General features: G+C 39.5%; 1 protein-coding gene across 10 annotated transcripts; it reads left to right on the forward strand.

Moving 5' to 3' along the window:
* The first annotated feature begins 311 nt into the window (after nt 1-311).
* On the forward strand, nt 312-22,721 carry THNSL2 (threonine synthase like 2). 10 transcript variants are annotated; one of them, XM_025176872.2, is made up of 10 exons: nt 312-486; nt 2,359-2,460; nt 3,044-3,193; nt 3,693-3,887; nt 5,982-6,134; nt 7,322-7,552; nt 8,495-8,643; nt 11,599-11,724; nt 13,751-13,902; nt 15,133-22,721. In XM_025176872.2, the coding sequence occupies exons 3-10, from the start codon at nt 3,061-3,063 to the stop codon at nt 15,341-15,343; spliced, it is 1,350 nt and encodes a 449-aa protein (XP_025032640.1). In that variant the 5' UTR covers nt 312-486; nt 2,359-2,460; nt 3,044-3,060; the 3' UTR covers nt 15,344-22,721. The 10 variants fall into 10 exon arrangements, with proteins under 10 accessions (XP_025032640.1, XP_025032638.1, XP_007444178.1 ...); XM_025176870.2 differs by having other exon boundaries at nt 2,359-2,430; XM_007444116.4 differs by having other exon boundaries at nt 2,954-3,193; nt 15,133-22,720.
* The last annotated feature ends 49,368 nt before the right edge of the window (nt 22,722-72,089 follow it).

Genomic DNA, 72,089 nt, shown 5'->3' on the forward strand with positions numbered 1-72,089 from the left:
TTAGTGTCCAAGAAAAAAAAAAAAGGATGAAAAGGAAGTCATCAATGCTGTGACAATGTGGAAAAATGGTAAGGCTGCAGATAAGGCTGCTGCAATGTCCCAACTGATTGGATGCCCCCCCCCCCAAATGGCTGGTTGAGTTGGGTTCTGTTGGCGGTATGAGCAGCTTCGATTTAGAACCTGAAATGTAAGTACCTGAGAAGTGCCGATTTTCCCAGCCTCTAAGGTTCCTGAGTGCCGTTTCCCGCTGGCCAATGAGGAATCCCTAAATCTTCACCCGACTCTCTAGGCAGGAAGGAACTCTGGGAGGGGAAGGTTGAGAGACGCCCTCACCGGAGGCTTGGTGTTCCCAGTCCGCGGTGGAAAGGGTAGAGGGGGGTGTGCGGGTGCACTTGTGTAGGGCGGATACGTTGCAATGCCAGCACCTGGTTTAAAGCTGCTGCGAGGCCTGATATGAAGGGACGGATTTTAAAAACAAAAGGAAATGTATGTGTTTATTAAAGTTGCCTGGGTGGGGTCTAATTAGTGCGCCACCGAGGCTCACTTTTCGTATTTGGCGTGAAGAATCGGGTGAGAGTGCTCCTGAGCGACTGCAGAGGTTTTCCCCCTCGACCGATAAATGAGGAGGCTTTCAGATCAGAGGCATGGACTTTCTGTTGCGAATGAACAAGCACTGTTGATAGTTAGAAGTTCAGAACAGAATACAGATGCGTTACAAGCAGGCTCTCAACTCTGGCATGTATTTCATACTGCGCTTTAAACAAAAATTTGAAGCGAAAATCAAAATAAAAAGCAAGAAAACACTATAACTGGCATTTAAATTAATAAACAGCTGCCCATTCCTGGAGTAGGGATTTTATGTTCATTGCATTTCTTAATTTTCTATTATTACTATTATTATCACTTAAGTTAAATTAGATGGTGCATTTTAGCAATGAAGATTGGGAAATTTTAATCTAAAATTAATGCGTTTTTAAAGATGCCATAAATATTTGGCATAGTTGTGGCTTAAAACTGTGCAATAGTTATAATTTCAACTGGCTGTGGTCTTATATCATGATCTCAAATGTAAATTTTATGGGTAAAGTGGCTGCTATGGCTTTTAACCTGAGTGACGTCAGGCCAGGGCCCTTTGTAGATTGCTGCTGTGCAGAAAGACTACAGGATTCAGCATCTTTGTTTTTTTGTTTTTTTTAAACTATACATAATGTGGAAGCTTTCGTCTTTTGATTGCACAGAAGTGCTTGAAATTTGCAGATAATCCCTTACAAGTTTCCAGTAGCCAAAAGATAAGCTTGCTTCTGCATCTGGTACTGAATGTCTGATATCTCATTTTCCTCTACATGATTAGCAGAGGCAGAACAAATTCCATAAAATTTTTTTTAAAAAAAGTTAACATTTGCAAATTGCATAAGTGAATGATGATAATATCCTTTGTGTGTATTACACAGTTTATTATGCAGTACATACATTGCAGAATATTTTATTGCTTTATGTTGCTGCAATTTTGTAGTTTAGATTATTCTAACATTTGTATTGCAGAACAAATTGCAAAACAGTGATATTATTTAAATAGCAGAACATTATTCTGCAAATTTTTATTCCAGAACAATGGAGATTTCTTGTGTCTGTGAGATACAGGATTGATGCAGAATTGTTCTTAGCCTATTCAAGACTCTGTTGGAGGATCTGGCTATGTGACAGAGAAGAGAGTTTGTGATTTCACTGCATTTCACTGCACCAGTTTTACTGGGAATGAGGGCTGTTTGGCTTTGCTAGGTGCCTAGAAGCCAAGTGGCCTTCAGTCCTGGTGACTCTCCCACTTGCTCCTACTTAACAGTGTGGAAGAACTGGGACTTGAAAGTGCTTATTTTCTTCATCTGGCTCCATTACAATTTCAATTTATATCATATCTTACATTGTAATTGGTCATTTGAAGTAATTACCTTAAGTACTATGGCAAAAAGGAAGTAGATAATAACGTTGCAAAGAGTAGCTAGGTACAGTACTCTATACTAGCGGGTTTTTTTTTTAAATCCTCATTAGCAGGCCTATTACCAATTAAGAAGAATGTAGCTGTCAAAACCAAAGTTTCATCTAAATGCAGATGCATTGCTTGAAAAGCAGACATCTGCTACCACAATGATCACTTTGCTTTGTCTCCCTCCCTCCCTCCCTCCCTCCCTCCCTTCCTTCCTTCCTTCCTTCCTTCCTTCCTTCCTTCCTTCCTTCCTTCCTTCCTTCCTTCCTTCCTTCCTTCCTTCCTTCCCATGAAGCATTCTGAAGAAACAAAAAGCCTGCATGTGCGTCTTTAACTTACCCTAAATTAATACAGTATTCTTTTCATTGTCTTTACAGAGCCAGTGGTGTAGTTTTGTCACAGCAGGAGGCAGCCCCTAAGTAACCCTGGCTGATCTTAAGAAAAACTGAGTACGGCTGGACCTAGTTACTGTTTGGATGGTAAACCACAGGAAACCCTAGGGGTGTAGACTAGGTTGAAGTTGAAAAAAACATCATGGAAAAAGTCAATGGCAAGCCACTTCTACACTGTTCTGAGAAAAAAACAGCATAGTTGTATCCGTGTATAGACCAAGAGTCAAGGGGAACTAAAGGGAGACTTTACAGTGTTGCAAGGTACCCAGTGAAAATTATTTCCTGATGTTTGGAAGTTAGAGGAACCCTATGTAGTCTTAAGGCTATTGCTACTGGGAATTTTCATTCAACATAATGGAAATTCTTTCCTTGAGTTCCAATCAAGTCTTTCCAGTTTGGTAAAGAAGACTAGATCGTACCAAGTAAGTTTGGTTTTAATTCAGGATTCCCAAATATGTTTCCTCTCAAGTTGCTAGAGATTCTTGTCATTACAAGGCAAAGTTTCCTGTTTGTTATAAAATGTTTTTGGTTTCTCCTCCAGCCTGAAGTTAATTTGCTGGAAATGTTACGTGTGTTGTAGGAGCTGGAAAGATAAACATGAAGTATATCAGTAGCCGTGGAGGAGCAGGAAGCTTTGATTTTGAACATGCTCTCTTCTCTGGGTATGCAGTGGATGGGGGCCTTTTCATGCCTGAAAAAATCCCAGTCCTGGACCATCCCAGACTTCGGACATGGAGCACCTTTTCTTACTTGGAGCTGGTGAAGGAACTGTGTTCGGTTTTCATCTCACCTGAACTCATTCCAAAGGCAGAGCTGAACGGTAAATTAAAACCAGAGAGATATAAAATGAGAGAGCTTAAGCATTATTAGAGGTAGTCCTCAACTTATGATGGCAATTGGGACCAGAATTTTCATCACTAGGCGATGCGGTTATAAAGCGCAGCTGAATTGCTTAGTGACGGCAATCCCCGCAGTCCGGGTTGCCATTGTTAACCAAATCCCACGGTCATTAGGTGAGGCAACTTCTTGCTGGCTTCCCACAACCAAAGTCAGTAGGGAAGCCAGCAGGAAGTTACAAATCCCAGGCCCACGGGCCGGTAAGTGGCTGCTACCAGGTGGGGGAGGGAGCGAGGGGGTTTTCCAGCTGGTTTTAGGATGGGTCACAAGAAACATAAGGCTGATGTGCAAAAGAGCCCTTACATTATGCATAAAAAACCTTAAAATGTGGTTTCCATAGGTTGAGTTATTATCCAGCTCAGGACATTGTACATTATCTTGTTTATGTTCCCTGGCTAATGAAGTTTTTCCTCTTTCTCTAGACCTGATTGATAGAGCATTTATCAGGTTCAGACACAAAGATGTTGTTCATTTGTCAAGACTAAAAAATGGCTTGAATATTTTGGAGCTTTGGCATGGTGCAACATATGCATTTAAGGATCTGTCATTGTCCTGCATGGGGCAATTCTTACAATACTTTCTAAAGAAAAAGAAGAAACATGTCACAATTCTAGTGGGTAAGTTTGCGCCCAGAACCACCTTGACAGATTTGGGCTCATTTTTAATAATGCAGTATTTTTGTTCAGGATATGTTTGTTACTCTAATAAACACTACATGTAGGTTCACTTTCATATTTTCTAGAATCCTTTAATTTGACCTCACCCTAATCTGTGGTTTTGGGTCTTTGCCCTTCAGTTGTTGTTGTTGTTGTTCAGTCGTTAAGTTGTGTTCGGCTCTTCATGACCCCATGAACCATATCGTGCCAGGCCTTCCTGTCCTTCACTGGCTCCCTGAGTTTCTTGACATCAGTGTTTGCATCTAACCAGAATGAATAAGAATTTGCTGATTCAGAATGTAATGATGGCCACTGATACAGAGGATTAGAAAGATAATACCACATGGATCCTGTTGATATCTATGAGGAAATACGCTTGCCACAGAACACTGGCTACTAGAAGACCATAGGAATCTCAGGCTATTGCACTCATGCCTGTATCACATGTGAGCTTCCTAGGAGCATTTGGGAATGTCCCCTTCTTCAGAAGAGTCTTCAGCTGAAGATTGGGCTTACAGGTAGTCCTTGACTTACAACCACAATTGGGACTGGAACTTCCATCACTGAGCGATGTGGTTGTTAAGTGAGTCATGCCTGATTTTATGACCTTTTTTGCCATGGTTGTTAATCGAATCACATGGTCGTTAAGCAAATCCGACTTACCCCATTGACTTTGCTTGTTGGAAGCCCCCTGGGAGGGTTGCAAATGGCGATCACATGACCCCAGGATGCTACAACTGTCATAAATACATGCTAGTTGTACATGACCGTGGGGAGTGCTGTGATGATTGTAAGTGTGAGTACCGGTCGTAAGTCACTTTTTTCAGCACCGTCATAACTTCGGTCATTAAACAAGTGGTCATAAGTCAAGGACTACCTGTGTACCTTTTCCTAGGAACACCAGCTTTCAAATCAGTTGTAAAGGCAGCGCCAGGACCATCTTTAACTATCATGGATAATTCCAGTTGGGATTCATGAACCTATCGACTAAGCTCTTGTGAACACTGGCAACTCTGAGTCCTGAATCCAAAGACAGAAAGAAGGCATATATAGCTTCAGATGGCAGCATCTTGGAAGTGAGAGATCTCTAGGAAATCAGCTATTGCTTCCAAGTGATCCTTTTACAGGATGAACTCTAGGGAGCTGCTGCTGTCAGAATGGAAGCTGAGGCATAAAATTCTTAAGCAGAGAACAGACAGGAACTGGTACATCTAGCAAGATTGCAGACCCACTGTATATTCCAGGTTTCCTTGGGTACTGGCCTAGGTATGACCATACTCTGCTTGTTGTTGAACTTGTTCTTTAATACCGTCTGCTGTAGTAGTGACTATTGAACTATCCTCCCCTCTGCTTTCACATTCTTGACTGTTTTTGCTGTTTTTGGAACCTCAATCCCAGCTGTCTTTATTAGAATTTGCTTTTTCCTCATTTGTGGATGTTGTATCTTTGAGACACGATGTGGAAAGAAAATGTTGGGCTAGATAGCTCCTGGCCTCCTATAGAAGTCCCTTTTTTATGTCTGTGGCTAGATCCACAGGCAGTGGTGGAAGAAAGCTGCCTTCCACTCTGAGATTTCCTAATAATTGAGAGAGAGAAATAATCCTTGCCATGCTTTCTCAACATGAGGATTTTAACTCCTGTGAGTCATAGTGGGGAGGGAATTGCGCCTGGAGGAATGCTAGCTGCCATAGGCTGTACTATTTTTAAAATCAAAAGTTTTTTTTAACGAGTAGGGAAAAATAGCTAACGTGGACTATATCTCATATCACTTTAGTAGAGTAGGAAGGGATTAAACAGACAGGCAGCTCTATTTTATTTAACCTAAAGCTTTGTTCATTATTCTGCTGTATTGCTTTTTTTTATTATTTGAACTTCACATTCTTAAGAGTCTCAAAACAGCTTTGTCCACAGATCTAAAAATGGACCCATGGATGTTTAAATATTTGATGAAGTTTAAGTTTTGACAGCTACTGACCTAAAGATTACCATCTTACAGTAGTTCTGCTCTTTCAGGGTTTCAACATGTATAAATTGTCTTCAACTATTTTGGAACAGGGACTTCAGGAGATACCGGCAGCTCAGCTATTGAAAGTGTCCGGGGTGAAAAGAATGTAGATATATTTGTTCTGCTACCATACGGCCTTTGCAGCCAAGTGCAAGAACGACAGATGACAACAGTGATTGAGAAAAATGTCCATGTATTTCTTAGTGAGTAATTTGATAGCTGTTCTATTTTAGAATACTTGGTTTGTGTCAGTATAAATTGCAATGCCAGGCAAACTACAGAATAGATCCTTATCTTGCATTTTGAACTTTGTAGGCAGAGTTTTCTGGCCTACAGCCAGATTGAGAATTTTTTTTAATGATCTCAATTTCTAAATATCATTTTGGTATTTTCATTTTGCGCAATATGAAGTCTAATTAGGGAGGGGAGTTGGAGAGGTTCAAGAGAGTTAGATCATCTATATTTCTGATTTGAGGGAACATGAGCAAATACCCGCTTCCCAGATTAAATCATATTTTTGTAGAGGGAGGATATAAATTGAAAATCTTTCCATCTCATAAGAATGAATGCTTTCCAAAGATGTCTGCGTGTTCATAGTCCTAGAAGATCAGTGAAAATATTACTTTAGTTAGAAATAAAACCTTAGCACCTGGGAATAATTGCTGAAGAAGGGAAGCAGAGGCCAAACAGCTTGGGGAAAGAAACTCTGGAAGGGATAAAAGTGGGACTCTGAAAAAAACCTTAAGAATATTTTAGAAGTGTCTGTGTGCTTTGGACAAGGGAAACAAGAACACAAGAAGGACAGATCAAAAGGTCCTTCCAAGAGAAAGGTTAAAAAAAAAAAAAAGAACAGGTGGTGGGCTGAAAAACTAGGACCTAAAGAAACAATAGGTGGCAGGGCAATATGTAGCTGGAGAGGGAAAAGGTTAAAGAATATGAGCATTTGACAAAGAGAGAATATATTGTTGGAAGAAAGAAATGGAGAGACCATAGAGAAGTATAGGACTGGACACAGTGGACCAGGGAAGCCAAGTAGATGTTGGGTTGCAAGCCGTTTGTTAAGTCTAGAAGCAACAGGAATGGCACAAGTCCTGGCTGTGATCGTCACTGCAGTGTTGTTGTCTAACAAACTCTGGAGACAGGCCCAAGGAACCATGAATATAAGAGCAGCATTTTACATAGTTATTTGGATGACAGGCTTCCACTTCAGTATACTTTTCCTGCATTCCCTTTTTCTGGAATTAGGCACAGCAGAGAGAAGGTTCCTGTTTTATGTTGTCATGGTGCTGGGCAGCAGAGGAGGGCTGGGCTTTGCTTGAGACTTATGTGAAATGCATATCTAGATGGAGAGAATTAGCTCTTGCTTTTCTTGCTTTTCCTTGCTCTCCAGCGGAAGGAAATAGTGATGAAATCGATGAACCCATCAAAGAATTGTTTGCTGATGAAGATTTTTCAAGAAAACACAATCTCATAAGTTTGAATTCAATTAATTGGTGTAGGGTTCTGGTGCAGATCGCTCATTATTTCTATGCTTATTTCCAATGTGCACCAACCGTGGAGGCTGTTCCGCTGCCAACTGTGGAAATTGTTGTTCCAACTGGGGGAGCAGGAAATCTCACCGGTCAGTGAAATTTATCAGTATACTTTGTTGGCTTTCAATGAGTTTGTCCAGCTCAGATGCATTGGATTTAAACTCCCGTTACCTCTTATCATTGGCTGTGCTAACTGGAGTTGACAGGTGGTTTTGTTAATGCGGATTAACCTTAAGGCCTTTGAAGCTTTAGTCGGTTTGCTGAAAGTTGTATCAGTGAAGATAGGAAGAGTTGTATTTAACTTTAAAAAAAAAAAAAATCAGATTTTTTAAACTGAAAATACTTGCCAGTTCTTCACAGCTCTCCCAAGCTCAATAATTTAGTTGTGTTACCAGCTGTCATAGATGAGGGTCAGATGCTGGAATTGGGGAAGCTGAATGATGCATAATTCTACTAACAATCTGCAAAAAACATCCAGGGCACAAAGACCCATCACCTGTCTGCTAAAAGCTTTATTCAGCAGTGTTTTGGGATGGTGAAATTTAAGTGGGTGTTGTCTGCAGACTTTCAAGCTTATTAATTTTTTTTCCAAGAGAGGATTTAAATCCCATATTAAAAAATAAAACAGATACTGGGACTCTCTGGGGCTTTCTGCAACTTTCCTTTGTTATTTCACAGCTTTCTGGGCAGCACCCAGCGGCCCTAAGCATACTTCCATCCCTTTACAGCCCTCACTAGAGCAAATCAAACATGTTGCCTTCTGATCAGACACTCCTGCTAAGCCTTCTTGAGGGCAAGACAAACGGCTCCAGTGCTGAACACACTCAGTGTCTGTTTTCCTGCTGTTTAGAATAAGAAATTCAGAGATGCACCTTAGTGAGAAAGAGGATCTTCACAACCTAAGGATTCTGCCTTAGAATTCCTGGAAGCAGATGGCTTTTAAGTTTCTCGCTTAGAATACAGACCTGTAGTAAAGATGTATTGATTCAGCTCTGTTGTGCAAAAATACTGAAATTGCAGTTTTTGTCCAGCTGGGTGTATTGCACAGAAAATGGGATTGCCCATTGAACTGGCAGCTGTGGTAAACGACAACGATATTGTACACAGAACTATTCAGCAAGGTGATTTTTCTGTGTCCAGGAGTGTGAAAAAAACACTGGCGTCAGCAATGGATATTCAGGTACAGTAAGCATCTGCTTAATTGGAGATTTGTGCTCTCTTCCATTTAAAATGAACAAACTATCAGGGCCTCTAAGTCCCCTTAGAGTCACTCTGCTCTCTTGATGGGAGTCCATCAGTTTTCTTAAAGGACCAGCTGTATTTGGCATCTCCTCCCCCTCGGTCATCTTTCTGCTAAAACAGAAGGAGCAATAAGAGGCAGCTGCTTGACATTTCTTCTGGGACTGTTACATTTAGTCCATTGTTATAATAACTACTGCATATCTTGAAGGATTAAGGCCTGCATTTGCATGTTTTCCTCTTCATTTTTTTCATCCCCTTTGTGTTCCCTTTTTTTCTTTATGATTTTCTCTGCCGCCTTTCAACAGATACATCTCCTGAAACAATTTTCCCAGTATCAGAAAGCCATTTTTTACAAACAGTATTGAGAAGATTTAAACTGTGAACAGCAGCATAAAACAAATGTTAAGAAAGCTCAGACACTTAAAACAGTCAGTTAAATCAACCAGTAAAAAGCAAAAATTAAACAGCAGAACTAAGATTAATTCAGTGGCTACATTGCAGCCTAGAGTTAAACAGTTAGGAAAGAGGCCTTCACCTATTACCAAAAAGACAATATGGAAGGTGCCATATGTGTCTGGCCACGAAGGGTGTTCCAGAGCTGAGGGACTACCACAGAGAAGGCCCTCTTCTGAGCATCTACAGTGGGGCAAAAAAGTATTTAGTCAGCCACCAATTGTGCAAGTTCTCCCACTTAAAAAGATGAGAGAGGCCTGTAATTTTCATCATAGGTATACCTCAACTATGAGAGACAAAATGGGGAAAAAATCCAGAAAATCACATTGTCTGATTTTTAAAGAATTTATTTGCAGATCATGGTGGAAAATAAGTATTTGGTCAATATCAAAAGTTCATCTCAATACTTTGTTATATATCCTTTGTTGGCAATGACAGAGGTCAAACGTTTTCTGTAAGTCTTCACAAGGTTTTCACACACTGTTGCTGGTATTTTGGCCCATTCCTCCATGCAGATCTCCTCTAGAGCAGTGATGTTTTGGGGCTGTCGCTGGGCAACACGGACTTTCAACTCCCTCCAAAGGTTTTCCATGGGGTTGAGATCTGGAGACTGGCTAGGCCACTCCAGGACCTTGAAATGCTTCTTACGAAGCCACTCCTTCGTTGCCCGGGCGGTGTGTTTGGGATCATTGTCATGCTGAAAGACCCAGCCACGTTTCCTCTTCAATGCCCTTGCTGATGGAAGGAGGTGTTCACTCAAAATCTCACGATACATGGCCCCATTCATTCTTTCCTTTACACGGATCAGTCGTCCTGGTCCCTTTGCAGAAAAACAGCCCCAAAGCATGATGTTTCCACCTCCATGCTTCACAGTAGGTATGGTGTTCTTTGGATGCAACTCAGCATTCTCTCTCCTCCAAACACGACAAGTTGAGTTTAGGCCAAAACATTCTACTTTGGTTTCATCTGACCGTATGACATTCTCCCAATCCTCTTCTGGATCATCCAAATGCTCTCTAGCAAACTTCAGGCAGGCCCGGACATGTACTGGCTTAAGCAGGGGGACACGTCTGGCACTGTAGGATTTGAGTCCCTGGCGGCGTAGTGTGTTACTGATGGTAGCCTCTGTTACTTTGGTCCCAGATCTCTGCAGGTCATTCACTAGGTCCCCCCCATGTGGTTCTGGGATTTTTGCTCACCGTTCTTGTGATCATTTTGACTCCACGGGGTGAGATCTTGCGTGGAGACCCAGATCAAGGGAGATTATCAGTGGTCTTGTATGTCTTCCATTTTCTAATTATTGCTCTCACAGTTGATTTCTTCACACCAAGCTGCTTGCCTATTGCAGATTCAGTCTTCCCAGCCTGGTGCAGGTCTACAATTTTGTTTCTGGTGTCCTTCAACAGCTCTTTGGTCTTGGCCATAGTGGAGTTTGGAGTGTGACTGTTTGAGATTGTGGACAGGTGTCTTTTATACTGATAACAAGGTCAAACAGGTGCCATTACTACAGGTAACGAGTGAAGGACAGAGGAGCCTCTTAAAGAAGTAGTTACAGGTCTGTGAGAGCCAGACATCTTGCTTGTTTGTAGGTGACCAAATACTTATTTTCCACCATGATTTGCAAATAAATTCTTTAAAAATCAGACAATGTGATTTTCTAGATTTTTTTCCTCATTTTGTCTCTCATAGTTGAGGTATATCTATGATGAAAATTACAGACCTCTCCCATCTTTTTAAGTGGGAGAACTTGCACAATTGGTGGCTGACTAAATACTTTTTTGCCCCACTGTACCTACCACACCTTAGTATGGACAGAAACCCAGAGCAAGGCCTTCGGGCTCAGATGGGAAAATAAAGGAAACAATGTCCCAGGATTTGTTACAGGACCCCTTCTAGGAGTTTTTTCAAAGGGAGAGTGAGATAAAAATACTTTTGCCATTAGCCCATGGCAAGAAATACCCCCTTACTCACTGCTATTGGGTGAAATTAGTTATTTCCACTTGTTCCTGTAAAAACACTGTGAGAAGAAAATGACTATGTGCTACAAGAAAGAAATTGATTTAAGGTACTGAAGAAAGGCTCAATTTCTTTCGTTATAGCAGGCAGTCATATCAGTGAATGCTTTTAAAAGTCTTTGGTGAAAACAGCTTCCTTAGTGCTTGATAATGGTTGCAAATTGTTAAATAAAGTATAATAATTAGTCCCCTGCCTCTAGTTCCTTCACCCTTCCTCTGCATTTTTTGGGTCAAATTTTAAATTTCATTTTGAATTATATATAAATAAAATGATTTCCACACAGATTCACATAAATCTAACAGTTGGAATAAGAACTGTAACTTTGGAAAACTCATTCCTGGGATGCATTTAAGAATATGAAACACAAGTTGAAAGAAGATAGATATAGCAAAAATGTCTGACGTACAATCTTTTCTGTGCAAAGGTACCTTACAATATGGAGAGGATTTTTTGGCTATTTTCTGGATCAGATAGTAATTTGGTCAAAAGTCTGATGGAAGAATTTTATACTACTAAGAAAGTAAAACTCCCTTCAGAGTTGCAAAATAAGGTTAGTTTTGTTTTGATTCCTTATTCAAAAGTACTGATTCCTGCCCTTGTTCACTTGTGGAACCTCACTTCCTCTGTCAGGATCCAGTCTGTGTACTCTTCTCAAAGTTGATTTAATTAAACTAATAAAACTTTATCCATGTTATCAAAGTGGAGGAGTTACAGTTTTAAATTAGCTTCAGTGTAATTTGTTCTTCAGAAATTAGGAAAACTAGTTTTATGTTAGGCCTACTCTATTGCTACAACTTTGTGGGGAAAGTTGTTGAGAAGGTGATTGGGCAGCAGTTGCAGAATCTTGGTGGAAACGGATTATCTGGACCCATTCCAGCCAGGCTTCAGGCCAGGGTATTGTACAGAGACAGCATTGGTCACATTTGTTGACAGTCTGTGATGGAGCCAGGATGGAAGTGGTGCTCCTTGATCTCTCAGCAGCTTTCAGCGTTGCTGACCATAGTATCCTTCTGCATTTGCTGTGGGGGTTGGGGGTGGGGCACTGTGTTACAGTGGGATTGCCTCCTTCCTCTGTCAGTTCAGGGTTTGGTTCATCACTACGTTGATGACACCCAGTTGTACATCTCAACTGCAGGCTGGGCAAATGAAGTTGTCAGTGTACTGACCCAGTGTTGGAGGCTGACTGGGTCTGGATGGGGAGGAACAGACTTTGGCTTGATCCTGGAAAGACTTAGCGGCTGTAGCTGTTTGAGCCCCTGTGGTTGGGGACTTATTTACCTTTCGTCTTGGATGGAGTTGCACTTCCCCACTTGAGATTAGTGTGCAACTTGGGGGTCCTCCTGGACTTGCAGCTACTACACAATGAGCAGGTGGTAGCTGTGGCCAGGAGGACCTTTGCACAGGTCCATCCTGGGTACCAGTTGCACCCTTTCTTCGACCAGGAGTCCCTTCAGATGGTCACTCACACCCTAGTCACCTCACGAATGGCCTATTGCAGTGTGTTCTACACAGGTCTGCCCTTCCAGACCATCTGGAAGCTATATCTGGTTTAAAATGCAGTGGCACAAGCAGCATTGGGCACTTCTCATTATGCCCATGTGTCATTGCTGCTACGTGAGCTGCTACATGAGCTATCAGTTGCCTTTTGGGTGCAGTTCAAGGTTCTGGTCTTTACCTATAAAACCCTTCATGGCATAGGGCCTGGTTATTTGTGGGACAACCTGTCCAGTGCATTTAGGCAGAGTGGGTGTGCTCCAGGTCCCCTTAATTAAACATTGCTATCTAATGTCTTCTGTGTTTTGGTCCTTGCCCTCTGGAACAGCATTCCCCTGGAGTATGCTGAGCTCCCATTATCCTGAGGTTCCAGAAGTCTTTTAAGACCTGGCTTTGTTCCCAGGCCTGGGATTAGGGTGGCTGTGGAGCTCCTGTTAAGTCTTTCTTGTGTGTTGGGCGTGTTTTAGTCCAGGTTCTCATGTCGTTTTTAGTTGTGTTTTAGCATATGTATTGGACATACTGTAAGCCACCCAGAGTCTTCTTGGAGTTTGGCAGCCTTAACAAATCCAATCAATCAATCAATGCCCTAGGCTTAAAGTTTTAAGGTTTAAAAGTATGTCACCAGCAATGTCGATCTTGGCATATGTTGTTACTTTTGTCCCACTCATCCATATTAACAGATTTTGCTTTTTTTGAAATTTCAATGAGGGTGAACATGCGTGTCTGAGCAATTTCTTAGTGTCAACAATGAAACACTTCAAAATAATTTAAAACTGAATAGAATGGGGACAGTAGATAACCAGGGAGTATATAAATGATAAACATTTCAACTTGGCAACTTGGAATTTTGAGTTGGACTGGAATTGTAAACTTCACATCCCAGAATTTGGTAGAATTTGCCTAGTGACTCTACTTTAGAAGGGTGGCCAAATGATTGCATGAAAAAAAAAATCCTATGAACTTTGCCTCCAACTCCTTGGAGGAACAATAAGATTTAAAAACCAGTGGTATTGAAATGAGTGGTTAATTGTTATACTTTTTCACTGGCTGGTTGAAGTCTCAGTTTCTTTATGTGATTGCAGCTCTTTGAAGGTGTGAGATCTTGCAAAATTTCAGATGAAGAAATTATTCAAACCATGAAACACTGCTGGGAGGACAACCATTACCTTTTGTGTCCCCATACGGCTGTTGCTGTTTCCTACCATTACAAGTATGCCAGCTGCCGTCCAAATATGTAAGGAGAAAATTACACTCTGTATGAAAAAATATGTAATATGTCTCTAATATTGGCCACTTTCTATCCTCAGATAGGGAGGTTAATGTAATTACCAAGTTATGAAATGGATTCAGAGAATTTAAGGCCAATTAGCTTGATATCTGTTCCAAGTGAATTGATTGAAAGCAATGTATTTAAAAATTTGTTGAAGATGATCAGCATTATTTTTGCAAAGGTAAGCCATGTTTCATTAATCATTTAGATTTCTCAGAGGGTGATCCAGGAGGAACTGTGTACAAAATCCCTCAATGGTGTCTTAATAAATCTAGTATTTATAAGAGGACAGAATCTATTTATAGATTAATAACTTCATAAAGGAATAAATGAATGTAGGCAACCTGATATCCAGATGTGTTTGAACTTCAACTTTTATCAGTCCCAGTAGTATGGCCATTAGCAAGGGATTACGAGAGTTACAGTCCTACCACTAGAATAAATATACAGTTAATGGAGAAATATAAATAGTAAGGCCTTCACTGAGACCAGTCTTTTTAATTAATTCATACATTGGAATTGGAATAAATATAAACAATTAGGTGGTGAAAATTTTTGATGACACCAGATTATTTGGGGATTAAAAACAAAAAAAACTGATGAGTTCCAAAAGATGTCTTCAAACATCATTTGGAACATGGGACAACAGAATTGCACTTCAATGTAAATAAATATGAAGCAGTAGTGAAAAGGAAGTTGGAATCCTAATGTATACAGCAGGTAAGTGTCCAACTGCTGCGAAAAAGAGTGAATTACATATTAAGGAACATTAAGGAAAAATAGCTGCCAGTGGTGCTTTTATAGTAAATCCATCTATGTTGTGACCACAGTTGAAATTCTGTGTAGTCATTGCAATTCAAAAAAAGGGGTTGCAAGGTTGGACAAAGCGAAAAAAGAACCGCCAAAAGAGCACTTTGAGAAACTACCATGCACAGCACCATCCTGGTGCTTTTTCCATTTATCCAAGTGGGGCACAGAAATGTTCTGGAGCAAGCGGGTCCTCCTGAAGCAAGTGTGAGTCCTCCTATAGTCTCTGGTCCATTGCTTGGAAATGGTCTGATGTCTTTTTTAGTAGCAGAAAAAGCTTTATAGCAAAGTCCCATTTTGATTAGTCCCTGGTAAGCAGGTGAAGGAATGCAGCCTTGCAGTCTTGCTACATAGATGTGCCTGATGTCTTTCTTACCTTCACGACAGCTGGAGATGCTGCTTAGCTCCTGCCTCTCCTATCAAGTTTGAAGATGCGATTTGCAAAGCTAATCTCTCTCTGGAAGTCTCAGCTGAGATCAGCAAGCTGAAAGATATGGAGACCAGGTCTTGTACTCTGAAGAGAGGGGAAGACTGGGTTAAAATACTGCGGCGGCGTATAGAAGAAGGTACCAAGCAAAGATACAGCAACCAGAGTTGAACTTGCGGGAAGAATAACTGTATGCAGAAGCTCCACGATAGTGGTGGTGTTGCTGCTGCTTTTGCTGATTAATGAAAAATAGTTTTGTTACAATAAACCTATGCAAAATTGCTAACAGTGATATTAGACTTTAATCCTACAGAAGAAAAAAAGGAAAGTGAGCTGCGAGGTAGGCTTACACTAATAATATTGACATCCTTTACCAGAAAGATCTAACTTTTCTAAATTCTATTGACTTTGGAGACTTTCGCCTGCTCCATCTTGGCATCCAAGAGAGCATTTTGTGGGTGACCTGCAAATGTTTATATACATATAATTTACCCTTGCAGTATACCCTTTGAGGCTGAATATGCCCAGTTTTCACAATAACATACTGCACTAATTTTGTATTTATGGGACATGCTGGTGAGGTCCCCAATCTTTTCCTTTATATTATCGTTGAAACTTTGATGACTGTCATATTAGTCAGGTATCAACAATGCAGTGTTGACAGAGATCGTGACAAATGTGTACCAATCCCTAGGTTAAATAAAACCATATTTCTAATTTAGAATTATCAGTTGGTATTCAGGTGCGATCCAAATCACCTATCAAGCCCTTCATGGCATGGGGCCTGATTATTTGGGGGACTGCCTGTTTCTAGTTGTCTAATACAGTCAGGCAGAGTGGGCATGCTCTGGGTCTCATTGGACTTTCTTTGGTTTTATGTTGTTTCTGTGGCCATTCATGATAGTTGTGTTTTGTATTTTTTTAAAATTTGCAATTGTAAGCTGCCCTGATTTGTTGGGAGTCAAGCAGTCTATAAATTGGAGAGAGTATAGAGGATGACCTTGACAAACAGAGGGAAGATCGTTTGCCAAGGCACTGATCAGATGAATGTGGATTGAGCCCATAAAGTAGTTTATGAAAACATCTCAGACAGCTTCCCTCCCTCCAATTCACATGAAGATAAAAGAGGGAGGAGGGGAAGCACATACTTGCAAGATTCTGTTACTACTATATAGCTGTTCTTTTTATATAATTTTATTGAAAAATTTAAACACAAGAATAAGACTAATACAAACTAAAATAGAGTGAAAAAGAAAAGAAAAAAAGGAAAGAAATGAAAGAAAAAACTAAGTGCAAAAAGAAATAAAATAGCAAAAAATAGAGAAGAAAGAAGAAAGATATAAAGAACTGGCTTTCAACCTTTACAGCAGTTATAAGTACCATTATAAATTGACCTCTCTCTCTAACTACTGTATAGTTGTTCTACTGAAAGCTATAGGCACGCATGGTGTCTGTTCCTTTGCTGGTCAACCTTATAGAGCTGACAAAAATATACCTTCAGAGCATGTTCAGCACTTTATGCTGCTTTTTTTGACCTAGTATCCAGACCCATATCATGGGAGAAACTGAAGAACTCTTCTATAGATGTGTGGCTACCTTTACTAATCTAAAGCTCTGTGAAAACTCCTGGCTTGAAGGTATGATGTAATGTGCATGGATATTACACAATGGAAATTCCAGTCAGAAAAAATGAGAGACAAGGATGTATTTTGGGCCCTTTACTATTTATCTGTTAATTAACTCTTGCAGCCAATTGAATAATCCAGCCATTTATCCTCCAAAATTGGGCAATAGATATTTCAGTCCTCTATGTTGATGATGCCTTACCTTTCTCATAGATCCGGATTCACTTGAGGAGGTGCCCTCTACACTTATTGAGTACTGCTGTAAAGAAATTTTCAAAATCAATTGCTATAAAACTAAGATGATGGTGTTTGCCAAGTGTCATAAATCCATGTGTGGTACTCAAACAACCACCTGTAGAACAAGTTTGGGGCTTTAAGTACCTAGGCACTGTTCTACATGCCACTGGCAAGTGCAAAGATCAGATAGATAGATAGATAGATAGATAGATAGATAGATAGATAGATAGATAGATAGATAGATAGATAGATAGATAGATAGACAGGCTAAAATTTGAGCTCACCTTTTTGGATCCTATATAGGTAATTCATTCCATTAGAAAGAGTTCAGTCCCAATTTCTGAGGACTACTTTCCAGGCCCCCAATGTATCCCAAACATGGTTTTGCACCAAAAAGTTGGTCTGTTTTAGACAGAAAATTTGCCTGATCTTATATTCTCCTATTGGCTCAAGCTGCTTTTTTTTCTGGTTGGGCTGGCTCCATTAACTTTGACTGATCACTTCACTTCCTCTTGGATTTGGATGCTTCACAAGAAACTAAAAACTTTAGGTTTCTCATTTACTGTTAATCTTCCAATGGACTATGAGCACGCACAATGGAAATTCGCGTTTACTGCCCTCAAGCAATGCATTTTAGATTTGGAACTTAGCTGGATCAATCTGAATCCTGCCCAAAAGCATTTTTGGGGAGCAGTCTCTCTCATCCATTCTAACCAGCACGATATCTCAATCAAATAATGATTCCTAAGTTTAGGAGGGCTTTCTCTTTGGCCAGATTTAATGCCCTCCCAGCAGCCATCGCTGAGGGGAGATGCCAGGATATTCCATTTGAGCAAAGGCAATCCCCCTGTGGTACAGGAGTAATTGAAAGGCTGAGTCACATTGTACTATACTGTCCCTATTATGCTGTTTCATGCCAGGATCTGTTACCTCCATTTCTGGCTGTTCAGATTTATTTTATCTTCAGCTATTACTATCTGGCCAATCTGACTCTGTCTCACCAAATGTACCCAAATGCTGTTGGCTGCCTGTAATCTTCACTGTAACCTATCAATAAGTACCTTTAGATCTCCTCCTTGCTGATTACTTGTTTGTTCTAGTTTATTTCAATTAGATAATTACTCACATTTTGGTTTCATAGTTCTGTGTGCCTTTGTTTTTGTTTTTTCCCCCACTACCTACCATTTGGAGATTGGATATTTAATTACTTAGTTTACTTTGAGCTGGTCTGTGACTGCTGTACACTGAACTGAACTGAAATAAACTAACTGTATACAGTAAACAAACAAAAATCCATGCCCATCTTTTGAACTTTCCAGAAAATCTAAGTATGAGTCTGAATGGTGGGCTACGTGTCCTGTTTGGCCAGGCAATTCCACTGTTCTTGGAAGAAGCTCAGAGCAATTTATATAGTCTATCAACTCTATGTGTTTTCTCCACACTTCTTCCAGTGAGATAGATGATTTGAAGAGGTCACAACTATCCTACAGATCAACAAACTGCTTTTTTAATAAGCTGTGATAATTTCTCTCAAACCCAGTGCTATAATTTGAAATAAAATAAAAGAAGCAAATATACATATGGGATATGAAAGTTGTGTGACAAATGTCCACAAGGAGGCAGAGTAACTTTAGCTTTGATTTATTTTGCTGACAGAAACCAGGCTCAATTCTGTTGCTATTTCATGGCTTAAAGTAGCTGAGCCTAATTTTTGGACTTTCTTGCTTCTGTATCACCCTGATAAAGAGTGCAGAGAACTCAACAGCTTGCACACTCTTTGTATTAGTTGGTTGATCCTTACCTGGCTACAGATTTTTTTTTTTTTTCATTTTCCCACCATATATCAAATTTTCTGTGATTGCCTTTTACAAACTGAGTGTATGCGCACTGTTCTTTCTAATGATTGAATTTCACTAACATGTAAAAATACTGGATTAACTCTGTTATTGTCTCCCCTGCCCCATCCCCAAAAGTGTTTGATCAACACTGGAATGAAATTTCTCTTGTGTTGTTAATAGGGGCTATCACAGAAAAACATAGCTGAGAAAATTTCCCTCTGTACCTCCATCCTGCATACATTTTACTTGTTAAATATTGTTTATTTCAATCTGATTCTGAAGTAGGCCAAGAAAATTCTAACTGCTGCAAAGTGTTCTTGGGCAACACAACCGCATTCATATATGCTCCATGAAGAGACAAAAAATACAGTTGTCTATATGAAATGTATCTGGTAGGAATCACTGGTAGCGACTCCATTTCTTTATTTCTTCCCCTTCTGCAAATACATTGGACTACAGTTCCCATTATCCTGCTTTGAAATGCTGGCTGGAAATAATTGAAATTGAAATTCACTATATTTGCAGGGCACCAGATTACCAAAGGCTATGCTGGATCACTGAGACAAGTTGTGACTATTTGCTTTAGTTTAATTAATTAATTAATGTTTTAGAATTAATTCTTTTGCTGGAACACATCAGTACTCCAGTAGGATACTCTTCAGTTTAAAATGAAGAAATAAAGTAAAAAAGAAAATGGCTCAGCTTTTTCCAAAAACTTACCTTTACTCCTTAGAATGATACAAAAAGGAATGCAAAAAAAGCATTATAAAAGTGGACTTCCAGTGGAGGCATGGTGAGTTAAACACGTCTCCATGGAAAGCAGAGACAACCACCGTGGCAATGACTGCAGAATCAGTGAGTAGACCCGTTCTTTGGAACCTCCCCGGACAAGGAAAGGACAGGAGATCACGCGCATGTACTCGAGATGGCTGCTCCTCATGAGGAGACCACAAGACAGTGATTCCCCATGGGTTTGAGTGCTGGGAGACAAAGAGATCAATCATCAAGTTTACCACCACAGCGGAGCCTTTTAAAGGAAACTAGGTTCACTAACCTCGCTTCTAATCACTTTCAGAAATTGCCTATTTAACTATCTTAAGTCTATTAGGGATCTTCAGAATGACAAGTTTGAAAAGCCACCTGGTGAGTCTATCTTCATTTCTGAACAAAAGAAAAATTATAACTTTTTTATAGTGATTTTATTAAAGATGATAATTACAACAGTTAAAAACTAATAGAAACTAAAAGAATAAAAAGAAAGAGTAGAAGGTGCAGAAAAGAAAAAAAGGAAAAGACAGAGAAAAGAAAGAAAAGACTATAGTAAAGAAAAAGAAAAGAAATATATAAAGAAGTGACTTCCCAACTTGATCACAAGTATAAACAATTTTAATAACTCATTGCCTCCTCTTAAGATGCAACAGATGATCTCTTCTTCCCATATCCCATCTCTTATCTATAAACAAATCCACAAAGCATTGTCATTTCAGTCCTGGTGTTAGCAAAAGTCCATTAAGGATTACCAGAAATAACAACATATCTATTTTAACCTTATCCAATAAACCAACTTTATATTCCTTCCTTTTACTTCTAACAATCTTAATCTTTAGTCAATTCAAATGTCATAGAATTTCATTTCTTTTCATTTTTTCTTTGTCCCTTCTCATGAGTTTCCTTAAAAGTTTAACAAGTCTCTTTTGTAAAACCAATATAGGAAAATTATCCAGATCACTCTCTTGGTTTATTGTTTGTATATCCCTTTTAATTATTAAAACATCAGCTGGTTTCTTTTGTATGTCCAGTGTAAAATATTTTTCCATATCGTTCTTATAGCCTCTCATTTGTAAATCCACTTTCAACTCAGTCTTGAGCTTGTCAGGCAAACCTTGTTCCTCTTCCATAACTTCTTTTAGACACAGTCTCTCCATAGAGGCAGATGTCTCTGTTGACACTATTAATATTAACTTTGGAGTCCATTTTTCAAAAATATTCTTCAATATGTCCAATGTTAGAATATTTTGCTTCATTCTGTAATTATAAGTTGAGTTTATGTGTTCTTCTCCTTAAATATTACAATTAAATATTTAATTCCCTCTAGTTCCAATTTTTAAAATCTTATGTTTTTTTCAAAAAATTCAAAACAAAAGCATTTTCCCACAGGAAGGATTCTTTATAATTAATTCCAAAATCTTATTTCAAATTTATCTGGAACCTTAGTCTGTTTGTAACTTTCTAAAATCAAAGTTTTAATTACCCTTTTGCTGTTTATTCCCCCCCCAAAAGTTTTTAAGATCTTAAACTTGCAGTTCAAACATTCTTACACTAAGGATTAAAGGAAACTCACGCAGTGCTGTTAAACTTGTTGATCCAAAGGTTTCTAATAGTTGAAAAGTTGTTAACAAGCAATTTCCAACATTGATTAGAAAAGGAAGTATGTGAAGTTAGTGTCCTTTCAAAGGCACCAACTGCGGTTTGAAGAAGATGGCTATTCCCTCGTCTTTAGAAGTAATTAGAAGTAATTAGTAAAAAGTAGAAGTAAAAGGGTGATTAAAACTTTGATTTTAGAAAGTTACAAACAGACTAAGGTTCCAGATAAATTTGAAATAAGATTTTGGAATTAATTATAAAGAATCCTTCCCGTGGGAAAACTTTAGTAATTTAGTAAGTAAATAATTTAATAATCTGTGTTGGATGATCCTGAGCATTATTTTGCGAATGTGTGAAATTGAGGATATTTTGCAATAGTTTGCATAATCAGTTAAGTCTTCCTTTCTTTGGTATTGGTATGTAGACTGACCTCTTCCAACTTTTTGACCACTGTTTTGATCTCTAGATTTGCTGGCATAGTTTGCTTAGAATGTTTACCAATTCCTCTTTGAATGCTTATTGTATTTCTGTAGATATTCCATCAGTTCCTGTAGCCTTCCAAACCAGAATGTTGATCTAACTTCATCTTTTAGTATCATCATCTTATTAGTATTTAAAAGTTCTTTTAAGTAAGGAATATCTTCTAAAGTGCCTTGGATGTTGACATCCGTACAGTGCAGAAATTCAGTATATTCCTTCTATCTCTGTTTGATCTTCTTTGAATCAGTTGTTGTCTATCCATTATGTATCCTTTATTATTCCAATTTGAAGTTGGGACCTCCTTCTAAATTCAGAGATCTTTTGGAAAACTTCTTTTGTTTTTCCATGTCTGTTGCCATTTGGTTCTGTTTCAATGAAGTTTAGGATTTCAAAGTGGCTCCTGGTGCTGTCCTTGAAAATGGTGGGTATAAGTTCATGTTATGGAAACTGTTTGGTTTTCTTCTTCTGTTTTAGCTTAACTTGGAGCTTGCACATTAGCAGTTTGTGATCTGTTGCCCAGTCAGCCCCTGGCCACATCTTTGTTGTTATAAGTGAGCTCTTCCACATTCTTGTACAAGTAGTCCTCACTTAACAACCATTCGTTCAATGACATTCGAAGTTACCATGGCACCAAATAAATGGTAGTTACAGTCGGTCCTTGAAGTTACGACCATTGCAGCACTCCCATGGTCACGTGATCAAAATTCAGTTGCTTGGCAACCCACCTGCATTTACAACTGCAGCGTGCACTTCAGCTTCCCCCACCCACCTATCTCCCCCCATCTCTGCCCTATTGGGCACCCTGCACTCCGCTGCCTACCTCTGCTGCCTCCCACCACCCCAACTGACCTTCGCCATCTTCTTCCTCCTGCTGCTGACGAGGTGCATCGGGTTGAGGCAGCTGCTGGCCCTTTGCAAGACCCTCGCATGGCCTCCCTGAAGCCTCATGAGGCTGTGCAGAGGCCTTACAAGGCTTTGGGAGGCCTCAGGGAAGCCTCATGTGGGCTTGGGAAGGGCTCACAAAGGGCCAGCAGCTGCCTTGTCCAGGCTCACCGCATCAGCGGGATGAAGAAGATGGCGAAGATCAGCTGGGGGCAGTGGGTATGGCAGGGGTAGGCAGCAGTGGAGTGCAGGGCAGCCAAAAGGGCAGAGATGGGAGTAGAGAAAGATGGGTGGGGGGAGTTGAACTAGAGGCAAGTATGGCAGGGCAGAATAAGCATGAGGTCCTTGCCTAATGACAGTGCAGTCCTCACCTAATGACCGCAACCAGGACTACTGAAACTGCCATCACTAAGCAGTGTGGTCATGTGATGTTTTGCCTAATGACTGCTTTGCTTAGTGATGGAAATTCTGGTCCCAGTTAGGGTTGTTAAGTGAGAACTACCTGTGTTAATAATATTGTCAATTTGATTTCTGTGTTCTCCATATATATAAGTGTTGTCCATGTATATAGGTGATGACCATGTATATAAGTGTTGTTTTGGTTGTTTAAAGAATGTATTAGCAATGAAGAAATCAGTGGATTGGCACACACTGATTAAGTTGTCCTCCTGCTTCATTTCTGTTTTCTCAGCTGTACAATCCAACTACCTCCAACTTTGGCATTCCAATCTCCAACTACAAGCAGCACATTTTGCTTGCACATTCTGTGGATTACCATAATATCTTTCTTTCTCATTATTCCATTTCCCTTGATATTCTATGATTTGTATTCATTAAATAGTCAAGCCTTTCACATTTCAAGAGGGTGACAATAATTGTGGAGTCCTTGGGGTTCTCTGAGCTTGGTTCTTTTCTTGCAAACGTTTCATTACCCAGCTACGTAACATCGTCAGTGCTAGAATGGGATGGAGTTTGCTCTCTGTTTATATACTGTGGCCTGCCTTGCCAGTGCTGGTGGGGATGGGGTTTTGTTTTGCTCCTCTGGTAGTTCCTTGATTAGCATATGTTTACTGCTTGATTGTGTGCAACACACCCGACCAAATACACCCAGATTGAAATACCCAGAATCATGGACCTCATCAACCTCTGCCTCACCACCTATTTTCAGTTTGATGGACAAATATACCAACAAATCAGAGGCACACCCATAGGATCACCACTGTCAGGACTCAGCAGAGATTGTAATGCAGTGCCTATAAGCTATAGCACTTCCTCACATACAACTTAAAGTATAGATCTGGTATGTAGATGACACATTTGTTATAATAAAAAAGGAACAACTAGAGAAGACACATGAAACCATCAACAACATCTTCAAAGGAATAAAATTCACCAGAGAGGAAGAAAACAACACGCTACCCTTCCTTGATATCCTCATCAGCAGAGGAAACAACAGTAAATTAGAAACCCAAGTTTATTGGAAGACAACCCACATCAAGTACTCCATTACCAAAGTAACCCAACCTCCCATGAGAGGAGCTGTGTAAGAACATTATTCAAGCAAGCACAAACGCATTGCAGCAACCCAGAACAGCAGAAAAAGGAAAACGACCGCCTATACAACATCTTCCAACAAAATGGATATCCACACAACTTTATCAAAAAGTGCCTGACCACTCAACCTACTACAACAGAATCTACACAAGCTATGAAAAGGATCACACTGCCATACATCAGAAACGTCTCAGAAACCACCAACAGACTATTACAACCACATGGCATCTCTGTAGCACACAAACCAACAAAATCACTCCAAAATATCTTAAGTAAACCAAAAGACCCAGTAGCACAAGAAGAAAAAACAGGAGTCATCTACAGCATAAAGTGTAAAGACTGCAACAAATGCTATGTAGGACAGACAGGCAAAAGACTAGCAGAGCGCATCCATGAGCACCAACTAGCAGTCAGAAGACATGATGAGAACTCCTTAATCTCACAACACATGGAGATAGTCAACCATAGTTTCAACTGGGAAACTGTCAGCATTTTAGACCAAGCTAAATCCAAAAATGCAAGAGAGTTCTTGGAAGCTTGGTATTCTGACAAGGCAACAATTAATAGACACATAGAGATAAACAGCATCTACATACTATTCAAGTATGAGACAAAAGACCAGAAGATCGCCTCACCAACAATCATCACCCAGATAAGCAAAGGTTACCACCAGGCACACAATCAAGTAGTAAACATGCTAATCAAGGAACTACCAGAGGAGCAAAACAAAACCCCCATCCCCACCAGCACTGGCAAGGCATCCCACAGTATATAAATAGAAAGCAAGCCCCATCCCATTTTAGCACTGAAGATGTTACCCAGCTGGGTAATGAAACGTTTGCAAGAAAAGAACCAAGCTCAGAGAACCCCAAGGACTCCGCAGTTCAACCCTGAGCTACACGTATTCGCCTCTATGGGTGACAATAATCTTTGAAAAGCTACTGAATTTTCAAGGTGAATATGGATGTGACTGACTTAATGAGTCTTCTGTCTTTGACCTAATGTGATTAATTAAAAAGGAAAAAAATGGTACTGTTGCCTTATTTATTAGTAAAATTGTTCAAAGCTGCTGCTCAATTGCCAGAGAATGGGTATCCTTCTAATCCTGTAGTATCAGGTTGTTCATACAAGCGAGCATACAGTATCCAGTAGGTGGCACCCACTGTTCATATTTTTATTAGACTGGTCCCATCAGTGAAGTTAAGATTTTTATACAATCTGCATCACTTTACATTTACATTTACTGTTCAGTTGCCTTTTGAAGCTTGTTGGAGCTTATTTAGTTACCTTTGATTCTAATTATGAATCAGCTAAAGAAAGCCCAAATTCTAATGCAGATCACTGAAAGCCCATACTGCCCATTGCCCAGCTCTGTGACTTTCTACTTTTCCTTCTTTAGCCAGTTACTTGACCGTAAGGAGGTTCATCCATTTAATCCAAGTTAGAAAAGTAAGACTTAGCTTTGCAGATGCCATTTTAATTCTTTACCTGCAGCATTTATTTTTCCATATAAATAATGTTTTCAACACAATCTTTTCCAGCAATAATCCCAGGAGAATGGTTACACGAACTGATTTATCATTTCTTGCTGCCTTTAAAAAAATCAGATGTTATATTTGGTTATTTTGACTATTTTTTATTTAATTTTATAAATTACATGTATGTTAAGAGATTAGAAGCTTCACATTTGACTGTTTTTCTTCAGAGTGTTAGATGTATCCCATCTGAATATTTAAGTCATCAATTAAATCTCAAACTTCACTTCCATTCTCCTCGATGCAATTACCAAAATATTCTTCTTGAAAGAAGCCATTCAGGCATAGGCTTGTGGTCAACATCTTGTGAAAGTGAACACACACAATGGATTCCTCTGCAAACTCCTGATCCTTCAGGAATCATTCATTTCTTTTATAATCAAATATTACAATCAGCTCCCTGACTATTTTTCAGCTTCAAATATATTTAAATCCTTCCTTCCTTCCTTCCTTCCTTCCTTCCTTCCTTCCTTCCTTCCTTCCTTCCTTCCTTCCTTCCTTCCTTCCTTCCTTCCTTCCTTCCTTCCTTCCTTCCTTCCTTCCCTCCTTCCTTCCTTCCTTCCCTCCTTCCTTCCTTCCTTCCCTCCTTCCTTCCCTCCTTCCTTCCTTCCTTCCTTCCTTCCTTCCTTCCTTCCTTCCTTCCTTCCTTCCTTCCTTCCTTCCTTCCTCAGGTGGAACTGTTTGGGGGGTTTATTTGATTTGTTCTTTTAACTGGGCAAAATATATGCTTTTTGTGACAGAATTCTTGACATTTTCTGTTTCTTGTGTTCTGTTTATTACTCAGCCATGTTAGAGTATCTTTACTGATACGTGGTTTGCATTCTGCCTAAGTCTCTGTCATTGTAGTTTTAAAGAACCTTAGCCATTGGGAAAAGATCTTCCCCTCTTAATTCTTTCTTTCAACTTCTAACAAACCCTTTAGGATTTTCTGGAAAACTTATTTCTCTATTTGTTACATTTGATATCATTGTGGACACAGTTATCAAGCTGTTCCTCAAGACTTGTGTCAAACATTATCCTTAGTTTGGCAATATTGTGTGGTTTTTTAGACCAAATATAGTGTTCCAGGGTTTCAAGTTCTCCAGAACTTTTCTGATGACTATATGGACAAATGTCCACTATCCCATCTAAACGCAATAATAACTATTTAGGAACAGTCTTAAAATAGAATGTGGGATAAGTCTTAGTTAATTACATTTGAATTCTAGTACTCTGCTAGGAGCTATGTAGGTTTAGATTCTGCACTTAAGACTGTCCCAAGTAGTCAAAGAAACACTGGTTGATCTCTGACTTTTGAAAATTAAAGTCCAGCTATTTCTCAGAGAAGTATCCATCTTTTCAGTTCTTTTCATTATCAAAACTGGAGATTGATTTTAGTTCAGGTACTGTTTTACTGTTTACTTACTACAAAAAAAAAAAAAAGATACTATGTTAACAAAAAAACAGTGAAAGCCAAATTTTGTAGATTTACAAATAGCCAGAGGGACTTATTTTCAAACTATGAAGTCCCTATTTCAGGAGTTGTAAACTCCTCTTCTTCCAGTTTAGGAATTTGTTTTTCAACAGTTGAATTCTTCACTATATACAAAAATGAAAAATAGTCATGTTGGCTGATGGGAAGAATGGTAGTAAGATGATATCCTTTATTATGCAAACCAAAATAATAATAATGATGAGCAAGCTTTCAAATTACTTAGAACTTTTAAACAGGCTAGATGCTTATATCTTTGATGCACTCAAGCTAAAGTCAAAGGTCATCTCACCCTAGTGATAGCCGTGGTCACCTCTTCCATGCTACAATCATTTATTGTATTTAGAAATTCATGCTTTTGTCAGATCCTTAACATGCATTTATCTAGTCAGTGTAAGATAGGTTGAATGAGGTTCTCTACCTCATTCATTTCTTTTTTCATCTCAGGGCCAGCCTTTGAGTTTTGACTAGGGAGGCAGAAGGCTGTTTCCAGAACTAAATTACTCCATCTATAATGCTGTGGAGCTTTTTTTGGAAATGTTCTATTGGATTCTAATATTCATAGCAATACCATTCCAGTACAGCCTTTCCTTTTTTTCTTCCCTCAGTAGTTTATATGATCTTTCCTCAGCCTTGAGTCATCTAATACCAGCTTGGGAAAGAGTAATTTAATGCAGAAAGAATCTTATCACAAGGTTTCTAATATGCTCATGTGCCTACTTCCATGTGTTTTTATTGTATCAGGCACTCCGGATTCCCCATGTTATTTGTGATTGTCTGCATTTTAGACCAGGATTAGGCACTATGTACGCCACATGATCTACTATCTCAAGCTTGTTTTTGTTTTTTGTTTTTTTTTTTACAAATAGCAGCCTGTAAGTAGGTTGGAGGGATGAGCTGAATCATGATCTCAAAATATGGAGTTACTCTTCCTCCTCATTTTCTTCTCTAAGTTAGAAAAGCTATTTCCTACACTAGATAAAGGGGAAGTAGAATTAAACATGACTCATAAAAATGTCAACATCCTCTCCTCTCTACACCAACTCTTTTGTATACTAATATTTGTATAGCGACTCTTTCCCTACTACTGTTTTTTAAAAGGAGAGAAAACCAGGACAAATGGGCAAAGTATTACTTAGTCCTGGATTAAGGTAAACATATATATACATTGGAGAGTACAGGATATTTTCATATGTACTTTTTCTACACTTGCCCAAACTTTTTTCTTCAAACTTAACATAAAACATTCAGAATATATTGTCATCAAAATACTGGAAAATATGAAAAAGCGCCATTTAACATTTTTTTAATACAAAGATATCAATTAAAAAAAATTGTATGAACTTAAGATTTATGGATGAACTTTATATTGTTAATTTTTAATGCTTTTCTCTGTATTTTGTTTATCCAATTAACAGTACAAAAAGACTTTCAAAATGACTTGATGCCATGTGGCAATGCCAGATGAAGCAGTAGGAGCTCCAGGAACTATACCAAAGTGTCGGCAAGATTCCACATGTGACTTAATACCACTCTTAGCTGTCTCCCTTTTTAATTCTAGAGTCTTATTTGTTCTGTAACATATTTGATATTATGGAGTGTGGAATTGTATGCATGTTTTCAAACTTTCTAGGGAACTCTGGAGGCCTCATTGAACTGAAATATGGAGAAGTCATACCTTCTGGACTTTTTTCAAACTGCATCATGTTCTTGTAGGATCACCGCTACGTTGTACTCTATTTCCATTACTACAGGAGTGTACAGGACACACGTTGAATGTATATGACACTGCCCAGCTATGCTCAGCTTCACTGCTGTCTGTAGTCCGTGAACATCAAGTATCTCCTGTCTCCTGGAGACATACACCAGAATTTATTTTGGATTACAGTATTATGCAAAACACAATTATGTGTATGAATTAGTTAACACAAAGCTCTTCCTCAGCTGAGGAAATTGAAGGAGGTTGAGTAAGAAGCAGAAGATGATTCCCAGGGAAGGGTGTTCTCCTTTACAAAAGAACCACCACTAAACAAAACGAACATGAAAGGGTGTTGTTGGGGTTGGGGTTTTTTTGGTCAGCTCCTGCATTCATTCCTTTGAAGGGAAACTCCCAATAAAATAGTGGAAATTTTCCCTGCCAAAGGATAGGACTTCCAGATTTTAGTAATCCTTGCCTGTATCTCATTGTATAGCAATACAAATTGTCAATAGATCTGGTGCCTCTACAAGTTGTACATCTGTAAAAGAACTCTCACACACTCATGTAAAAATGTAAGGAATAATTATATTTCTAAAAATCCCCTTCACATCAAAAGCATTCCATAATTGGGAGATTAATTGTAAGCTCTACTAGCATTTGGCAGGTTAGAAGAAAGTGCTATGAAGTAAATAACATGGGATTTTATAGGATAGAGAAGAAGAAGAAAGACATTCCCTTGAACTGAAGTGCTTTTTTCCCTGTATGTTCTGTAGCCTTTCTTCATATTTCCTCTAATAGGTGGGGGGAAGAGGGCAGGAATTTCCTGCTCCTCCTTTCCCTCTGATGAAGGCCCTGATTCTGAGCCATGTGGGAATCAGTTCGTCCCTTGGAACAGATCCAGAGCTGCCAAATTCTTGCAGTACTTTGGTGGATTCCACTCAGTGCCAAATTTAGACTTGGTGAGGCCCTAAACTATATAAAGCTTGGAGACCCCTTGTTAAAAAGTTATACCAGAAGGTCTCACTAAGTTGTCTGCTGAAACAGGACCTTGGGTCGCCACAAAAAAATTGAAAACATATATATGCCTTTTAATTATTTATTTATTTATTTATTTTAATCTGCGCTCAGTCGTTACCGACTCTGCAGTGACTGCTTGAACGAGCCCTTTGCAGTTTTCAAGGCAAGGTGTTTCGGAAGTGGTTTGCCAGTGCCTCCTTCCTAGGGCAGAGCCCAGCTGGCGAGCGCAGGAGGCGGGGTTTCCATTGCTTCACGCCCTTTTCGGGCACACACGGTTTTTCGCGCTTACCGGCAACTGCTCCCGACTCCTTTTTGCAAGGCGCCGCCAGCATTTTTCTTCCCAATGGAGGAAAACATTTATCTACTCACGTGAGTTTTTGAACTGTTGGGTTGACAGGAACTGGGGAGGAAACAGGAGCTCACCCTGCTAACGCGAAGGCTGGACTCGAACCGCTGAAGCGTCGACCATTTCTGGCCAGCAACTTTCAGCGTCATTAAGCCGCTGCGCCACCACTAGCAAGGTATTTAAAGTGAAAAATTATTTTCAAATGAATGCATTTACTGATTACATTTTTATCATTTGGCTGGCCTGATCTCTCTCATAGATTATAATATAGTATATCCTGGAAACAATACTTAAAGGTAATTTTAAAAATAATTTTAAGGCACATTAATAAAGAGTATATACAAAATGCTGACAAAATAGTAATAGGATCACTTTTATTAATATGAGTAATAATGAACTCATTTGTAAAATCAGAAAACTGATATTCTGAAATTTTCTGAGGCCCTGCAGATTGCTGCATAGTGTCATTGCACACGCATACATCTACACTTACAGAACAGATGGAGCTTGTGTTGCAACAGCATAACACTCATTTCACTGTTTTTCACGAAAGCATTGCATCCTGCAGACACCTCAATGCTACAATAGTTGGAGAGCTTTTAAGAGAGCTCTAAAGAGAGCTTTAAGTCACTAGTTTGGATCCTGCCTATGAAAGAAAGAGGGCATCTGCCAAATTTTTATGGGACAGATACCCTGTTCTGCCAGTCCTGGGACAGAAGGAAAATCCTAGAGCTCCTGGAATATTACAGAGACGCTCAAACATGAAGCTCTCTCCGGAGATTGTGTTTTCTGTTATTCTCACCCTGATCCGAGGAAATATAACTTGCTCTAAAAAGTAATTTGAAAAAAGAAAACTACTGCTTTTTACTTAGGAAGAGGCAGAACGGCTGAACCAGCCTTTAAAATGATAACCTTCAAATTATTTGGCATCTGTAGGAATGGAGTTGGGCTTTGCCAATGGGAGAAAAATACCACCCCCACCCCCATTAAATTCTCCCCCATCCCTCCTAGGCATGCACAGGCTGCCGCCCCACTCAGAGTATTCAGGGCAGGGCTTTCTAGCAAGTGGCTGCTCTTTTGAAGGGGAAGGATTTGGGCGGGCTGGCTGGCTATGGCCACACTGCATCCTGGGCTTAGCCAGCACCCTGGTGCCCCTCCAGCTCTCCTCTTCATGCCTTGGAGCCCTTTGGGGGTTCCTCCTCTCAGGCCCACGGTTCTTTTTTCTCTGCAGACAGGGAGGGCTGGGTGTCTGTACTTAATTACAGCCTGAAAGAGCACCAGTTAAAAGAGAAACTCAAGGCATTTCATTATCATTAACACATTTAGGAATGCCTCCCAGCAAATTGCAACTACAAAGCTCGGCCATTTGATTTATTCCCTTCCCCCCATTTTTTGTTTTAATGCAGGAGATGTTTGTCTTTTTTTTTTTTTTTTTTAATCAAGGAAGTAAAAAGTTTGTGCTTGGTTTACCCAAGTAATTCTCCACTGCAAAAAACCTGGAGCCCTGTTCTCCTGAGGGACAGATCTTTTCCATTAATTTACTTCTCCAGTGAATGATTTCTCTGCACTGCGTCCCTGCCAATCCCACGCTGTCTGGGCAAGTCACATTTGTCTACACGCTGACCTGGTTGAATTGCAAAACTCTGAGTTTTGGGCAAGTGATTCTCTTGTTCTGCCAGTTTATGGCCACAAATTTATATAAGTTCATAGATTACTTACTGTTGCCAAAATTGCCATCCTTTCTTTAATCCTGAAAAATAACACTATTTAACTATAGTCCTTGCCCTATGAGCACGTATTTCCCTGTAGGCCTCACAAAATTCAGTGACATTTTCTCTAAGGGGCTGGCCTTCCACAATCCGATAGACTCCAGAATATAAAACTATTATTGCCCTATATTCATGACTCATACAGGGTTCACATTTTTTATCTTTAGCAATGAGTAAGCCAAACATTGTTACACTGACCACATATCCAACCGATAGGGGCAACTTATCCTCATGCAACTCTTAGTAAATTCTTGGTGTTTAGGCAGGACCAGTCTAATTTGGATGGTGATTCTATTATAACTGGTGCCATTTTATCCAGGTAAAGCCATTCCCACTCATACCACAAACTAAATTCTTGCTTTCAGCCAAGAAACATCTTTTCTTGGCAGACAGGCTATGTTTCTTAGCCTTTGCTTCCAAAATCAGTACAATTAAATTAGTTTCCTGCACTATGTCCAGCTATTGCAAAAGAACAGATGCCAACTTCAGCAGCGTTATTGTATGATTAGTCATCTCTGTGCAACAGTGTGCAATGTATCATTGACCATGATATAATACTGTTCTATTAAGTATTCTAGCAGACCACAACATAGCTCTCACGGCTTCGATGGATATCTCCACAATTGACTATTCTAGAATTCTGATAAACCCGTTAGTTCTGTTATCTCCCTCTGACCTGCAAGATTCATTGTAGTTGAAATAATGCATGTAAGAGCCCATTCTATGTCCCAGGAAAGATACCTGGAATCTCAGAAAACCACTGGAGACATCAGTAATAACTTTATTATTACGGAATTTGCCAACTAACCAAACCAACCAACCAACCAACCCACCAGACCAGACTAGATCTTTATTAATTAATTACATATATAGGCCACCTGACTCCTAAATTACTCTGGGCAATTTACAGCTTAAAAAGCAACATATAAAAGGAATACAAATGACCAGAACCAAAATAAATCAGAAAAAATAAAGTAAAACAAAACAAAACAAAAGGGGGGCTTCACAATCACCCCATCCCTCAGGCCTGGGAGAACAACCAGGTCTTCAATGGTTTCCTAAATGGCATATGGGTGGGAACCACACAAAACTTGGGGGGGGGGGAGCAGATCATTCCAGAGGGTAGGAATTGCAACAGAATAGGCATACTTCCTGGATCCTGCAAGATAATTTTCTTTACTTGACAGGACCTGGAGTACTCATTGGACTGTTTATTTCATTTTTAATGACAATCACATTCACACATAATTCATTCCAGATTCTCCATGTCACTGCTGGACCAAGCCAGATGGGCAGAGACAACTGGAGACAAGTAGTCCTTCAGATAGTCAAGCCCAATGCCATGAAGAGCTCTAAAGCAGCTGAGAGTCCAAGAGGACCTCCAGGATTCTCCAAGTGACATGGAGAATCTGGAATGAATTATGTGTGAATGTGATTGTCATTAAAAATGAAATAAACAGTCCAATGAATTTACAAATATGAAAAATGCAAAGCATGGCAAGTGTAACTCCCCCCCCCTTTCATTAGGGCTAGGGAGAGACATCAGATGAGCACTGAAAAGCACTGAATTTTGCAGCCAACATTCAAGTGATGCCTATGTTCACCTTTCACTGATCAAATGTGGACACTTTCTGTCTACATGTCTTTAAGGGTGATCCAATCTCAACAAACTTAATGTTCCAGTGAAGACTATTCCTCCCCAACCCCTCATTTATTTTTAATAAAAGCATGGCTACCAAAAGCTGAATCTGTGAAGATTTTTTAAAGCAAGAGATATATACATGGGGAAACCTTTCTTAATTTCTTTGCAGTACTCTACATAGTGAGGAATAAAACCAGAAAAATACAGCAAACCTGAAGTCTTTGGTCTTTCATGTACCATCTTTGTTTCTTCACACTTTGAACTGTCACATCTCCATCTGCAAATCATTCTCTACATATTTTAGACACAACCTGTGTCTTCCCCACACTGTTTTGACTTGTAGATCAGAAATACATCTGGCAGGTTGCTGTCTAAATGCTTACAGTTCTGCAGCTGACAGAAGCCACCTTCAGCCAATCATTGCTCAGCCTGAGTAAGCCAATAAGAGATCATAAAGAATGCTTGCTGGTCATCACTGAGTCTCTTGCTTCAAACTCTTCATTCACTGAGTTTACTGCTTGCCTCCCTGAGAATGAACAGAGCACCACAAATTGATAATGAGCCCTGAAATGAAAGCAAAAGCAAATCCGTTGTTAGCCCTGCCCCCATAAGTAATCCATGCATTTGTCCACATGGATTTGTGTACGCTTTCCTGCTGGTTTATCCTAAGGATCTGACATGGGGTGGGAGTAGGGTTGTTCATATATGAGGAGACAGAGATACAGATGTTTATTCGGATCAGCTTTGAATCAACTCTAACCTGGAACAAAAAGGACTTAACATTAACAAAGAGCAATATTGCCCATTGCATAAGGAGGTTTAACTTTTGGTAAATACCAACCATGTAGTCTTCAAAAAACCAAAACAATGTCTCTATACATGGACATCACTGGATGAAATATATAGAAACCATGGAGAGAATCTTTCTATGTGGTCGCTAGGAGTCAGAAATGACTTGATGGTACATAATCAAATACCAGTGTTTTTTGGGTGGGGAGGTGGGGTACAATTTCAAAGGAAGATTAGTTTTTGAGACTATTAGCAAGTGAACTGAGAAGCCTAAAAAACCTCTCTATGGTGCCAGGGCAGTATTGCAGGTACAAAACCCAAATAAGCAGGAATACAAGTGAGAGCTTCATGTTGGCTGCATTTCATTTGAGGGTCTTCCCCTGAGCTGGGCTATGTGAAATGGAATAGGGAAGTCAGGAGGAGGGGGCAGGCACCCTGTCCAACCAGGAAGAAAATGTCCAATCCTGTCAGCTCTTCAAGGTAGACCAGACTAGGAAACCAAAGTGATGAATGCTAATACTGTACTATTTTTATTATAAGGTTACAATAACAGAATCATGCAGGTCTGAATACGCTTCCCCACTCCCTTTATCTTCTGGAGAATGCTTTCTCAAATTATATTTCTTGCCTGGACTCAGATTTCTTTTATCTGACTGCTGTCTTGGTTGTGGCTCTTCCTCCTGTTCCTCAAGGTTATTCCTTCTCTCCATTACAAATCCCCACAATTTCACTGGACTATGGGTTTCATTCCTAGCAGAAGTCTGGGATAGGGGATAGGGGATTGGTTTTGTGAGGAACCAGAGCTTTTAGGAGTTTGTGTTGGATTGGTGGTAGTTTGCCCTTCATTCTTGTAATCATCAGGAATCTGTGTGGTAACAGAAATGTGGTAATTCATCATATAGTACTGCTCTTTATGACAGGTAGAAATTCTAAAAATTAAGTAGGTGAAGTTTTATCTCCTAGATTTGGAATATTCTGCCAAGAAAAAAGGATAGCAGCCCTATTTTTAATTTTTTTTTTTAAGATAGCTGATAGCATTTATTCGACCCTATTAATTTTTAATTCTCAAAATAATGACATGGGTTTGATTTTCCTTAAGGAAAAAAAAATCCTACTTGTTCTGAGTTTCTTAAATGCCAGCTGCTAAATTTTTAATTAGTTTTCAGCTGTTCTGAAGAGAAAAAATTAGGGAAGGCTAGAGTACTAGTAATTACATGGGAATGTTGGCCACACATAGAGGGAGAAATTGATAAATGGTTCCATAACAAGCAAATGAAGACATTTGTACACTAAAAAAACAAAGACAACCTGGGATCAAAATCTCTCTGGTAGAAGAGAAGGTTACGGTTAAGTAACCTATTGTCATTCCTCTTCACCTATAAATTCTGCACGGCATCAAACAGCAGGGAAAGAGTAAATAAAGACACTTACAGTGCACAAAGTGTTCTACACTCTCACATTTACCCTGTGTAGTATAGTTCGTGTTGTTTTTCCCAGCCTTTTGCTTTACTGAATTCCTTTTTGTCCCTGCTGTTGAGTGAATTGATTGAGGGGGAGGCCTTCTAACTATTATAGGCGGAACCCCCAAATTCCCACATCCACTCCTAGAGTTGAGTCCTGCATACTAACTACATGGAGTGCCATTTCAAGGGGATGAAGGGATGTGTCAGGATCAGGCCCCGAAAATCCCTGTTGCATGCATCACCCTATGCACATCAAAAGCTAACTAAAACTATTGTTTCCCACTTCCTTTCTAGGATGTGTCTGGAACTGTGAAATCTCTTTTAATATCACCCATGGGGGGAAGGGAATGCTCCAGGTAATGACATTCTGTCTCCAAAGTTTTAAAAAAAAAAATCCTTTTGGAACGAAGTTATCTCAAAGTCACATTTCAGCCTCCGGAGATGCGTCCCTGAGCCCCCTCTGACACTTATCAGCCATCATCTCTTTAGTGGGGCAGCAGAAGCAACCCTCCCCTCTCATTCCTTCTTAATTGGTGTGAAATTGGAGCAAGTTCTCAGGTGATAATGTGTTTGCGTTTGCTGCTTCACTGAGCCACCCTAGACACCCTATCCCAGCCAGCTTCATTAAACCTTTGGATTTCCACCCCCGACCCCCACTCCTGTCATCCCTTTTGCCCCTAACTGTGAGCTTCATACTTTATTTCCTGAGTTCCAGATGCGCAGCATAAAGTAGGAGTGGGGAAGGTAGCAGGTCCATAACTGCTGCTGACCAGTTAGCTTCTAGCCAACTGCTTTTAAAAGGGGGGAAATAGATTTTATTTAAGATAAAGATAAATCTGTGCCTGGATACATTCAGTAAAGCTTCAAATGGTTTGCAGGATTCTGTAGCTTGCAAGGGAACATTTAATGCCCTTTAATTCTCTCTTCTCTCTTTCCCCCTCTCTTAATCTGTCTCACCTCTTATTAGTGTCTAATCATGCCCACTCTTTAAAGAATTGAAATTCAGACAGTTTGGAATAATAACATTCTTTGACATACCAAAGAGTTAAAATATTGAGGGAAAGTACTTCAGAAAACATTATAGTGGAAAATAATAACAAATGAATACCTTTTTTGAAGTAAAAATATGATGGATCCATATTTACATGTACAATGAATTTCCCAAAGACACTTCTTGATTACTAAGCTGTCCAAATAATTATAAATATCATTGCAGTCAGAGCACTTTCACTTATAAACACAGATATGTAAGGGAACTTGTATATTGAACTAATAATCTTTGCAAGATTTCACCTGTAAGGACATTATTTCAGTCCCTGGAAGGGCAAACTTCAAAGGTGAGTATTTTCTTAACCTCCTGGTGGGGCTGGGAATTATGGGAGCAGAAATGTAACACATCTGGAAAGTATCAAGTTAGGGCAGATTGGAGGAAAGAGACTTTTTCATTTCCCATGGCACCCTACTGCTTCCTATTCTACATTAAATAACCTGCACAAATAACTAAAGGGAGGCTTGACGTTGCTTCCAGAGCCCGGTGTAGCTTTTGGATAAACTAACTCTAATGAGAAAAATGGAGGGTGTTGAAAAGCGTACTGCATATTACCAGACCACTGCATAAGAACTCTCACATAACCCAGTTTAGCGGTTTCATAAATACAAAGCTAAGATATTTGCTGTTGTACTAGAAAACTAATTTTGGGGAAAGACGAATCTACTATAAAAAACAAACATCCATGTAGAAAATTAGAATCTCATTTTATTCCCAAGAAAGCAAGCTAGGTACCTTTAATGTTTCACAAATAAAACTAGAATAATCTTCTAATATAATCCATGAAAAGGATCACAGCCCCTATTGCTAAAAGTACTTGTTCTCTTACAGTACATTCTATAATATCTGCAAGCAGTCTGCATTACTTTAAAAGGGAATACTGTTTTTGGTCATTAAAAATACTTTGCACAATTGTATGCTGCTTTCAAGAGGACATAGGACTATGCTAAATAAGCAACTGAAAATATAATTTGATTTATTTAACGTATCTACAAATAAATAAATTAATTTAAAAATCCCCTTATTTTGTTTTTTTAAAAAATAGCTGTAAGCTAAAGAAGTTTGTAATAATTGTAAATGTATAAGATAAACACAAGATAAAATAGAATGGAGATCCATAAAAAGATCAATATTAGGGGGAATTAATGGGTGGGGAAGACTTTAAAGTCATTTAAAACACATCAGTTTGGGGGTCTGACATTCCACAATCTTAGTATGCTGCCTTAAGGCTTATCTGCACTGCCCAGTTGCTAGAATAGGCAGACAACTGTTTCTGAAGGGCAGAAATGGATTATGCCCTCTATTAATCCCTCACTCATTGTCAAAGCAACCTCAAGGCACATTTTTCTGCAAGGTTTCTGAAGTACATTTTTTTCCCTATTACGTCATTGTGAATGCTCCTGACCATTTGGGATAGTGAGTTCAGTTTGCTGCAGGCTACCTCCATCAGTTCCTTGGCTACTTTGCAGAGGATGGGCCACCCCTTCAACTGAGCTGGTACTTATCATGTACTGTAATAGTTTCTATACATTCCTTAATGACATTGCTGAAATAGCATAGTGGTTATGATCTTTGCTTAACATAGTTAAGGTTGTTGATTGAATCCCAGCAGGATGGATGGATGGATGGATGGATGGATGGAAATGTATGTAAGTATGTATATATGTATGTATTCCTAAGTAGCTAGTTTTCTTTCAGGCCTTTTTAAAAAATATACAGAATACGGAGAATACAGAATACAGAATACTTTAATGGCCAAGTATAAAATATATACAAGGAATTTGTCTTCGGTGACAAACAGCAAGATCAACAGTGCGTTTGGAGTCCAGAGTTGCACTATTTTACCATTTTACTAGTCTTCAATCTCATGTATGTTCTTTTTGATATAGTGTATATATGGAAACCATAAAAACTGACTTCTGCTCAGACACTGCATTTTTAGAGACTCTGGAGAGGTAGATGAAACATATATTTTAAGTAATATATGATGGAAATTATATTTAAGAGTAGACATTTGCATGTCCACAAACTCTACTAATAGAATATTTGGGCATTTCATTCCACAAATTTTAGGATTACCACTAATACTGGCATGATATAAATTCCAGCTAGTGTTTCCCTTTCTCTGATGAGAAAGAAAGAAAGAAAGAAAGAAAGAAAGAAAGAAAGAAAGAAAGAAAGAAAGAAAGAAAGAAAAAGAAAATTCACTACTAAATACTGCATACAAACAATAGTAAATTACATATTTTTAAAAAAATAAATTTACATGAGGGATGTTCTCTTTAAAACACTTGCGTCACAGAAATTACATGGTGTGAATCTTTTTTTTTTTTTTTTATCTGCGCTCAGTCGTTACTGACTCTGCAGTGACTGCTTGGACAAGTCCTTTGCAGTTTTCAAGGCAAGGTGTTTCGGAAGTGGTTTGCCAGAGCCTCCTTCCTAGAGCAGAGCCCAGCTGGCGAGCGCAGGAGGCGGGGTTTCCGTTGCTTTGCACCCTTTTTGGGCGCGCACGGTTTTTCATGCTTACCGACAACTGCTCCCAACTCCTTTTTGCAAGATGCCGCCAGCATTTTTCCTCCCACCGGAGTGAAAGTACCCATTTATCTACTCACGTGAGTTTTTGAACTGTTGGGTTGACAGGAACTGGGGAGGAAACAGGAGCTCACCTTGTTAACGCGAAGGCTGGACTTGAACCGCTGAAGCGTCGACCATTTCTGGCCGGCAACTTTCAGCGTCATTAAGCCGCTGCGCCACCGCGTCCCCTGGTGTGAATCTAAATGGTACCTAATTTTTCTACGGACTAAAAAAAGCTTGGAAAAAATTTACAAGATCAGAATATTTCCCAGCTAATGCAAACTATAAACATGATTTTATCCCTAGTGGATAGAAATCATGAGGATTATTGTCTCGCCAGTGCTGAATAAAATGCTAGAGATGTGACTATATTAAAACTGAAGGTGTAATCCCAGAGATGTATATCTAACATTTTGGCCATGTGCACGACCCATTAAGACAAAGAAAAGGATTATTAAGGATACACCCACCACCGTCTTATGATTTTCTTCAACATGCAGGCTTATTAATCAAAGGCTTATGTAGCACTTAGCATGCCATCTAACTCCAGAGGACCTGCTGCTCTGTATTTGTAGAACCTGAAATGTCAAACTTATAATAAACCTACTGCTTTGCTCTAGCATGGCTACCTCTAACCTCATTTGATTGACCAAAGATTTCTCAGCAGTTAGGATCAGGGGCATCCACAGAGACAGTTAAACACACACACACACACACACACACAGACAAAATGGTGGCCACGACTGCATGATCAAGACCTCACCTCTTTTTACATCTGCCGTGTTATATCAGTTTTCTCTGGCTGGGGCAGATTAAAAATCTGTATAACAGCAATTCTATAAGGTTGGATTAGAATCCTGGGAGTTCCTTTGCTGGGCCATCCCTGGTAAATAAAGGGGTCAAACAGAGTTTTTTGTTGGCACTTTTGTTGTTTAACCTTAATGATTTTTTTTCTTATTTGGCCTACCACCATATGTCCTTTGCTAATGCTTCTTTTCAGAGAATATTACTTAAAAGCCTTTTAGGTTATACTGATGAAAAATTCTAGATGAATTGTTGTAGATCCAGCCCTGTGATAGGACAGTAACAGGAAGCAGTACAGTTGGGGTTTGGATTGGCAAAAGCTTGAACATGCCCTGCTTATGGCTAGCAGAAAATTACAGTTCAGTAGAATGAAGTTAAAGGACTCTCCAAAAGTTATTCAAGTCCCAATCTAAGATAAGGTCTCCATGAGAGGCAGAACTAGAGTCATCAGAAGTTCAGACACAAAGAGCAGAAGATCACAGCTATTTTTAAAGCATTGCTTTGACACAAACTGCAGGTTTTTATGCTGCAGCCTACTGGTCTTAAGTATTTCAATGTCCACAAGAGCTGTCCAGAAATAAGGCTTTCCTAGCCCAGTTCTTGCCAAGCAGACCCTCTGATCACAGATCCTCTTGAACATCTGAATTAGGTTTGTTGGGATGCAAACAAACATCGTACACATCAGCAAGAGGAACTATGTTCTGTGGGGCCTGCTGGGGAGAGTCTGATGTTTCCTCTTCTGCCAACCTGGGCTATCAGGTTCTTGAGGCTTTGCTTCATCTTCAGGGCATGACTCATCTATCGGGCCCATGACACTGCAGTTATCTGGGACTATGTTTAAAAATCAGGGATGGGGAACAAGCATGTGCAAGCTGTGGCCTGATCCTCTGTTTAAAAAAAAAAAAATCAGTAGAGTCTTAAGCTTTTTCCACCATCCCAGATGATAAATTGATTAATTTTGGAATTATAGAAAGGAAGCCTTTCCTTTTTCTCTTGGATGATGCTGCAGATTGGGCCTTTGCTGACATAATTGTATGTTTTTGAGTAAAGCTTCGGTTCTTTCAAAGGCTAGTCTTTCCATGATATTAGAAACTGAAAGTGTGGTGCTTAAAATTAAAGCATTGATTTTAAATTCAATTTAAATATTGAATTTTAAAATAATACATTTAAAATGATTTTAAATTTAAATTTAAATAGAGAGCCATTTTGGTCTGGTGGTTAAGGCACCAGGCTAGAAACCAGGAGACGGTGAGTTCTAGTCCTGCCTTAGGCACGAAAGCTGGCTGGGCGACTTTGGGCCAGCCACTCTCTCTCAGCCCAGCCCACCTCACAGGGTTGTTGGGGTGGAGAAAATAGGAATTAGGCACGTTCGCTGCCTTGAGCTATTTATAAAAATAATAAAGGTGGGATAAAAAAATCTAAAAAAAAAATCTGCTGTTCTTTTTGGTTAAGAATAATTGTTCAAATAGTATTGAAGAACCTGAAGATTGACGGGGAGATGAACAGAAGAGCTTGCTGAGCATTTTGTATTACATTGGGGTTGGCTTTACATTTGTCGCCTGGAGGTTATGATGTGGCCCATCTGGGAACTATCAAAGTACTTACAAGATACCGATTTCAGACAAGGCTGGCAGCAGTTTCAAACTGTAAATCAAGTGTCCTTTATAAGAACTTACCCACCTAGTTTAATCAGATTCCAAGGTACTTTTATCTATCAAATCTATCAGTTGAGCACAGCTTTGACTAGATGCCAGCTAAATCTCCTTCCTTTGGGTGACTTGTTAGAATGTTATGCCAATCTGTCAAGGGATTTCAATTTCCCGGTCTAGCCTACAGACTGATATTTCCTGGTGCTCTCTCATCCAAGTACTAACCAGGTCTGGCTCTGTCTGGCTTTTCAAGATCAGCTAAGGTCATTACAGCCTAAAGCTGAGCCCATAATGACAGCAGCTGGCAGTTGCATCTTCTTCCCTGCTTATAGACTTACAGAGTTGAATGAGTTGAACCCTTCTTCCTTGAAGAAATTCAAATTAAAGCTCCCCTGACAAATATCTAAGCAGCCTCTATTGGAAGCCTCTAGGGAAGGGAACCCTGTCAGCTCTTCAGATCACTGGTTCTACTGTCAAAATGCTCTTACCATTCAGAAGTGTTCTCTAGGTGTATATTAGTCGTTTGCAAACAGATAAGCAAGAAAAAAGGATGAAATGTGTTTCACAATGGAAATCCCAGCCTTTTGTATTTGCATCCCAACATCAGATATACATATAAATAAGTCACATGGTTTGCATCATGATGTATGTTTTTGTCAGTTCCCCCACCTGCTCCCCCACAGATGCCGATAGTTGCAAGAACTCTGGAATTCAGAGTTCAAATATCCTATTTAATTCATCCTTGGCTAAGGGACTCAAGTAATATTAAATATATTTCTTATGATTTTAAGATGAGACTAACAGAAGAATATTTTTTTTCATGTTTATTGGACTGCCCAGAGAATTTTCAAAAAGATACGCTATCATTGCTATAACAGTCAGTTTGGCACAGTGGTTCAAGGCACCAGGCTAGAAATCAGGAAACTGTGTTCCTGTCACGAAACCAACTAGGTGACCTTGGGCCAGTCACTTTCTTTCAGTCCTAGGAAGCAGGCAATGGCAAACCACTTCCAAAAATCTTCAGGGATTTGTCCAGGCAGTTACAAGGAGTCAAGAATAACTTGGAGGCAATAATAATAATAATAATAATAATAATAATAATAATAATAATAATGTAAAATGTTTGTGGAAATACATACTCATATAATACAGGCTTATCCTGCTATTGCCCCACTTTGGTTTAGTATCCGTACATTTGTTAATGTACTGTTACCCCCCCCCCCAAAAAAAATACAGAATGTCCTTCTGAATTATATACAGAAAAACTGGAATGGATCACTGATTGAAGATTACAGATTTGCTGAGCACGGGGCACAGGAATAAAGATGCATCTTCAGTGTTGAAAAGATAGTGTGACCTACTCAGACTTACAAGCGTGGATCAGCAATGTGTGTTTGCTTTCTCTATGTTTAGCTCTATCAGTGTAATGGAAAGACTGGTCAATTTTAATAATATGCTTAAAAATTGGGCTGAATGATTTACATGCTTTTGTTTCCTTTTCTCTTTGCGATTTTGTGGGGGAGGTTTTTTTTCCCCCCTTTCTCTCTTTTTTTGGTTTTTAAAGCAAATTAAAAAGATTTTTAAAGGGAGTTTTCCCTGACTTTCCAATGGAAATTCCTGTCTTGTAACAAGATTATTCCATGTCCTACTTCTGGAGTCATAAAGAACTAGATAATAGAGAACAGTTCATTTTACTTTGGAACCAGCATTGTAGTATTCTTGAATTTTTTTATTCCAAGAAATCAACTATCTATATTTATATTAGTAGAGGCTAAAGCCCACTCCTCCTGATCATCCCTTTGGGAAAGAAAATGCCACCAGTGACATACCCAGATGGTGGATAATATTTATTCTTGTCAGTGGGCTCTGCATTCCAGAGATGGAATTATTCTGTGTTCAGAATATTGGATGCCTCGTGCTGTATTAAATTACCAATGGAGAGCTCGCTCTTTTGATCCTAGTCTCCTGAATATTTCTTTAACCCAAGATTCCTGCTGCATTAGGCAGTACTGAATGGCAACTCTCATAAATGGGGGTTTAAGACATGCATTAGAAACTGATTAGGCCGAATCAAGAGCCGTGGTTGCTTTAGATCTGTCACACTCATGGACATCAAAGGATAGACAAGAATATGCTAGGAGGGGAAACTAGGTGTTGAGTAGCAGGAAGGATTTAGACCTGCAAAGCCCCACCCATTCTTTAATGATACAGGGTATTGAGTATCTAATCTTCCTCTATTGGTCTTGGCTGATGCAGTGTTTTCCCACTGATGGGTTAAGAACATTGGGCACAGTTCTCTGGAAGGTTCTCTTAAGCAAGGGATCGGAAATGAATAGGTGCTGCTCAAGAGCAAGAAGACATTTCTCATTGATTGTGCCAACTAGGTAATGAGTTGGCAGCAGCAGATTTTTTTTTTATAATTGGAAACATGCTATTTAGATATTCACAATAAATATGATTCATTCACAGAGTTCTTACACTGCTTTCCTCTAAACCCATGAAGTTATTTTGCTCTGGCATCGTGTTAGAAGTATTTGGGCAAATGCTTTCAGATGGCACTGCCTTGCATTCACTTGTCAACCTAACACGTGGGTATTATTAAATCCTTCTTCAAAGAAGTTCAGTTAATACATTCACACTGACCTTATGAAATTGGTTAAACTGAGAAAATGTTACAAACTCATATTTATATCTTCAGCTTCATGACTGATAGGGAATTTCAAGTCACATTTCCCGCAAAAATTGTCCAAAAGCCTATAAGGAATCATTGCTGTATCTGCACTGTTATGTAAATCAAATGTGAAAATGAACTATTGTTTTTTACATAGAAGTATTGATTTTTCCATGTTAGATGTTTAATGTAGAGCCATCTTGTTTTTTCTCACTTCCTATAGGACATCCATGCCATGTTATCATTCATCCTATATTTTCCCAACATCTGTTCTTCCATCTTTTCTCAGAAAAATGGATTCCATCCACCATCACCAAAATGGAAAAGGATAGCAGTATGATTTAATAAGGAATAGAGTGTACTTTTTCACCTTTTAAAAAAATCCTATTTTTGAAGTGGACTACTACGCATTTGGAAAGTACAGATAGTCCTTACTTACTGACTGCCTCATTTAGCAACTGTTCAAAGTTACAATGGTGTAAAAAAAACCCAGGGTTTTTAAAATTTCCTTTAAGATTGAGGAGGTCAAACCAGTCAATCTTAAAGGAAATCAACCCTGATTGCTCATTGGAAGGATTGATAATGAAGCTCAAGCTCAGATACTTTGGTCACCTAATGTGAAGAGAGGACTTTTTGGAAAAGACCCTGATGCTGGGAAAGATTGAAGGCAAAAGGAGAAGAGAATGGCAGAGGATGAGATAGTTAGATAGCATCATTGAAGCAATGAGCATGAAACTGAGCAAACTCAGGGAGGCAGTGAAGGGCAGGAAGGCCTGGCATGATATGGTTCATGGGGTCACAAAGAGTCGGAGACGGCTTAATGACGGAACAACAACAACAACAACAAAAACCCAGCTATGTGACCAATCCTCACATTTATGACCGTTGCAGCATCTCACGGTCACATGATTGCCATTTGGACACTTGGCAACCAGCACACATTTACAACCATTGCAGTGTCCCACAGTCATGTGATCACCATTTGTGTGCTTCACAACCAGCTCCTGACAAACAGAGTTAATGGAGAATATGGAAGTAAAATCACAAGTCGCAGTCATATGATGTCTTGCTTAAGAACCACAGTGCTTGGCAGTGATCTGCTTAATGGCCAAATGGGAAGTGATGTTGTAAGCCTGTCATGGTCACATGATTTTCTGCTTAGCAATGGAATTGCTGGTCCCAACTGTGGCCACTAAGTGAGGACTACCTGTAAAGCTATCTCAAATCAGTACACATTCACTGTGATATTTGCAGGGAATATTATCCTGTTTTTACTATTATTTTAACTGAGGCTAACATCCTTCTATATATATTTCAAATGAAAAGATATGTATGCATATTATAAGGTTTATTACAGTCTTAGACCAACAAAAGATGTAGTGCTATGTGTCAGAATGCTATTGTGTTAATTGTTTTAGAATTATTAAAGAAAACTCTTTCTTATCATCACCATAAAACCTATTGCTGAGAGAGCAATGACTGAAAAGTGTTTTTCACTCTCAGTTTAAATGTAATGCAATAATGCTAATGCAAAAATTAGCACTGTGTCTCTCATTTAAAAAAGAGTTGAAAAAGTATTTTATCATTAAAGGTCACGGAAAAATGTTACCCACCCATCAGAAAGGTACAAAGGATATAGTGAAAATGTGCTGAGTATCCCATCCAGAGAAGCTACACCATGCCAAATTAATATGGGTGGGGCATAACTGGAAATACATGCAGGAAAACTGCATTACCTTTGCTTGGGTGAAAATTCAGTTATAATTCTGCTTGTAGTTTATAACCAAAGAACACTGACTGGATCTGGAAGCAGCTTGTGGCTGAGAGCTTGCTGCCAAGAGCCTTATTTTTGCAGTGCTGCTTTCTTGCCATTTATATTCGGTGTAGACAAAAGAAAAGAACAGTTATCCTTCATTAGCACACTACTTATGCACCCTGCCTGCCTGAGTTGAACAATAAAATGGGCTGGTTTGGTAGGTAAGAAGGCAATAGAACTAATTGCTTTGCTTTTAAAAACAGGTATGAGGAGGGTTTACTTGATGTGTGTCAGTTCTGATATAATTATCATGAAGGATGGAAAATATCTAGGTCTTAGTACTCCATAGGAGTCTAAAAGCAAGTGATGATGCAGGCAGACTAGGATAGTAAGGGTAGGTTGGGTGGAATGAGAGTAAGGGTGTATATCTGAATGGTGCAAGCACATTCTCAGTTCAGTGTGCATTGAAGTGGCAGCAACTGGTTGATCCTCTTTGGGCTTGGAGGCTAAACAATATTGGACTTGGTTAGTCTTTGGAGGGTAAACCACCAGGGAATACCAGGGAGATAGGCTAGCTAGACTGTGAAGTTGAAAAATATCCCCAAAGAAGGCAATGGCACACTACTTCCATATTGTTGCCAAGAATGGCATTGATGTACCTATGAGTCAGTAGCTCCACTTGAGGGAGACTTGACTTTATAACCCAGTCTGTACACATGTTTCTTGAATGGAAAGCCAATAAAATTAGCAGAATTCCCAGGCCATTCTTATATTCAGGCGATCTGAACAAGTGAGACACACACCCCATTGAAGAACTAATATGCACAGCATAGTCTCCCTCCCGGTCTATGATCTAGTGTGCACACCCTCCTCCATACTGGATGTTCCTGAAAGATATATCACATAGTAGTTTGGTTCTCTTTCCAAGAAAACATAAGGAAGATTAGGCTCCATGTAACATTGACTCCATGGATCATCTAAATTCTAGGGTAAGCTGGAGAGATATTGCCTGGGTTCACAGTGTTAAGTTTTATTAATATTGTATAAAGTCATATACAGTACTGTACTAAGTCAATCAGTTTTCCCCAACCTGGTGCCTTGCAGATGCAATGGGATTGCAGACACCATAGTTAATTCCAAGTGAGTGACCATGCAGGCTAAGAATTCTAAGAGTTGCAATCACAGCATATCTGAAGGTCACTAGGTGGCAAAACTCGTGGTTGAGTGCTGATATTGCACTAAGCTAAACCAAACAAATCACATTTGGCTTAGTACATTTCGTTCCCTCTTTCTTTTCTTTCAGACTGTGATTTCAAAATTACCTATTTTTTTCTAAATGGAAGAAAAAAAGTTTCTTGTGCTGGAAACTCCATGAATACAAAAGTTTGGAATTGGCTCAAGTCTCTTCAGTGACATAATTAGAAGGCTTTTGATATGCCAGATTGGCTGATCTCTGTTACTTCCCTCTGGTGCTGGGGAGTGTCAGCAAAAGGATTAGCCTGAAGCTACTTCCTGACACTCTGCTAAATCTCTCCTGCTTTGTTCTGTATCCAAGTGATGGGAAGGAGAAGGGAAGAAGGCAGTTAAAACAAGATATTGCAGCAAGTTTGGATCAGAGACTCTCCAACCTGTGTTTGGTTTACATGGCAGGATCCTCTGTCTGTCAAGACTCTTATAAAGCAATTATTGCCACTGAAACATATACTGTATATGTGAGCTAGAATGAAGCCCTGGAGAGAGAATTGAATTTTGGCCATGAAGACACAAGTTGAATTCACTGCTCATACTTGACACTTGCTGGGTTAACTTGGAGTCATTCTCCCTGAAACTACACATAGCTTATCTGTTGTGAAGCTAAAATGAAGGAGATAGGACACACAAAGGGTACCATGGAGGAATGGCATAATCATCCAAGTGAACTGACTAGTAGTTTTTTGTAATTTTTATTTCTAAAAAGTTTCCAATATCTATGAACAGGACAATAAAATCCAACACATCATATAATGGTTAAAAAAACAATTCATAAAAAAAATCTTAATAATTCTTGCACACATTAACATATTTGTCTGGCATAAAAATTATGGTTCCCCTTGTTAGAGTAAGAAATAAAATCAGACCATATATTTGAGAAGGCTTTAACTTTAGTTTGACCAGAACACAGGTAAAGAGGTCAATTTCTCACTATGGTGATATACCATTTTGACACCAGAACTCCAACATCACAGTTTTATCTTTCCAGTATTTATTGATGCACGTTCTAGTAGCAGTCAACAAAAATACAGGTAGTCCTCATCTAGAGACTGCCTTGTTTAGAGACCATTCACAGTTATAACAATGATGAAAAATAACTTTGCTACCAATCCTCACATTTATGACCTTTGCAGGTCTGTAAAGCAAAGGAAAGCTGAAGTAAGATCATAAGCACAGTTGCAGTTTCACTTAGCAACTGCTTCACTTAATGACCGAGTTGCTGGCCCCAATGGTGATCACTAAATGAGGACTACCTGTGCCACTAATTCTTTAGAGTAAATATTTGCATTAGACCCTAAAAATGTATTCAGCAAAATAAGTTGTAGACAAATATTAATTCATTGATTTATAACTTTACCAATCTCCAAAAACATGTCGAGTCAGAAGTTGAGTTGATTAACAGTTGACCAAAAAAAAAAAAAAAGGCTTCTTTGTGTATCACCTTTAGAATTTGTTGCTACAGGATGGGGACAAAGGTTATTGTGGCTAGGTATTCTGGGAATATTCTGGGAATTGCAGTCCAAACCATCTAGAAAGTGCCAGTGTGGGCACATACTGAAACAGTCTAATGCTTCTGAGTTAATACTAGGGAGAAACAATAGAAGGTTTGATGCTTTGTTAGGTGCCAAACAGAGGCTAGACAATCTCATTCTGAATCAACAAGACTATTTTAGATTCTGTAGTATATTTGTATTGTAGACTCTCAAGCCAAAAAGCATTTAAAATAGCTCCCAGTTACTTTAAAAAGCCTATGGGAGTATTTCCCAACTTTAAGATGTGTGGACTTCAGCTTTCAGGATTCCCTAGCCAGCATCCACACATCTGAAGGTGGCTTATGGCATTATTAGCTGCAAGGGCTTTCAAACAACGCTTCAAGGAAAATTTGGGATCCTTCTGACAGTATTTCAGAATTTCTCAATGGGAATATCTGTAATGGTGATTAATTTTCCCCAAAAGGATTGCTTTGATTCATAATTGCCACTTGATTAGTGACCTTGAAGGTCAGTTGAGCATTGCATGTCAGCTTCTAGTTCATGCACTTCTAGTTCAGTTGGTGCAGCTGATGGAGAAATCCAACAACTCATCACGTATCTCACATGGACTGAATGTGCAGTCCAGAATGTCCTTTTCACTTTTGGCATTGGGTAGGAGAGTTTTGCAAATCAAAGGTACTCCAGATGTCTTTGACTACAAGTCCCATAATTCCAAGCCAACACGTATCAGGTTGCTAAAGATGTATAAATGCTAGCCTTATATATTGTGCACCTTGCAATAACAAAAACAAGATTTAAAATATTATTCAATTTAGAGAAAGTACCAGTTATGGAATCCTTGGCAGTGCTGAAAATGTCTCCTGAAGATGGAAAACCTGTTAGCTTAGCATGAAAAGTTTGTGGATATAATGCAGCTTCATTCTCAAGAAAATAAAGAACATTCAATCATTACTTGTTCTTTGACTGAATTCCCTCAACTTTTGCACAGCCCCGGCTGTTATGTGAATACAACAGGCACCGAAATCATGAAACTCTACCAGTCCATTCACAACAACAACAAAAAAACCGTAAGAGCTTGGATTCCTTTTCTAACCCTCAGCAAAGGTGTGCAGGGTGACCTAAGGGCTGAGAATCAGTTTATGTACTGTATATTCGGCAGATTCAAATGGTAAAGGACGATCCATGCTCTGAGTTACTGATGGAAAACAAATAGCAAATATGTACAAAATTAGTTAATCAGAAAGAATATTACAAAGCAGGCTTCTGCCATGATGATGTATAATATTTCTATATCTAGGCAAGTTCATTTTTTAAGTGAGTGGGGGAGCAGGAAGTATTTCAGCATGCAATATTCAAGATGGGAAATTAAATGTACATATATATTAAATATACATATAGATACATATATTTTAATGTACTACTCTGGTTCTGCTGATTGCATAAACTGACCTTGGCATTTTTAATGTACAGGAAACTGAGTGTGTCATTTTCTGTTAGCCGACTAGCAAGCAGGAAATAGTTTACTTTTGAAAAATATACAGAATGCAATAGTAGAGGATATGCTTTGCATCCAAACAGTTCCAAATTTAATTCCTGGTTTTTCCGGTTAGCGGTCAAAAAGGCTTATGCCTGAACCTCTGACTAGTTATTGCCTTTTAATATAAATGAGGGGCACACACTGGATCCATCTGATCCTGAATTGAATACTGGAGGTGAATGTGAACCCTCCTGAAGCTTTGCTCCATGTTCCACTTCCAATGTTTATCCCTGTCTTTGTAACACTGGAGTCAATGGCACAGAAAACAAAAAAAAATTACTTTAAAAAAATCATTATAAATTCCTTAGTTTCTGTACCTCTCCCTCTGAAATTTTGTAGAAATTCTATAGTTTCACCTAGGGACATATCTATTTTCAGGCACAGCGAGAAACAGAGACGGGAAGGGAAAATGACTCACTTCACTCCTAAAAAGTCTGTTCTTCCACCAAAATCATGGCAACTGTTGTTTTAATATTTTGCACATTAAAATATACTATTTTGAATATCAAGTTAAGCAGACTGCCTGATACTGACACATTCTCAATACTTTCTGGTCATGATCCTGATCTCTTGGCCTCCACTTTTGAATCTAATCTCCAAAACAGAATGGAAATGTGTGAGGAATCCAATATTTATCTTTCTTTTTCTGTTTTTCAAAGAGAGCTGAGCCCACTCCATCTGCTGGATCATCCCTGCTGCATGCCTTCTCAGTTTCTGTGATGTTTGATGCTTTCCTGCTTGTGCTTAGCTGTCTTTTGTCAAGTGCATCAGCTGTAAATCACCCAGTTCCTGGCTAGAGTCCTGCCCATTGTTTACCGTTCCTTGATAATCCATATCTGAATGTCATGCTTTGCTGTGCACCTTTAATTTTCCAGGCCAAAACAAAGTAATAAAACTGTTCATAATCTCCTAGCTTTTCCAAAATCCAGAACTTGCATTAGCCATTCCATCCCTTTCTTTTTAAAGGATACTGCTTTGGAGGGATTCTTTGTAAAATGCAGCAAGCCTTTATTAGTGGACTCTCTTCCCACCTGTTTCAAAGGACTGTGTGTATTTTTTTTCCCCTTCAGCTTAGTACAGAAGATGAGTCAGGCTGAAATGGCAACAGAGAATTTCATGATTAACAAGAAGTTAATCAGGGAGGCTGGGCTTGGCAGATTTGTTTGAAACGAGCACTATGTCTGTCTCAATCAAGGCAGCTTGTACTCTTTCTTTTGCTTGCAGAATCTTTCTTTTTACATAAAAAGAAAGCAAAACACTTGGACTCTTGGTCTGGACCAGAGGCACATTCAGAGTCAAAGGGTAAAGTCTGGCAGTGGGCAAAGGCTGACAGAATTGGGAGTTTAGTGACTCTGGCCCCCAGTACTTAACTGCGAGATCATTCTTTCATTGCTTAGAGTTACATCACTTAAACACTGGAACCATATATCAGCTCATCCAAGTTGTCCTAAGGTGCCTCTTGTACAGGGAAATATTTTCCTACAGTGGCCAATTGCAAAAGAGGACTACATCTTTAATATCTGTAGAGATTAGCATGGAAAACAAAAGAATGCAAAAGAAGAGATTGCAGGCTTTTTTTCTGTTGTTGCTCAGGGAGCAAAAGGGAGGAAGAAGAGGAAAAAAAGAAGTTTACGTTTTTGCTGTAAGTCAGTTCCTTGCAATCAGTGGGATACAAATTTAGTAAATGAAGAAACAAAGAGACCAAGGGGGAAGACCCCACAAACCTTTGAACAAGGTCGTGCCTGGGATCCCTGTTGCTGGCCTTAACATGAAATCATATAGAAGCATCTTCCCCAGGATTCTTTTGCGGGGTGTAATGGCTTCAGAAAAAGAGGAAGCCTTATAATGAAACTCTCAGAACTGTTAAGAGAACAGCTATTAACATGTGAAAATATAGCAACTACAACTCGAATCTTTCGAAGCATTCATATCTGTGCAGTTGTCCCACCTCTTGGAGTAAATGCTGCAGTATTCTCATCTTTCAGCACTTTCAGCGCTAAGTGTGGATCCTTTCCCTCCCTCCCTCCCTTCTTTCTTTCTTTCTTTCTCTCTCTTTTCCTTCCTCTTCCCTTCCCTCTACACTTGGTGGAGAGCACTGCCAGCACCCTGGTCAGCAGCAACAGTAGGAACCACCACCTCCATGTGAGAGCATCAATGCTGTTAACCTTGTTCTAGAGGGAGATCTGCGAGGGCAGCAATTTGCAGATTGGCATATTTTCCTCCTATTTTGAAGATGGGGGGGAAGCATAGTCTCAGGGCTATGTGGATGAGGCCTGGGTTGAACCTAAATTTACTCAACTGCAAGGACTCAAAACAGGATATGCTAGAAGAGAATAGCTCAGAAAGGAACAGGCTGGTCCAAGACATTGTCATGGTTCAGATGGAAAATGCCAGTGGCATCCTTCCCCTAATTAACTAGGCACCAGGATGTTCTCTTCTTTAAGATTCACTCTCGAGCATGGCAAGAGCATTTAACCTCATACTGTATGTACATATATACCCATCACATTCTTCTCTTTTAAGGTAAGCAACATTATGCAGAGTGTAGAAAAAGAGTCAGAAATAGTAAATAAAACAAAACTGAAGGCGTGAGAGAACGAAAAGCAAAGCAAACATACTAAAAATGGTTTAGCCCTTTTATCCTTACTTACACCATGTCAGGGCATCACTTCATGCATATTGCCTTTTGCTTTTTAGATTTCTCAGTTCTGCCTTTTTCAGAACCTCATCAACTCTATCCAATGACTACTTCATTAGTCTTCCCCTTTCTCTCAAGACATTCAGTCTTTCATATATTTATTTTGCAATTTGATCCTCATTTATTCTCTGTACATGGCCACACTACTTCAGTGTACTTCCTTCATGCTGGCCACTCACTATTTATAGAACACTTGCAACTGTTCACTCAGTTTTCCCTACCAAATACAAAATGTTTGATATATTAATTTCCACATCATACACACTAAAAATGGACTGCCCATGCCCTGCCAGCATAAAGCCAGATACCCTACCTTACTGCAACCTCTGCTGTCCATCATGACTTTGGTCAATCAAGGGTTTCACATAATGCTTTTTAGTAAGATAAACTATATACTAGGTTATTGCTTTAGTTGTAGTCATTCTACATGCAGCATTCCCTGCTAATGATAACAACAGCATTGGCCAATTTTGCCACATTTTGGCCAGTATGTCACAAGCACCCTAAGGTCAGTTTTATCCCAAGCATGCTCACACTGTTATATGTAACATAAGATTTCTAAACTAGGGACTACCTTGCAAGCCAATATACTGTTGTCCTCATCCCACAACTAGGAAGTATTTGTAGTATATTAACACACACTCATTTAGCTGCCTCTTGATCTTGGTTCAGTCATACAACAACTCCTCAAAAATCAATCAGGAAAACTTACTGAGTGGTTTCGTGCAATAATATTTTGAGATGCTGCAAGAATGCTCAGTTAGCCTACATTTGCCAGTTTCTATAAAAGACACAGTCTTTATTGAATGGATGAAACTCACATAATAAATTGAAATCACTGGTTTGGGGACAGAGGCTTTTTGTGAGGAATAGAAACTTAGCTGTTGTCTTCATAAAATCTCAGAAATATTCCTCTGTACCTACCACAATCTATTACACTAGAAAGATCTTTGTGAAAACCTTGTTGCAATAGGTATGAAATGTATAAAAGCTATGCAGTGAATTGGGATCTATAAAGGAGAACTGATTGTGGGTTGTGTTTGATGGATCAAGTCTTTCCATACCATGATTTTCTTAACAGCTTCCCAAATTCACTGCCTGAGGTTGGGACTGAAAATTAGTCCCATGCATGTAGTGAAGCTTGAAGCTGATCTTAATTTATACTGCAAGGCCTTCTGGCCAGTTAATATTTCTTTAGTGCATGCCATCTTTGCAATACATAACCAGTGTATTGTGTCCTGGAGAGTATCTATGTACATATGTTTGCAGAAAATGAAGCCAATCCCCCATTCCACCCAGTGTTACTCAGAGCTGCTAAATAGCTTAAAAGGCAAAGATCAAAAGATAAAAGTGGTACTTTCTTCTATTAAGCTTATAGATTTATATTAAGGGAGCCAAAGAGACCACACAGATCTCCACTTTCAAGCAGAGAAATGTCCCAAGCCCACCTCCAGCCCTGGATTTTTTAAAATGCATGTGTGGTCTTGAACAGTTTTGCATGGCAAGTCTTTATTTGAAACTCTAAGTAAAGCTTAATTATCACTTTCTGCAACATAAAATAAAATAAAAAAGCCTAAAATTTTCTACTTAGGGCCAAACTATACATGATGCTGAGTCATGTGATTCTTTTTCCTGCTAAAGGAAAATGCCATGGTTAGTATGGAAAATGTAAGTATTTACCAACATGCAGAATTGTTACATAATCGTTTTAGGTGTTTATAAAAGTTGCACGGTTGCTTCAAAAATGGCAGTGTACAGCCATTTTGGGTAAATTGGTAGAGCTGAAAGTAAAAAACATTCATTAATCTAAGTTCTTGTCACTTCTCCTCAAGATATGAGGGACTTTTCCCAAAGTCCCAAATATAGTTTTCAAGAGCAAATATCAGTGGGAAGCAGAGGTTATTGTCCTTTTCCTCCTAGCCTGGCTTCTCACTTCATCCCAGCAACCCTCCTAAGCATTAGTGTTCAGGAGATAAATATGTAGAATGTGTGTGATGGTGTGTGCAATGCTTGTGCAAAGGTATAATTCCCAACCTATTGCTAGAAAACATGTCCAACCACTGACCAGTAAGGGTGTCAGGGAGTGGGATTAATGTTCTCTAGCTGTTTTCATGCCCCAAGTTATCCTTCTTTGTGCTTAGGTTGTAAAAATAAAGCACATTTCCCACTGATATCTATGGAAGGGTTTTCTTCTTTTTACTTTTCAGTTTAGACTCTTTGACTTGCAGATAAACTGAAATAGATATATTGAGTTAATGTATCAATAAAGTTTTGCTATATTAAACTTTTGGAGATTAATAAAGGAATGAAGGGAAAAAAAACAAAAAACAAACAGCTAGAGAAAGTATAGTAATTTCCCATCTTCCAGGGTGTCTGCAGGAAAGGGCTCAAAAGTCATGATGGTGGCCACAATCATGTGACTGAAGCCCCGCCCTTTTATACACGTGTCATGATGCACGTAACAAAAGAGGCAGGGCTTTGATTGTACAGCGCTGGCTACCATCTTGGCTTTTTTGATTCCTTTGCCGACACCTCTGCCAACTCCCACACAATAATCTCAAAAGCTCTCAACCAGTTGCTGCTACCTATCTAGGCTATTTTGTGACATAGGTTCTCATTTATTTGGGATTATGGTTCAGAATATTAGAAAAAAAAACTGAATTTAAACCCTAGGTTTTAAGGAAGCTATTGCCAGGATCAGCATGTGTATAGTTAAAATTTCCTCTTCCTCCTTACCCAGCTATCCCTAATGATATCAAGCAGACGTTGTAACAAAAAAGCAGGGCGCCAAACTGTGTAGCACAATCATCAAATAAACAAGGTTGCAAACCATTACTTTTACACTTTGTAAAAACACTAGGAATAACTAATGTGAGATGGGTGGCTATATCAATCAGTCAATCAATCAACCAATCAATTCTATCTCACAGATGCTTTTCTCACCATCAGTGGGTTGCCAAGGTCCACCAAAGAATGATATTGGAATTCAAAACCAAGAGATTTTCCTTACCAGTAAGAAAGTACCTACTGATTTGGTTTGAGCAGCATATTGTTCACAACAGAACTCTGTTAGAAGGATTATAGCTGACCATGGCAAACTTTTATGGATGAAAAAGGACAGGTTAGATATATGTTTGCATCTCAGACTGCAAGGACATTTTTGTTCATGCCAGTGGAAGGAACCCTTTGAACACCTCTCCTTTTGCATTTTTCCTATGCCTTCCACAAAGTATTGCTAAAGCACAAAAACATTTCAAAATACTTCAACAGTGGATCCAAGAAGTAATGAGAACTCATTCGCAACAATGGACAATTAGATGGGATAGCTATTATGGAATGGAATAGCTATTATTCTATTGGAATGAAATGGATAGCTATTATTATTATGGAATAGCTGTGTTGGGGAGCAGGGCAAGACTGTGGTAAGCATTTATTCCAAGTTTTACTTTTGTTTTTTTCTCTGTAAGTCTAAACATTTATCTAGATATTGTCTTTCTTTTTCTATGGTCAAGTAAAGCTTCCTTCAAGTCAGCCTTGACTCCTGGAGACTTCATGAATACAAAAGAGTAGCTTTTTTGGCTTGGCAACAAAACAGAAGTGGCTTGCCGTTGTTTTCTTCCACAATGCATTTTCATCTTCCTAGTCTTCTTTAGCCTATAGCTTTGTACTTTCTGAAGGAATCTCCTCCAAGTAGGAGTCACACCTGACTCTGCTTAGCCTTGGAAACCAGACAAAATCATCCAAGTACTGCCACCTACTGAGATAGGAACAGTTATTTTTAAAAGTGACAAAAGCAAAACAAACCTGAATGTTTTGCACTTTCTGCTTGGCAACTGACAGCTTGTGTTGCAGTTTGCTGAGATCCAGTTACATGAAATCTTATTCCTGAGAAAACTTTGTGGAGTCCACTGGAGCTAAAATGGTGAAAAATTAATCTCAGCAGCAGAATCATTTCTTAATACTCTAATCCAAAAATAAACATCCTTCCCCTTTAATCCAGTTTGCATTACACTTTCTTTGTTAAGGCTGTCAGATGTAAAGGCATCACTGAACAAGTGAGGCCATGCAGGACAGTCAAATTCCTTTAGATGATTGCCACCTCTAATTTGTATGGTTACTTGATTGTTTTCCTACTCTTTCCCTAACAGATATTGTTGCATCTGTACTAGCTTATTTCTTCAATTACTATCCTTTATTCATTCACCTTTTATAGGAATCCAAGGAGTTACAGTTCAGTGATTTCAGTTCTCCTAGGACTTGGTGAAACTATGCCTATTTCCCCGCTAATCACTTACAGCATCACTCAGCCCTTGTGGAAGAGATATAAAGCCTGTTCTCAGTGCTATTACTCAGGGCAACTCTAGAATATAGAGATACATATATATTCAGGGGAGTTATGACAAAAAAATCAAGATCAGGACTGCAAATGCACAAATATGCACCTCTTTTTAATGTGTGTTGCAAATAACACATGCTAAAAAGGTGTTGCTACTGATTTCCTACCCAGCCAGTTTTAAGGTTTGGTTGATTATGATTTTTTAAAATTATTATTATTATTATTATTATTATTATTATTATTATTATTATTTATGTACCATCAAGTTAGTGTTGACTCTTAGCAGCCACTAGATAGATTTTCTCCATGACAATCTGGCTTTCAGGTCTTTCAGGCCTTTCAGATCTTCTAATGGTGCGCCCATCCCCACTGTAACTGAAAGTCTATCCCCTTTGCTGCTGGTCATCCTCTTCTTCTCTTTCCTTCCATCTTTCCCAGCATTAGAGCCTTCTCCAGAAAGCTGGGTCTTCGCATGATGTGTCCGAAGTAGGATGATTTGAGCCTGGTCATTTGTGCCTCTTGGGGATGAATGGAAAATGCAAAACTGAGAGAAACCATAACTGTTGGATTCTCCTTGTACCTTTCTCCCTGCATGGAGCCATTTTCAGTGAAAGGAACATCAGAACACAAATGTGTTTTTCTACCTCACCATTCAGCCTTTCACTATTTTCAGCCCTCACAACTGCATTTGGTTTTTAAAAACCAGGAAAAGCTAACTACATATGTGAACATCATATGTGACTCTCTCCCTCTCTTTCTCTCTTTCTCTCTCTCTCTCTTTCACATGCACATTTGTGAACTTTTGCATGTGAAGTATTAACAGGGAGTGAAAGTTCCTTTCTGAACATTTCATTTAAATAGTACTAGCCCTCATCAAATTGCACATGGAATCATCTCAGCTCTACCATTTGTGACAGCTATGGAGAGAGAATTAACACGTGGTGCTGTATTTTACAAGGGTCTCTTTCAGTGATCTGGCAAAATGAACATCTGTCTCACAGACACCTGGGGGTCGGGTTCAAGCTTTGATCCTGGATTGGCAGTTTCTAGCTTCCAGGTGTCAGTGGTGGAGGTTGAACTTACTCTGGTATCTCTTCCCTGGATGAGGAGCACGAACTGAACAGCCAAGCAAAATTCTTGGGTGGCAAACAACTCACCATTAAAAATCCCCTGATAAATTGGGCAAATATAATTGTTTCTATGTAGCAGCATTAATTAGCCTTCCCTTTTTTAAATTAAAAATCCCCTTTTCTCTCTGCAGCAATGGGATTGGCTGTTCTGTGCTAATTCTGTGCTGTGTGGACCAGGCACCTGTTGCCCCGAGGGGGAAGTAAGTTGCCTCAAGATCCAAGGAGAGCATGTTCCAGAATGGAGCAAATTGAAAAGTCCCGAGAGAGAGAGAGAAAGAGAGAGAGAGAGAGAGAGAGAGAGAGAGAGAGAGAGAGAGAAATATGGCTGTTAAGCAGTATGAATATTAAAATGATTATAGTGCTTAATGAAATGCTTTAGAGGGAAAACAACAAAAAGTATTGTTGGCAGGCATGATGCTCTCCTTCTCCTGGTTCTTATGCCTTGATAACAATCACAGTATCTTTTTAATGATCATTAGCTGCACATCTCTCCCTGCTTTGGAGAGCCACACACATTCCAGACTGGCCTTTGATGTCTGTTTTAAAGCACAAACTTGCCAGTTTGAAGCAAGTTTCACAGAACTGGCTCCCCCCGTCCCCAGATTAATCTGCACTGAGGTGGGAAAGAAACAGCAGCCATTCCTTTGCTGCTAAACTTCCCTACAGTGTTCAGAATGCATTGGATCTGCACATTTCTGGAAACCTGCTAGCATTTGTTTCTAAGAGGGTTAGAAGGCTGCAGCGCTGCAAAGGACTGTAATGCCTTCACTGGCCATTTGGGCAAAGACGAAGGGGGAGAGGTGGAAGTGACTGTAGCTCGCTCAGAGGGGCACATAATCATTTTCACGTTAGATCCAGAACACACTGCCTTGCCCAGCTTGCAGCTGAGGAGGAATCTAGACCTTCCTCCAGTTAAGTCTAATGGTCTTGTCTACAACAGAGTATCAGTTCCTCACCTCCCCGCAAAAGAATGTTGTAGATGTAGAAACATAAACCTTCACATAATTTGGGGAAGGACTTACTCCCTTAAGTTTCTAAAAAAAATGTTTTAACTTCTGCTATTCCCCAGAGTTTTATTTTATTATGATGTAATAATATGTACATAATTATGATGTACATAATAAAATATGTATAGTATCCCATTTCCAGGATTTTGGTAATGGGATAATATATGCATATTATTATGCATATTATCCCCCAAAATAATAGAAATGTAAATGTAATGGGGGGAAAAAAACCCAGCCTAAGATTAATAAATAAGTCAGTCAATAACGTAAGCCCCACAGCCAGGTTTATGCGGAAGTCTTAAAATGCTTAAATTTTCCAACTTTTTAAAAAGTTCAGATATCTTTCAAAGCCTACAAATAGTCCATAAAACACTTCAGGGAAAGAATTCACCAGAAAGAGGATCACGAAGGTGCCAGGCAAGCCTCTTGTGGGAGTTGTTCCACAAGGGGGGTTCCCACAGGGGAGACCTAGCAGACAGCCTCCAAACCTTAAAAGAAGGGGCACCTCAAGTAATTAGTAATTACCTCTGTAATCAGAGAAGTTACCTACCTTAACTTGGTAAACGTCTGCAAAGTATCTATGAAACAAAGATCCCAAACTATTTGCAAAACTTATTTTCCCTTCAGAAATAAATTGGTTTTGAAAACATATTGGAGGAATTACAGGAATTGCAGATACCCTTTTATCCCAGCACTGTAATGTCTGGTTCATGGTGGTACGTACAACATATTTGCAAACAAGTCTTTCTAGCACTACTTCTAGCGTTTCATTTTTTTTTTCTCCAGATGGATTTTATGACTCTGCATGATTGCAGTTTCCATGTGCCATGGAGTATTTCAGTATTGTGTTGTGATGCTCTTCTTGCCAGGAATGGTCCCAAAGGGCACATTCAGGTAGAGGTACTAAAGTATTATCCTCCAGTCCATGAACTGTCTGCAGAGTATGCCAGCATAAGCTGTGCAGTAATCATTGCTGAGCCCTATTCTGCCCCAATAACAAAGCTGGGGAGTAGCACTGGCCTTACCTTTGTGGTTTCAATCAGCCTTTCAAAAGAATGCTAAATGTATAGAAATAAAAAGCCTACATAAGATCTGCTAAACAAGAAAGCACCCACCAACCATTATGCAAGCAGATACCTCCAGTCTCCCTGCAATCCAAGCCAAAATGGACATGGTGGGCTATGCCCAGCAGCCTCAAGGAAAAGTAATGTCCACAGCAGCCTAAAGTGGCCAACAGGAGGTGTGCAGATTCCAGCCTCTGATCATGGCATCAGCCACATCAGTGAAGCATGGTGATCATGTCTGTGGTAAAAAAAAACTCTGTTAGGAGAAGTGGGAAAGTACTACTTTGAAAGACAACTTGATGCTGTCTCAATTGTGGGCTGGTGGTGAGATGAAAGTAACATTATAGTACATGGCACAAAACATGGTTACTGGGGCACATTCATACTGGGAGTATGGGGATGAGAGGAAGAGCCCAAACCCCAGTCACATGGATGGGCATAGGAACAGAATCTCCCTACTTGGCTATGGAATATCCAGCTTTGAGAGCGCTCATGAAACAGCATGTAACAGACACGGAGCGCCAGTTGGATCTAGCCAGGTCCCTTCATTCTGCCAGTGGATGGACAGGTACTCTGCCTCCTCTAGGTATACTTAACTAAACTCGAAGTACCTAACCACCGGTGGGCCTTTACTCTGGCACGATGCCATGCCCTCCCCTCAGCTGTCCTTGAAGGCCAATACAAGAAGACCCCTTACCCAGAGAGACTAGGCCCCTGTGACTCTGGACACATGGAAACAACAGAGCATGTGCTTCTCCAGTGCCTGTACTACAGAGACATTCGTACTAGCTTCATCTCACCACTGTTGCACAAATACCCAGTGTGCACAGGACAATTCTACACCTCCCTGCTGCTCTCAGATACCAACCCTGTTACAACATATAATGTTGCCAGGTTGTTCTGCATAGCATCGATTCAAATTCGTCAGATGATGACCTGTGCCATAAACTAGACTTAATAAGCATATACAGTAGTTCATCATACTAGAGTGCTCTGTAATTTGATAGATGTAGTCTGCCTCATACTAACCTTTATGCTCCCCCTCACCCATCTAATGCCCCTACCCCCCCTTTTAGATCCTTTTAGATTCTTGTTTTTTATATATACATTCTGTTTTACATCTTTTAGCTTTTCAAAACTTTTTTTTATAAACTCCAATGTATCTTTTATGCTTTTTAATTGACTGTACCCCACCCCCCTTACGCTGGTCTATGACCGTAATAAATATTGGATTTGATTCCAGCTTTGAGAGCTATGGAGGAAATGACAACACAATGAGGATAAAATTTAAAGGGAAAAAAATAAGTGAGGCCTGTAGTTGTTGAAGGAGGAGGAGGAAGAGGAGGAAGAGGAGTAGGGGGAGGTCCTTCCACCTCTGCTAGTTCCTTCCTGTTAACATTCCAGAAAGCCATTAAGACTTGGCCCTTCCAAGGGACTTAGAGTGGAGAAATGCTGTGAAGAGAGATCCCTGCTACAGTATGTTGATACCTATTTATTCCTTTGGCACAAAGTTTATTGCCATTGCAGTTTTGGGTTGTTTTTTTTTTTGTCTTTTTTATTACAGTATTATGATGTACTGTTTTTAATCCTCTTACTGGGGAGAATTTTGTAAGCCTCTCTGATTTTCCATGGATTAGAGTGGCATCAGCAGGCATGCATCTGCAGGCACACTGGCACATGATATCTTTGGGACCCCAAATTTAATATTCTCAGATGTTCATATTCTTTTGAACTGTATTCCTATTGCATAGAAACTGACACCTGGACAAAGAAGGTGGATTCTCTATGCTCTACATAGTTAAAAGACTTATCCTTCAGTATTTGAAGGATAAACTCATGGTCCAAACTACACATGATATGAAACATGGCTACCATTTATTGAAATGCTGATGTAGAACTTTTGTATATGTGGAGTCCTTGGGGTTCTCTGAGCTTGGCTGTTTTCTTGCAAACGTTTCGTTACCTAGCTAGGTAACATCTTCAGTGCTAAAATGGAATGGGGTTTGCTCTCTGTATATATACAGTGGCATGTCCTGCCAGTGTTGGTGGGGGTGGGGGTTTTGTTTTCTTTTGTTTTTTCCTATGGTAGTTCCTTGATTAGGGTATCATTTACTGCTGATTGTATGTCTGGTGATAGTCTTGGTGTTAATCTCTGCTTATCTGGGTGATGATTGTTGGTGAGGAGATGTTCTGGTCTTTTGTTTTCCTTTCTATTGTCTCTTTTGAATAGTGTGTAGATGTTGTTTATCTCTATGTGCCTGTTGAAGGCTGTCTTGTCTGAATAGCAAGCTTCCAGGAATTCCCTCGCATTTTGGATTTAGCTTGGTCTAAGATGCTAACAGTTTCCTAGTTGAAACTATGGTTAAGTCTGTCCATGTGTTGTGAGATTAAGGAGTTTTCATCGTGTCTTTTGACTGCTCGTTGGTGTCCATGGATGCGCTCTGCAAGTCTTCTGCCTGCCTGTCTTACATAGTTCGGTTCTTATGGTACTTTTGTGTATGTATTCATGAATATATGTCTTGTATGCTTTTGGTTTTTAGTTTTCTTTTTTAACTTTGTGTATTTATTTTTGTTTGCTTTTTGTATTCAGTTAATAACAGGATAAATACATAAACAAATAAATTAACGTGTTACCTAAATAGCCACAATAAACAAGGCAAAAATGCATGAGATTTTGAGAGATAATACAGTAGGATTTTGTCTCTCTCTGTGTGAGTGTACGTGTGGAACTTGCACCACACTACCAGTTGTCCCCAGACCACAGATTGCAGATTATTGACCTAAACCTCTTGTGTGTAAGTTACTGCTGAAGTACACTGGTTGTGTTGAGTAGGTCACTTAAAGACATAATGGTAGCATTTGTACAACTCAGACAATCTGACTATTTAAACCTCAATTTTTTTAATGTATGTGTAGCTCAGTCTATAGTGCAAATCCACTCATTTGGTTAAGGTATGCTTCAAATTATTTCATGAATCCAGAAAACTAGGATAATTCAGAACTGAGTGAAGCATGTGGTGTACATGCAGTAGCTGACTATGGCTATACTTACTCACCCAGACTACCTTTGATCCATGTGTTCCCAGTCTCACTCCATCAAAAAGGCAAGGGACAAAAAGGGCAATAATATGGGATACTGTACGTGAAACATAGGATTGTATTGGAAGCCTGAACCAGCCTTTCCCGGATTAGGGCTCTTCAAAGGTGTTATTATATTCACTGGAAATTTTGGGAAGCTCTATTTCTGGGCAACTGCAGCATTCTGGGGAAGGCTATCTTAGACGTTTGCACTGCTCTGTATTGATGTGACACCTATACAAAAACATGGAGTGTCAAAGCTGTGTGCTAACAATTAAGATGGTGGCTATAACTGCAGGGACACCTCCCCCCCCCCCAAGAAAAGTTCAAGCTCAGATCAGTAGTTAATATTTATTGCTATCATTAACTGAACATCTATCACTACAAAAAGTCATGAACCTTTTCCTTGGACATTGTAATAGGAAACAGCTCATAGAATTTGAAATAGACAAAACACACTGGAAGGAAACAAGCCAAGTGAGTGCTAGGTTGAACTGAAAAAGAAAGGTAGAGAAAATAATTTTCCCCTCCCAACCAAATTCCAGACCCTGACCTGATATCCCCAAGCTGGAAAGACTTCATTATTCCGTTTACATTCCCTAAACATCATCCCAGCAGGGAATCTGTCTCGGTTAAGATCTTCTTGCCAGCTAAGCCTTGAGAAGTGCCAACATCAATCTGTGGATTGTCCCCAACACTACAGTGCTGTTCCACTGGGAACTATTCATTTTAAAAGAAAATACAGTCCCTTATTCACACACACACACACACACACACACACACACCCCTACCCAAATGCACGCAGAATAGCTCCTCCTATAGAGTGGAATGTTTGTCCTGACATCAAATTAATTTTATTCAGCTGAAATTCAGGCTGGTAGATTGTTCACTGAGACTCATTCAAATGGTGAGAAAGGGAAGTTTTAGGGCATAACAACAGTTTGGCTTATATTAAAAGAATTTAATGTGCTTTTCCTTTCCTTTCCTTTCCTTTCCTTTCCTTTCCTTTCCTTTCCTTTCCTTTCCTTTCCTTTCCTTTCCTTTCCTTTCCTTTCCTTTCCTTTCCTTTCCTTTCCCTTCCCCTCCCTTCCCCTCCCCTTTTGAAGGCTACATTTAGTCCCAACACCCTCTTTTTTGCAGGGCGTGGAGTTCCCCAAGATGGCCCTGGAAATTCAATAGCAAACATTGACATTTTAAATTTCAAAAATGAAAGAGCAAGCAAAATAGGTAGGTTAGGCTTCCCAATAGGTTTGATGTAGCTAACCAGTTTCAGGACAGGAAGAAATGTACATCTGGGAAATACTCTTAGGAAAAGAGTGCACAGCTAATCTAAAGTCAACTCTGTATAGTTGTTTTAAAAAGAAACTGTACAATCCTATGGTCTCTGGGACAGCCCTCAGAGGTCATAACAGGGCTGCCTATAGGGAGGCGGGGGTGTCAAAAAAATCAAGATGGCAGCTAGGAACAGAAGATTAAAGCCCTTCATTTTACAACAATGCCAGAAAAGCTTCTATATATACTTCTATAAATGTTTGCAAATACAGCATATTTGCATGATTCTTCATAATACAGGTCACGCCTGTGAACATCAAGGAGCGGCTATGCGAAACAGTCATCTTTCTCCAGTCTCTAATCTCCAGGACTCTTATCTGTCCACTGCTCTCATCTGAATTTTCAGCACATTCCTGTACATTTTGGAGCACATCTGCTCAGCTACTTTGCAGCTGCATTTTACATTCAATACCACATTCTCTTGTTCTCTTGCATTGCCATGCACTCTGCCTTTTTTCCCCTGCTGTACCAGCCTACAGGTACAAATCAAATATCAAAGAAAGGAGCTAAAGAGCAAAAATCTGGAAGCTAGGATCATGCGTTTGTAATGATCTGTCCATCATTAAAGCTTATGTCATCTCAGGGAGGATAAAACAACTAATCTTGGTAAGTTTGGATTGCTGGGTGAATTGTTTAAAAAAGTAAGAAAACTAGAAGAAGAGCAGGGGTTGATCAGGTCAAAGCCTTACTTGTACAGCTTCTGTTTCCCCAGCGGTAGCTCAGACTCAGCTGGGACTCGTACAGGCAGAACGTGAGTGCCGTGGCTGACACTTATTCTCAACTCCAGTAATCTGTGCCCTTCCCATTGGCCAAAATCTGCCCAAGAACAGCAGTAACGTTCAGAGCAGGAGCAGCAGAGTGGCTTGGCTTGAAGTTGCCTTCCTCTCTGGAGCCTTGGATAAGGAGATCCAGTATCTATAGAAAAAATTGAGGCAGGTTGGATAAACTACACTTCCCAAGATTCTTCATGCCAGGGATGTTGCTATAGGATTGGTAAGGTAATAGGTGTGGTCTTTGCCACCCTATCAAATAGATAGGAAAACAGGCAAGCCATGGAAATTAATACTATTTTTTAAAAAAACTGCCTTTATTATTTTTATAAATAACTCAAGGTGGCAAACATACATAATATTCCCTCCTCCTCCTATTTTTCCACAACAACCCTGTGAGGTGAGTTGGGCTGAGAGAGAGTGACTGGCCCAAAGTCACCCAGCTGGCTTTCATGCCTAAGGTGGGACTAGAACTCACAGTCTCCTAGTTTCTAGCCTGGTGCCTGAATCACTAGACCAAACTGGGTCTCAAGAATTAACCAAACCAGATCCTGCTTAGCTTTTCAAAACTAGTCAAGGTTGGCTAGACACCAACATAGGGCCTGCATTGTACTGTTGGTGCCATCACTGCTCCCAAAGAGTCTGTTTCTGGAAATTAGGGACTATAAGACTTCTAGGAGAGCCACTTTGGTGTAGTGGTCAAGGCATCAGGCTAGAAAGTGGGAGACAGTGAGTCCTAGTCTTGCCTTCAGCACAAAGCCAGCTGGGTGACCGTGGGCCAGTCCCTTTCTCTCAGCTCTGGGAAGGAGGCAAGGGCAAGCCACTTCTGAAAAACCTTGCCAAGAAAACTGCAGGGACTTGTCCAGGCAGTTGCCAGGAGTCAAAATTGACTCAAAGGCACCAAAAAAACCCCAACCTTTTAGGACAGGTGACTTTGATTCAGTTTGCTCTTAGCTGAATCACAGATGATGCATGCGAGGAAAAAAGGCATACAACACACGCACACGCACACACTCCTGCAAATAAAGAAATAAACTTTTATTATAAAATGGTGGGGTCACATAATTCCCTATGACATTTTCCAGTATGCAAATGGGGGTCAAACAAGGATTCCAGTGGAACTAGTGTGTCTTTCCAGTGGACTGTGCCTATTATCGTAGAAAAACAAGCAGCATTTGTCCAATTATTCAAAACTGAAATAAAAACAAATATGACCTGCCTACTACACATACTTATAATGTGACTGTAACGTGTGTCTTTGCTTGCAGTAAACATGACCCCTGCCTTCCTCAGCTGTCATGGAGCTGGCATGTTGGTGCTGATCTCAAAACACACTTGGGTTCTCCCTCTTTCTGCTGAAATCAATTGACATAAATCCAAGCAAGCAATGTGGCTGTGTTTATTGGTAAATATAGCTCACTGTACCTTTGTGAATGGAGGCAGGCATGGAGGTTTTTCCCCTATCATACTTTTAATACTACCAGCTTTGTGGGTGTTAGAACCTTATTTAACACCATTTATCATTGGCTAGTTGGCCTGGCTTTTTTTATTAATGTATACCAAAGAGAAATCATAACAACTCGCTTGATTTAGAATCAATGTTCAGAGGAATTCAAGGCCTTCTGAAAAAGGAACTGTCAGAGCCATTTTTGAATTACAAATTTCATGGCCTTCAATTTTCACTCTCTTACATATCCTGCAGCACGATCCAGTACATAACTCCTTAAAAGTATATCCCCCTGAGTTCATGTTGGCTTACTTCCCTGTAGCTGTATTCTGGCTCACCTAGTTTCATCATTAGCCCAATTCCAAGAGCACTGAGGTCCGGGGCAGCTCTGCAGCTCTTATGGCACAGGTGTTTCTCAAACCTTTTGAATTCATCTTCTTCTAACATTTTCAACCCTGAGCTACACATATTCACTTCCATTTTCAATCCACAATCCAGTACCTATCATTTATCTTACAGATGACTACACAGAGACCCTGGCATGCAGTCTTCTGCCCGGTGATAACCTGACATTGCAATGTGTCAGAGTTGTGGATAAAGGCATTCCAAGAAGAACTAATGACGTGCAGTGCTTTGGGATTCCAACCCCTCTGTCCCATTCCCCCTCTCCCAGATTGCTCAATATTTCAAGGTCATTAAGTACGGATAGACAACTTCATGACTTCCAGAAGTTTTTGACTACAACTCCCACAATCCTTTTTTCATTTACTGGTGGTGGCGCTGGTGCTGGCAGGAATTGATCCAAAACTTCTGGAAGACACTGAGTTGCATATGCTTGCTATTGAACATGTTCATCCTTCCATAGGCTGGTTCTAGATTCTACCAGCTTCTGCAAATCTTTAAAAGCCAGACAAGTAATCATAAATTAGTTAACATATTAACTATGCATTTATATAACTCTGGAATTTTCCTTGAGGTTAGTATATCTGATAAATGGAGTTCCACATAATAGCTTTAAGAATGTCTTCTAAGAAGTGTTTCTAGTGAGTAGTGGGACCAGAACATTTAAAGTATGGAGCCACTGCTCTGGTAAATTTGAAAAGGTACTCACTCTTCCGACTTGATTATATTCTGAAAGCAGAAAAATGATAGTATAACTTCTGTTTCATCTGGGAGCATCAGGTACTGAAGTAAAACAAATAGCTATGCTTTAAATATTATTAATCTCACTCTATAATAATAAAAATGGATTAATATTGGAAAGACCATATTTCTACTTCTTGAGATGATGCACCAAGTTTCATTTATATGTGATATCCAAAAAGGAACTCACAAAAAGATAGGATATATTGTACAGTGGCAAATTTGACAGAATGATAATTGAACTAAATCACATCTCTGAAGCTATTTGGTATCAGAACTCAGTTCTAACATGATTAAAGACATCATCCTCTACAGGCACCAACAGTCTGAGCAAACACAATCCAAACAGTCCAAGAACTTATATTTGTGCATTGAACTGCAAGCTTGCTGCACCAATCTTTGGCAACTCAAAAGAACCCATCTCTGATTACGCTTACATGGTGCATTCCCAGTTCTGTTCCTTATGCCTGTTTTTATCTTCCTAAGAATGATGTCAGAGTAGAAAAGAGGCTTTTATATGAAATACTGACATTCATGAATTTCCAATTGTTAACCACGGTCAAGATCATCTTGTGATGATATGAAGAAGTTGATATTTACCAGAAGTTGAACTTACCCATATTTGAGGAGTAATAGTATGCTCCTTGCAATATATTAAGTTTCTTTTTGTTCTGAGTCAGAGCTGAGTCAAAGATGATCTTTATCAAGATATCAGTTTACCTCTTATGGCATTGCTCCTCATAAATGAACAAACAATGCATTATTGAATATTAAAGATTAGTGACATTATTTATTTTAATCTGTCTCCTTAGTTGCTTTTGGACAGGAAGGTACATAAATTACATAAAATATAAGAACTGGAAGGTTTTTAGAAATGCTTTAACTACGTTTTAGGCAAAATTGTAGCCCAAACTTGTATTTGTCATGAGCTAGAATAGTCACAATTTTAAATTAAGGAACAATCATATTTGATCTTAGAGATGATGAACCTGTTGACCTGCAGATGTACACGTAAGTGGAAGCTAAGCTTGGGGACAGTAGAACCAAATAATGACTTCAGAGGAGAGGAAGGAAGGGAGGCAGTGAAAGAGACCCTGGAGCTTGCTACAGCTGGGGACTTTCTTCTTGCACTATGCTCCGGGCAAAGGGGTCATCCACCACCACAGGTCTATCACATGAGAAAGACAGGATGTAAAAAATGTTCTGCTCCTTTTCCTAACCATGAGGTTTGTTCTTTATGAATGGCTTGAGACTTCAGGATAGCAACAGTATCTGAGCTATTCAGAAAAATTAAGCAAACTGTGGTTGCTGCATTTGTTGGTGGAAAGGCTCCATCTCTACCTAACTCCTGCTTCTGTTCATTCTAAGTTTTTCCTTGACAGGTGAGGTATTGGATCCTCCTTCTTTCATTCACTGAGCGGGATCACATTTCACAAGTGCTCAGCTTACTCAGGAGCAGGGCATCCATAAGAAGGGTCCAAAAATCAAGATGGCAGCCATTGCCATATGATCAAAGCCCTGCCCCCTTTTTTATGGGCCTCGCTTATGCGATACAGGTAAAAAAAAGGAGTGGGGCTACAATTGCACGACCACCATCTTGACTTTTTGGAGCCTCCTCTGCAGATGCCCTGCTCAGAACAGGTAAACAGGCAAGAATAACAAGCAGTAGCAGAACCAGGAAACTCCAGGGATTGTGGGTAGCTCCCAAATTAATTAGTTTTCCTTAATACAGCCATCTATAATCACTTATATCACTTGTTGGCTGGCTGCATATGAAAGACTGAACCATAAAGTAGCTGCCCACGTTTTAGCCTAAGATGTTATTGTACATCTAGACTATGTGGTCAATTTATGGCTCAGTGCTCTTCTATGTCTAGCATTTATGGTGCCCCTGGATCTGTTGGTGTCTGTGTGTTCCATACAGTTAAATCTAATTCTTCCTCAGCAATGGCAATAGGAAGATTTGCCGCAAAGGCAGTTCTGCAGCTGAAACTATGGATTTTGGCAGGAAGTGGCTTTATATTGGCAAGAATTTCCACCTCAACCCTCCTAGTTTTTGGCCCTCTATCTTCCTGACTGGGTTTACAGAACCATGGCACTCTTTCTTCTATTGAAAGCATCTCATACATTTTGTCACATCTCCTCTTAACGCTGTCTCTGATGCCCATGTCAGCACATGAGCAGTTCACAATATTGCAAGAGCAGCAGCAATGAGGAGAATCATAGATGTTATGAACTGATTTGTGACAGCTTAGAGGTGAAACTGGTGGTTGAGTGCAGGTACTTTCTGTGTGTTGTGCAAAACCAGAAAATTGGATTGATTAAATCATGGTTATCATGAGCATAGTAATTGTGTTGTGCAAACACCTAATGCCTAATTTGCAGGATTGGGAAAGTTGGCTGATTCCCAGCTAACAAAAGCCATGAGCCAAACACACACATCCTAAATTACATTAAATGGGTCTTAATATCTGGATTTTATAGACTATGGTGCAAAATAATTGTGAGCTTGGGCACAAAGACCAGCTCCAAGGAGGAATGTTTTTGGCCAATCTGTTCCTCAGCAAGGGCAGGATTTCAGAAGGGCAGATTCAATATTTATAGGGGGCTGACAAGACTAGGGGCAGCTTGTCTATGCCTGTATGTAAAGAATATCAAACCTTGAATATTGAACTCTACTGTTCTAGCGTAATATGAATCTGGTGTCTTATTTCCAAGCATCCTAGTGGACTAACAACTCTCAAATATGCTTTTTAACAATAGGCTCTGGTTGATGGTTTTGGGGATCCTAATGAAAAAAAAGTAAGGTATAACTAGCAAACCTAAAGCTTGTCCATTCTTGTAGAATCTCTGGGATATACCTTACAACATTTGTAACTTTGCTGTCTTAAATTCTAAATTAAAACATGCACACTTAAGAAGAAATGATGGCTGAAATTTGAGTGTGAGACTAACTCCTACCACCACATAAATTTAAGCTAGTCTGGGAATTAATTGGTTAGTTAATTAATTACAGTAATTACCATACTTGGACTGCATAATCTATATGCCCACTAGAAGGTAGCAAAGCAGGTTTTCTGTACCTCTTTGCTACCTTCTGGTGGTTGTGCAGATTATTGCAGCCTAAATTAATTTATCTTCATCTCTGTTGCTCTTATCTGCCTAGAGCAAGGAAATGCTTGGAGGCAAGCAGAACGCAATTTACTGTAAAGACAGGCAATGTCAACTCTCCCTCCCCACAAATTAATTAACCTAATCTAGTTAAAATTTGGAGGAGAGTACAGGGAAATTCCGTACACTGAGTATTTCCCTTTTAAACTAGGATTATATGATCAAAAATGGGAAACCACAAGACATCTGATGTCTCCTACCATCAAATGATATAGGCACATTTCACTGATGTCATGGCCTTGGAATG

This window comes from Python bivittatus, unplaced genomic scaffold (genome assembly GCF_059951505.1).
Source record: "Python bivittatus isolate LINGU-HERP-01145 unplaced genomic scaffold, Pbiv_v1 ctg000000_np1212, whole genome shotgun sequence".
NCBI lineage: Eukaryota > Metazoa > Chordata > Lepidosauria > Squamata > Pythonidae > Python > Python bivittatus.

What these genes read in the sequence shown, in the direction of transcription:
- THNSL2 (XM_007444116.4), top strand. Translation starts at nt 2,971, where the DNA reads ATGAAGTATATCAGTAGCCGTGGAGGAGCAGGAAGCTTTGATTTTGAA. An exon ending in TCCAAAGGCAGAGCTGAACG is followed by an intron (nt 3,194 to 3,692) that starts GTAAATTAAAAC and finishes CTCTTTCTCTAG; the next exon opens with ACCTGATTGATAGAGCATTT. An exon ending in CTTCAGAGTTGCAAAATAAG is followed by an intron (nt 11,725 to 13,750) that starts GTTAGTTTTGTT and finishes ATGTGATTGCAG; the next exon opens with CTCTTTGAAGGTGTGAGATC.